Genomic DNA, 72,089 nt, shown 5'->3' on the forward strand with positions numbered 1-72,089 from the left:
AGTTTTTGACCGAAAAACTTATTTTTGGCCGGGAAACTCAATTTTTTTTGTCACAAACCTCTTTATAACCTTATTACTTTTTTTAGGAACATTTTTCTACTAAAAGTAAATTCTTTCATCGCCGGAAAACTTCTTTTTGTCCAGAAAACTCAAGTTTTTGTTTTTGGCTGGAAAACTCAACATTTTCGTCTCCAACCTTTATGTAACCTTAGATCAGACCTTTAGGAACCTTTTTCCGGCTAAAAACATTTTTCCGGCGATCGGAGACTAACAACATTAGGGTTCTGTTAGTCAGGGTTCATTTGAAGCTAATATGTTGATAATTGGGACAGATAGTGGTTATTTTTGAAATTGAAACTGTTAGCGGGAAACGACGAATAGTTGAGATTATTAAAAACCAATATTTCTTTCTTTAATTCAACTTTTTCCAAGTTTTGTTGGTGTGAATTTTGATGACTTGGTTTTTTATTTTATAATTTTAGGAGGTTTATCCCATAAAATTCAATGTTATTAGAGCTTTGTCCCATGAAATTCAATGCTATTAATTAGTGACAACTTACGAATGTTCAATCAAAACTATCAAGAGTAGATTAAAAATAATAAGTATTTACAAATAATAAATTATATCGTTTTCATTAATCAACCCGTGTAATACACGGGCCATAACCTAGTTATATATATTCAGTATGCTAAATTTAATTTTATATAGTAAATAATAAAAGAATATATCTTTAAACCCTGTTATAATACGAGTTGAATAAATTAAATTTTATATATTAAATAATAAAAAATTATATCTTTAATAAATGTATTTTTATATAACAAATAATAAAAAAAAGTTATATCTTTAAAAACCAAATCCATTGCAAGTTGAATAATATAATTTTATATACTAAATAATGAAAAAAGTTATCTTTAAAAAACTTTATGTGTTGTATAGGTTGAATAATTTATAAATCTAATGTTATATACCAAATAAAAAAAAAGTTGTATCTTTAAAAACTCCGTGTATTACACGGGTTGAATGAACATAATTTTGTATAGTAAATTAGGGATGTTCATATTGCTCGACGCACGACACTCGGCCGATGCTCGATCGAAAAATGCTTAAAATTTGCTCATTCGATTCAGCTCAATTGAAAAAGACAATCGGTTCGGTTTGTAGACGAAACGAGCACGAGCGAATGTCTGCTTGGTTCGGTTCGGATTGGTTGGCTCGATTTATTTTTTTTATTATATATAATGATAATGATTAGAGACCCACATTAATAATGTTTGGTTCAAGATCCAAATACAACTCATTTAAGTAATTAGAACTGAAATCCAATATCGATAGTCCATTGTCCAATACTCCTCCATTTGAGCAATGGAGTCAAAATGTCGTATACTGAAATGTAAAGCGTCGATCAATACTCAAGTATCAACCTGCCATTCGATTTAGAAATACAGGATCATAATCAACCCCCTCCTAGTCGGCCATGATTATTCGACTTCTTCATCGTCACTCGCCAGGTTTTTGCTTCAATCGGTTCATTTGATTTCGAACTTTCGATAGAACAAGGGTTTGCTTCAATCTGTCAATGATTCATCATCCTACTCAATTGATCTCGATAGAACCAGTTGAGTGTTTTTTTATTCCTTGTTATTTGTTACATTGATACATTTGTTCTAACTGGACGAAACACTTTACTCTAAACAAACAACACCCCCATCATCACTATCTTTTTTGTTCTATGCCGCTTGATACTCGCTTGATGTTCACTCAAAAAAAGCTCGAATCGAAAGACACTCGTTTGAATTTGGCTTGGTTGAAAGGATACTCGGTTCAATTCAATTCAGTTTCTAAACGAACCGAGTATGAGCAAAGGTCTGATCAGTTAGGTTCGATTCGTGAACAACCCTATAGTAAATAATAAAAAAAGTTACATTAAAAAAAAACCGTGTAAATACACGGGTTGAGTAACGAGTGATAAAATGTTGGTACCAATTCCGACAATTTGATTTATAAATTATGTAATAAAATCCATATAATATTTTTTTAAAATATGAAATAAAAATAAATAATGTATTAATACAAAGTTTGATTTTCGTGATAAATAATTTGTTTTATTTAAAAATATCTTTAATTAATAATTTAAATTTAAGGATAATATTTTATTAGAAAAATAAAAGAATTTATTCAACATTCAAAGAAGGATAAAATTTAATATTAATTTATTATTTATTTAATTAATATAAGATAAGTAGGAATAGAAGCACAGGAAAATAAAAAGTAGATGTCTTAAATGGATTACACGTGTCACACATTGATTTCTTTTATTATATAGTATAGATACATATATAGATTCGTTCTTTGTATATTTTTTGTTGTTCGTTTAACATGATGGAACATAAAAGAGCATGAATAATTTTCTTAAGTGACATCCATATTTTATTAAAAAAGTTTTAGGTTATTTATGCTCCAACATCTAAGTAGAAATTAAATAAAATACCTTTTCTAGATTTGTTAAACGTTGTGACCGATAATGTTGGATATCAATTATTTGTTTGAGCTTTGGCGGACAAACGAATGATATGAGACAATGTTGTAAAATGTATCTCTAATGGAAGCTTGGGATCCCTGAAAACATTGATACAAGAATCCGATGATGGATGAACATATTCTTTTTCAAGTCTTTATACAAAATATTTCAAGTATTTCTAACAAAAAGCAACTGTATTAATAAAAAGATAAGAACATAAAATGATTTTCATGATATTTTAGACTCAACCAAAATTACAAGCATTCAAAATGATTACATATAATTGGAAGAAATTAGCGAATAAGATGATATCAGTTTCGATGAATTACCTTTTAAAGCTTATAATAATAATGTGGAAAGTGTTTTTAGAGATAGAGATAACTCAAAAATACCTTACAGTTTTTGTATGAAAAAAGATTTTAAGTTTGTGAGACATGCTTGCTTAAATAGAATGAAACATCAATATGCAGAAAGGTGAATAAACCATCAAAGTCACATGCACGCAGTGGCGAAACTTGACAATGAAGACGTGGGGTCAAAAACGTATATACCTAAAAATTTCTATACGAAAACTACATATATAACACTATTGAGCGAAAAGTTCAGGGAGCCGGGCGCCCCCCTCACGGGCCCTCTTAAGCTGCGCCCCTGCATGCACGGTTGGTTGATGAATGATACATTAAATCTCCAAATTTTGTCACACTTTATTCAATCATTTTATGGATTTTTTCATGCAATTTTCATACCAATTAGAATTGATATCATAAAAAGCACCAAAGTTTACAACTTCTTTAGAAGTAGAAACACATTGTTTGAACATTTAAATGAAAACGTTTACTTAAACAAATGGTACTGTCACGTTCGAATATGTGTTATTGTATTTTCAAGACTTCAAAAATATGCTAGAAGACTCAAGATTCTTCTAATAAAATTTTCTAGGTCATTTATATATATCCCCCTTCTAAGATTTTTTTATTACATATTTACCCAGTCTTTAAAATCAATTACGTATATCCTTTTCTTAAACTATAGATATTACATATTCACCAATTTCATTAAAATATATTACATATATTACATATATACCCATTTCATTAAAATTATTTTTTTAAATTACCATTATACCCTTGATGAAATCAATTTCAATAGTATTAATCTTTTTTATCAATAACTAGTTGAATAAATTGATTTAACTGTGAAATCAATTAAGAAAATGAATTCAGGTTAATGGTTTTCTATTTTCTTTCGAAATCAAATCTCTACACAATATACATCTACCAGTACCAAACCAGAACAATCGAACATAAACCCTAACATATTCAATAGATCCTTGAAGCATAACGATTTGAGATGATTAACGAAGTTGATTTGGAATACACATAACCAGATTTAGAATCACATACTCCAACCGAACTTGCAGGCACCCTCAAAGCTCTCTTTTTTCTCTTTAACGCCGGCACACCCCAATTCCTAAAGCAGATAAAACCTAGCCGGAAAGATACCTCACGGTGGTTCAAAGCGATGGCGGCGGCGGTTGGTTTCAAGTGGGTTTCCACCTATGGCTGATATTGGTCGTCGAAACCAGCGGCAGGGTTGGTGTATACAGAAAAATGGGTTGCGACGAGCCCTTTCTGGTTCACGGTGGCGAGCGGTGGTGTGTGGTGGCTGCTTTACACAAGCGTGACGATGATAGCTTACGAAGTTACTATGGTGTTTGATTTGAAGGTGAGTAACAATGATGGTATAGGACAAAAGAAAGATGATCTATTGTATGTGTATATATATTTGTATAAGAATTGGCTGTAGAATTTTAAAATGGATGAAACCACATTTCGGGGAAACTCCAATGATTTCTGTCACACCCCAACCGATGGCGGAAACATCAGGGCATGGCACTGAGCGAAACAGATTATCCAAGAGAAATCCATAACAACTAATATTACCGAATTTTTAACGTTAAGTCCCACACCAAAACCTATCCAGCAAAATAATTATTACAGACATATTATCTCAAAAACAAATAAAACTGTTTTGACGACTCAGATTTAAATTGTTCGTTTCTAGACTCTTCCTACTTGATTCCACATAGCAAGCAAGCATCCTAAGCACCTGCCACATACGTTAAAACACATCTAATCATTTTGAACTTGATTATTTTGAGAGTTTGTGGTTTGTTCGAGACGGCTTGACAACGTACTAAACAACAGAACCTCATCAAGACCCTAGTGACCCGATCGAACAGGAATCACCCTAGTCCGAATAGCTAACTGTTCGCGACGGTTGTTCGTGTTTAACCTGAAATCGGTTGTCTCTTTGATAGGAATCAGATCTTGAACCAACACATCACTAAGAAGTAGTAGAAGATCAGAACGAGCTCCGATTCTATCGGTTTTGAGAGCATTGAGTGTAAAAGAGTTGAAAGAAAGTTGGAAAACCATCTTTCAATCCTTTTAACCATGAATATGTGTAGATCTATGCGAAAACATTGTTTAATCTTGTGGAAATCCCTCAGATCTCAGTTGTTCTTGGTGGAATGAGGTCAAGACTTGAAGTTCATAAGAACTCCATGATAACATCACCCTAAAACACCTCTGTAACGCCTCGTATTTTCGTATTTCTACCTTAGAAAGTTCATATTCGTATTCTATTTTCGAGGCGTTAATGTAATAAAATTTGTATTTTATACATACTTATTGTTCGCGCAACCAATCGTTTAAATACGTATTTATACGCAAACTGGTGCTTTTCGGTTTGTGATTACGCGGTAACGAACTGACGCCGGACAAAATACTGACAACGCCAAAAAAATTGATGTATTTAGTCTCGTAATGAAATTTTAATATCCTCAGTCGAAATCGGATCGAAAAACAGATTTAAAACGACAAACGGCACATTTTACATAATTTTAGCGCATCTGGCGAACGAACGCGCCACACGTCGATTTCCGACGCTCTTCAACGTATTTTCGACTTTAAATAAAATATTACGCCATTTTATGAAGTGCGGGTGCGAAGACGGACCGTAGAAACATATTTGGGCCACATAAGAGACTGAACACACTAACGGGCTTTAGGCCCGACTCACACTTTAACCTACATATAAAAACAACATAACACTCCATCCTCCTCATTTTCTAACCCTAGCCCCCAAGATCACACCTCCTGCTCTCTCTAAATTAGGGCAACCGGAGCCGAATTCCGGTGACTCCGGCGTCGATCACTTTCCGGGGACACACCACGACAGCCCCCCTCCTTCCTCTTTCACAAACACCCACCTCCTCCCTGCAACTCGATGAACGGGCACCATCATCACCGTCTGGTGGCGGCGGCACACGGTGGCGACAAAGACAAAGAGAGAAAGATATGGTAGACGGGAGGAAAGGGACGTCAGAGAGAGTGAGAGAGAGAGAGGGAGAGAGGTGCGACGCGGCAAATCCGCTCTCCGGTAACAGAAGCCGCATCAGCGGCGGCACCGGCGGCGGCAGCGGTGAAGGTGGTGGATGTCTTAGCTCGGTTCAGGATAACCGCTTCGCTCTCTTGGAATTCTCTATCTTTACTCATGTGTTATTTCAAGGAATTCTTATACGCAACCAATGATTTGGATGATGCAAGAAATCTAGTAGGATTGCCTAGAAACGCATTTAGATTTTAATACTTGTTGTACTATACTTTATTTTCAAACATGTTGTATTCTGTTTCTAATACTTGTTATAATTAATCATCAATGAAATGAAATTTAATTATTTGAATACTTATTGTGCATTATTTATTTTAATCTTGTGGTATTCTAGTTCAAACCATGTAAAATGTAATTATTAAATACTTGACGCAAAATAGCGTTATGAAGTCTCTTGCAATCTACACACTTCTTCTCATCCCGATGTTTCCTCCATCGGTTGGGGAGTGACAACCTCAAATCCACTGATTTCACGGTTAAAAGTTAAGATTCAAATGAGAAAAAGATGAAGAAGTGCGTGTAGATCATAGAAGTACAAGATTTAGGTTGAAAACTTACAAGAATCGCGAGAAATTGAGAGAAAGGAGGCTTGAGTGCGGCTGGTCGAGTGAGAGTGCTGTCACATCACAAATGATGTGACAGGTGGATATTTATACGGTTTACAAAAGAGGAAAGGAAGCAAGGGTCGGATTGGTCACCGATCGGATGTCGACTCGATCAGATGGCAATCCGATCGGATGGCCACTCGATCGGTTGGCCACTCTATCCAGGTGTCCGGCGTGTTGAGTTTTGCTATTTCGATTCGCGTGTTGAGCATTGCGATGAGTTTTGAGCGAGTGATGCAATAGAATTACCCATTAGTTACACAAATAACCTAACTACTATATCTAACATACAATCACTATAAATAACTTGCGTTTATCGTTTGCGATCAAGTTACGTTGCGATAGAGTTGCGATTGCGTTTCGATTAATCACCACAAACATAAAGTAAACATCCACAAGTAACACCTAAGTATACACACGTAAAACAATATAGATAATCTATCAATCAAAGTGCAAGCGCGATTAGCGATAAAGCGATAAAACATGCGATAAATAGCGATTAAACCTCGATTATTAATAGATACTCCACATAATACAACTAAAGCGATAAATAAAATAGATTAATTACAAGTCAAAAAAGTCAAAACGGTAGCTCGGCAAGGAGTGACAGATCGCAATTAGCAATCTTTTATTCCTTTGACTTCAATCTTGACTTTGACTTTGACTTTCGTAACACGGGGTGTTACAGCCTCCCCTACTTATGGGAATTTCGTCCCGAAATTAGGCTTAAGCCGTAACAAACAACTGCGGGTACTTCTCCTTCATGTCACTTTCGAGTTCCCAGGTGAACTCCGCACCTCACTTGCCTTCCCAGTGAACCTTCACAATTGGAATGCGTGAGTGCCTGAGCTTCTTGGTTTCTCGATCCATGATCTCGACAGGCTTCTCCACGAAGTGTAATGTTTCGTCCACTTGGAGATCCTTTAGCGGAACTTGTAAATCCTGCTCGGCTAGGCACTTTCTGAGGTTCGATACATGGAAAGTCGGGTGAACGTTGTTAAGTTCCTCCGGTAGTTCGAGTCTGTAGGCCACTTTTCCGATCCTTTCTAGAATCTTAAAGGGTCTAACATATTGAGGCGCGAGCTTTCCTTTCTTGTCGAATCTGACCACACCCTTCCAAGGTGATACCTTTAGGAATACATGGTCGCCAACGTCAAATTCTAGGGGCTTGTTGGTGTAACTTTTCTGAAGACTCCGAGCTTTCAACAGGTTGTCTCGAATTTGGAGGATCTTGTCAGTCGTTTCTTGTAGTAGCTCAGGACCGGTTAGCTGCGTGTCTCCGATCTCATGCCACACAATCGACGATCGACATTTTCTTCCGTACAATTCCTCAAATGGTGCCATTTGTATACTAGAATGATAACTGTTATTGTTCGAGAATTCGACTGAAGGTAAGTGAGCGTCCCAATTACCACCTTAATCTATGACACACGAGCGAATCATGTATTCAAGAGTACGAATCGTTCTTTCAGTCTGACCGTCGGTTTGGGGATGGAATGCGGTATTTAGATTAAGCGTAGTACCGATAGCAGATTGAAACGTTTCCCAAATACGCGAGGTAAACCGACCATCGTGGTCAGAGATGATGTCACGAGGTGTACCGTGTCGGCAGATAACTTCATCGGTGTAGATTCGGGCTAATTTTTCCACCTTAAAGTCTTCTCGTATCGGCAGGAAATGAGCGGATTTAGTCAAACGGTCAATGATAACCCAAATTCTATCGTGACCCGAGGTTGTACGTGAAAGTTTCGTGATAAAGTCCATGGCTATGCTTTCCCATTTCCACATTAGGATCTCGGGTTGTTCAAGCAAGCCAGATGGTCTTTGTTATTCGGCCTTGGCTTTCGAGCAAGTCAGGCACTTCGAAACATAGATTGCGATATCCTTCTTCATTCCAGGCTAGCAGTATCGTTGACGAAGGTCATGATACATCTTGTCGGCACCAGGATGAATGGAATATCGTGACTTGTGGGCTTCATCCAACAGGATTTGTCGCAAGTTAGTACGTTTGGGAATCCAAATTCGATCCAAATAATGGAATATCCCATTCGATTTATTTACTAACTGCTCACCATTATGATAAATTCTTTCCTTCTTCAAAGTGCGTTCGGTAAAACAGGCATGCTGAGCGTCACGGATGAGGGTTTTGAGATGATGCTGGGCGTGAACGTTACGAATGCTATGCAAATAGCTTCGTCTGCTGAGGGCGTCGGCAACGACATTTGCTTTGCCAGGATGGTAACGAATCTCACAGTCGTAATCGTTGAGAAGTTCTACCCATCGGCGTTGACGCATATCCAGTTCTTTTTGGCTGAAGATGTGTTGTAGGCTCCTATGGTCGGTGAAGACCGTACACTTAGTACCATAAAGGTAGTGTCGCCAAATCTTCAACTCAAAAACAACTGTGCCTAGCTCGAGGTCGTGGGTTTTATAGTTCTTCTCGTGGATCTTGAGCTGACGAGATGCGTAAGCAATAACCTTGTCCCGTTGCATGAGAACACAACCAAGACCAAGGTTCGAGGCATCACAATAGATAATGAATTCATCGTTTCCGTTGGGTAAAGCGAGGACGGGAGCATTGCAAAGCATATGCTTGAGAGTTTGAAAAGCAGTCTCTTGTTCAGTTCCCCAAACAAAAGGCTTGTCTTTATGCGTCAAGGAAGTAAGCGGGACAGCGATTTCGAGAAGTCAACAATGAATCGACGGTAATAGCCCGCCAATCCGAGGAACGAACGTACATCGGATGGTGATTTTGGAGTAACCCAACTCTTAACAGCTTAGATCTTCGCGGGGTCGACATGAATACCTTGACTATTTACGATGTGACCGAGGAATTGAACCTCCTCTAGCCAGAAATCACACTTAGAGAACTTGGCATAGAGTCGATTCCCCTGGAGTAGCTCGAGAACCAAACGTAGGTGCTGCGTGTGTTCGGTTTTCGACTTCGAATAGATAAGGATATCATCGATGAATACGATGACAAAGCGGTCAAGAAATGGTTTGCACACACGGTTCATTAAATCCATGAAGACCGCAGGTGCATTGGTTAAACCAAAGGGCATTACGACGAATTCATAATGACCATAGCGGGTTCGGAAGGCGGTTTTCGGAATATCTTCCTCCTGAATGCGTAACTAGTGATAACCTGAGCGTAAATCGATCTTCGAAAAACATGTAGCACCTTGCAATTGGTCAAACAAATCATTGATTCGGGGAAGGGGATGGCGATTCTTGATAGTCAGCTTATTCAACTCCCTATAGTCGATGCACATCCGGAACGACCCATCCTTCTTTTTGACGAAAAGGACTGGTGCGTCCTAAGGAGAGGTGCTAGGGCGAATGAAGCCTTTGTTAAGCAATTTCTGGAGTTGACTCAAGAGTTCGCGCATTTCGGACGGAGCGAGGCGATAAGGAGATTTAGCAACAGGGTTGGCTCCAGGAATGAGGTCAATACAAAAATCAATATCACGACTCAGCGGTAAACCAGGTAAATCATCAGGAAATACATTAGGAAATTCACGAACAACGGGAACGTCTTTCACTCCTGTCTTTACTTTCTTTTCCTTCTCCGCTACTACATTGTGAGCCAAGAAAGCTTGGTATTCCTTGCGGAGATACTTGCTAGCCTGGACACACGACATGAGTTGGAGTTTCTTCGACGCGACTTCACCATAGATACACAATAGATCACCATTAGCGAGCGAGAAGCGAATCATCTCATCGTAACAAACAACTTCAGCACGATTCTCACGAAGAAAATCTATGCCTACTATGACATCAAAACTACCGAGCTGCATCGGAATAAGGTCTATAGGAAAGATGTGATTGTTGAGTTCGAGAGTACAATCACGAAGAACAGAATTGACAGCGACGGTTCTTCCAGTGGCAACTTCAACATCGAATGACGAAGGGAGATGGGCGCGCTTACGATTAAGGAGCTTTTCGAATTCTAACGACACAAAACAGTTATCGGCTCCAGTATCAAATAAACACGAAGCATATATACCATTCACAAGGAACGTACCATTGACCACATTGTTATCGGCTTGAGCTTGATGGACATTGATGTTGAAAGTACGTCCACGAGCTGCTTGCTGCTGCTGCTGTTGTGGCTCTTGCTTCACCACTCGCTTCGGGTACATGTTTGCGAAGTGGTTGGGATCTCCACAGGCAAAGCAAGCTCTAGCGTGGATCGCGGGTGCAGGAGCCGCTTGTTGGCCTTGAGGAGCGGGAAGTAGAGCTTGCTGAGCTGGAGCTTGACCATGAGTTGGAGCTGGAGCTTGACGTGGACCTGTACGACAGTTGGCGTTGAAATGGCCGTACATGTTGCAATGCACACAGTATCTGCAGGCGATTCCCACTGGGTGGTGATAGGTACAAGTAGGGCAAACCGGGTGAGGACCAGTGTAAGCACGCTTGGCCGGCGGTGCTTGGGTTACCTGTGCCGCTACTTGGTGGTGTTGAGGCTGCGGTTGAGCAGGTACTGATTGGAGCGGAGCAGCAGTGGTGATAACGCAATTTTTACTATTGTTGTTGTTGTTCTTCCTCTTGCGACGAGAGGACTTTGAATTCTGCGGAGCGACGACGGTTTTAGCGGTGGTAGCTTGATGCAGATTCTTGGAGGCTTTATCCCAGTAACCAGACTTGAGTCGTTTGTCCTTGATCTCAGCAGCGAGTAGAAAAGTTTCCTCGATGGTTGTTGTCTTCGCAGCTTGAACGAAATCAGCCACGCAATCCGGAAGAGCACGGATATACTTCTTGATGGTGATTTTGGGCGGAGTAACTTGGCTAGGACAGATTATACTCAACTGCTTGAAGCAAGCAGTCAAACCAGCGTTGTCGCCATCTTTTTACTTGATATGCCAGAACTCGTCCTCTAGCTTTTGGCGCTCGTGGGGAGGGCAGAACTCTTGCATCATAACGTCCTTTAACTCATCCCACGTCAGCCCGTAAGCTGCATCATTTTCGCGCTTGTTTCTCTCGGCCGTCCACTAATCTAGAGCTCGGGATTGGAAGACGCCGGTGGCGTTAAGAGTACGAAGATTATCAGGACAGCCACTCTGGCGCAGGGTGACTTCAGTCGAATCAAACCATTGAAACACGGCCGTAGGACCATCTTCTCTGATAAATTCCTTTGGACCGCAAGCTTTGAACTGTTTGAAGCTAAAAGCAGCTTTAGGAATATCAGTCCTGGACTCTTCAGACGACTTGCTAGCATTTTCATTCAGCTCGCTAACAATTTGCGGGATAACTTTTGCCATTTGCTTAGCGACGAGGGCGGCGATGCGTTTGTCATCATGGTTACGGCAAGCTGAGCGCGAGTGAAATGATCCAAATGACGACATTGTCTGCAATAGACATCGCCATAGGATTCAAAACGCTATATAATCAAATCCCACCTCACACGTACTACTACTAAAGCTCAGGAACACGAATAACTACACAAACATATAAGCACATGAACACAAAGCATGTAAACACGTAAATCACAGAAACACGTAAGCACATAAAGCACAGAAGCACATGAGACAGTCAGAACACAGAAACCTATCATTCAAAGTTCGCGCGTTCGAGAATAGCAATTGCGATTAGCGAGTACACAGCGAGTAATATAGCATAAGCGAGTAACATAGAATGCGATCATCCATACGTAGCAACGATTTGTTAGCGTGTTGAGATAGATGTGTAGTGCGAGTTGTGTGTGGCGATCAAAGCGAGTAGCGGAAAGCGTATAAATCACCAAAATTGAAAAATATAAACTGGTAAAGCCACATAAAACACATAAAATCACACATAAAACGACAAATATCAGAGTCAGCAGTTGCGGGAGAAACACATAAAATCAGCGATAACGAGCTTGAAAATCGAAGATGGATTGTCTAAGGCTTTCGTTGAAGCATGTCTATCAAGCCAAGGTGATTTTACTATTCTCAAGGACTTTTGGTACACAATTTGGCTTTCGGGACTGTGCGCTCGCCCGACTTTTGGGCGAACGACATGCATCCTTCCAGTTACAGTGGGACTTCAAGTCATTGGAGTCCGTCGAGACTTTGGTGAGAGTTTTGTAAAACCAAAAATAGAGATCGGAACAAGTCGTCAAGGTTCGGGTTTCACCCCTGACTCAACGGCTTCGTTCCCGTTTTTTTTTTTGATAAAATAGAGAAGAAAATCTACGTTAAAGTACGGATTCCACTCCTGATTCAACGCAAATACTCGTGTTTATGGTAAAATGCGGGTTGAAAAAGCGATTTAATCGAGAGTTTGCGGTTTTCACACCTAATCTCGATCTAATCACTTGCTCATTTTCGAAAACAGTGTAGTGCGACTACCTTAGGAAAGGTAGTGTGATAGTATAGCGTGAGTGCGAGTCGATCGAGAAATAGCAATAAGCTCATGCGGAACCCCTAACGGGTTTGCACAAGGCGGTCTCTTGGTACTTAGACTATAGACTAAGTCGTTTCTAAGACATCGACCTGGACTAGGTCGAGTCTTGCCTAATTCCCTATAGTTATGGCTCTGATACCAATCTGTCACACCCCAACCGATGGCGGAAACATCGGGGCATGGCACTGAGCGAAACAGATTGTCCAAGAGAAATCCATAACAACTAGTATTACCGAATATTTAACGTTAAGTCCCATACCAAAACCTCTCCAGCAAAATAATTATTACAGACATATTATCTCAAAAACAAATAAAACTGTTTCTACGACTCAGATTTAAATTGTTTGTTTCTAGACTCTTCCTACTTGATTCCACATAGCAAGCAAGCATCCTAAGCACCTGCCACATACGTTAAAATAAAGTCAATACACATAGTGTAAAGGTGAGCATACAAGTTTGATAATAGTAATAGAGTTTGAAATCATTTACGCATAACCAGCATGTAACATATATAAAGTGAAGGCAAGTAGGTTATCGACAGAGAAATATGCACAGACATGACTTCGAGTTGTAGAATGCGCAACACATATCCTCACTGGGACACGTGAAGTAAAGCCCTTAACAACCCCTGTCCACGACAGGTGCTGAGTCCAAACTATAGTACTATCGTTGCTAAGGTGTCAGGAAACAACCCCTGTGTTCTCATAACATACAAGCATTCATCGAATAACACGTAGCATGCAATAACGGTCAGCGTATAAATAGTGTTGCGTTGTGTGTGATTTGTGATTTTGAATAAGTAACATATGTAACACCTAAAAGTGTGTAAAGCAAAAGGGTTCGAGTATACTCGCAGATTGTGTTTAACAAGTAAACACTCTCTTGGATTGAAGGGAGCGCTGAGAGAGATTAGCCTGAACAGTTAACGATAGCATAAACGATGAGTGGGACGTTAAATGGTGAAAAGTACCAAGTGTCGGATGGTAATCCGATTGGAGGGCAATCCGATCGGATGACCGGTCAATCGGATGTCAATCCGTTCGGATGGTCATCCGATCGGATGACCATTCGATTGGATTGACACTCGTTTGGTAAGGATGTGTTTATGTATGATGGCTTTGAAGTTATTGTTGTAGCATTTTGAAAACAGAGAAGTATCTCTACCCTTCAGGTCGATCGATCGAATGGTCGTTCGATCGGGTAGCGATCCGATTGGTAGGACACTTAATGAGAATAAGTTCACAGCAGGATTGTCACTCGATCGGATTGCAATCCGATCGGTTGGTAATCCGTTAGTTACTGGTGATCTTTGAAAAATATGAAAATGATTAAGTGTCGAAGTCCTAAATGTCACATGGTCGGATGGTCGTTCGATCGGCTGGCAATCCGATCGGACGGCAATCCGTTCGACATTCAGATCTTTGAAAATTGTGTAAAAAGTTTAAGTGTTGAATCCTCAAGTGCAATCCGATCGGATTGCAGTTCGATCGGATGGCAATCCGATCAGACAACAATCCGTCCCAACGTATCTGATCATTTTGAACTTGATTATTTTGAGAGTTTGTGGTTTGTTCGAGACGGCTTGACAACGTACTAAACAACAGAACCTCGTCAAGACCCTAGTGACCAGATCGAACAGGAATCACCCTAGTCCGAATAACTAACTGTTCGCGACGGTTGTTCGTGTTTAACCCGAAATCGGTATCTCTTTGATAGGAATCAGATCTTGAACCAACACATCACTAAGAAGGAGTAGAAGATCAGAACGAGCTCCGATTCTATCGGTTTTGAGTGCATTGAGTGTAAAAGAGTTGAAAGAAAGTTGGAAAACCATATTTCAATCCTTTTAACCATGAATATGTGTAGATCTATGCGAAAACATTGTTTAATCTTGTGGAAAGCCCTCAGATCTGAGTTGTTCTTGGTGGAATGAGGTCAAGACTTGAAGTTCATAAGAACTCCATGATGACATCACCCTAGAACACCTCAAATCTACTGATTTCACGGTTAAAAGTTAAGATTCAAAAGAGAAAAAGATGAAGAAGTGCGTGTAGATCATAGAAGTACAAAATTTAGGTTGAAAACTTACAAGAATCGCGAGAAATCGAGAGAAAGGAGGCTTGAGTGCGGCTGGTCGAGTGAGAGTGCTGTCACATCACAAATGATGTGATAGGTGGGTATTTATAGGGTTTCCAAAAGAGGAAAGGAAGCAAGGGTCGGATTGGTCACCGATCGGATGGCAATCCGATAGGATGTCGACTCGATCGGATGGCAATCCGATCGGATGGCCACTCGGTCAGTTGGCCACTCGATCCAGGTGTCCGGCGTGTTGAGTTTTGCTGTTTCGATTCGCGTGTTGAGCGTTGCGATGCGTTTCGAGCGAGCGATGCGATAGAATTACCCATTAGTTACACAAATAACCTAACTACTATATCTAACATAAAATCACTATAAATAACTTGCATTTATCGTTTACGATCAAGTTGCGTTGCGATAGAGTTGCGATTGCGTTTCGATTAATCACCACAAACATAAAGTAAACATGCACAAGTAACACCTAAGTATACACACGTAAAACAATATATAGAATCTGTCAATCAAAGTGCGAGCGCGATTGCGATGCGATTAGCGATAAAGCGATAAAACATGCGATAAATAGCGATTAAACCTCGATTATTAATAGATACTCTACATAATACAACTAAAGCCATAAATAAAATAGGTTAATCAAGTCAAAACGGTAGCTCGGCAATGAGTGACAGATCGCAATTAGCAATCTTTTCTTCCTTTGACTTCAATCTTGACTTTGACTTTGACTTTCGTAACACGGGGTCTTACAATTTCAACCAGGCTTGATGTGATTTCTTTTTCAACAATGGTTAAAATCAATCTGTGTTCATGGGTTATTTCTTTTTCAACAATGGTTGAAATCAATCTGTGTTCATCGGATTTGGTTTTTTATATTTATAGTCAAACATTTATATTAGAAAAAGGGTAAATGGGTAAATTTCAAAAGAAATAGAGAAATATGTAATTAATTTTAAAGGTTTGGTAAATATGTAATAATGGTTCTTAGCACGGAGAAATATGTAAAAATCCTAAATTTCTAAAACTATATGATGAAACAATGGTTAACCGGGCAGGGTTAACACACTGGTCTCGTCAAGAAGGGTTAATCCCTTCCTCTCGGAGATCGCTGGCTGGGTCACCGGTGGATGATCTCCTGCACAAGGAAACAAGCCGTGACTCGTAACAAGGAGGATGGGGTGGGGGGTGCTCCTTGTTACCACTCTCCGGCGTGAGAATCAGTAGTTTGCTTGGGAAGCAAAGCAAGATTATAGTAGTAGTTAGAGTTGTGAAGAGATGATACCTCAAACCTGGTTTGGGGTCGGTATTTATAGCCGAGGAGTGAAGGAGGAGATTGATGGATGGGCTGACGACGAGCTGCACCGTTGCAGGTGTGTCAGTCTCGCCGGCCGTGGGGGTTACGCCACGTCAGCCCATTGCTTTAATAGCTCTGACAGGGGACTGTCGCCGGCGCCACTTGCCTCGTGGTGTCAGCCACTTGCCTGGCGTGTCAGTCCACTTGTTGGATATGCAGGGTGCGGTGCGAGCCGCATCGCTGCATGCGGTAACGTCTGAAGTTACCGCGTCTCCTACTTGTGATCAAGAAATACGCGAGATGCGGTGTTGGCCGCATCATCGTATGTGGAGACTATTTGCTCGCTTCCCTTGTCGTGACGAAAATGGCCATATGATGCGGTGCCAGCCGCATCGATATGCTCACCTCCTTTCGTACTTGGGTCAAGCTATTCATCTTCGAACCGAATGGGTTCGAAGGATGTGACCGCATGGGTGCGGTTTGCCTGCTGGTAGGGGTTTGTTTGATGCGGGTAATGGTCGTTTTGGGACCATACCCCTTCAAGTCCCCCCAGTCTAGTGTTGCTCCCTTGTGCAAGTTGCACGTGGGAGGAGTACTGGACTTATGGTGTAGGAAGGTAGTGTGGCAGTCTGGGGAAAATTTTAGGCCAGATCAACCTGGTGATCTGGTAAAAAATCCGGCTATGCCTCTTCCGTATCGGTGAAGGGGTTTCGCTTGATGCGAAATTCTCAGCCGTTGCATGTCGTCAGGTGGGTTGCCACCTGTTGTTGTGTTGAAGGCCTGTTAGGGACCTTCATAGTAATGCTGCACAAACTTCGAACCAACCTCTTGGATGGTGGTTCGAAGGTTTGCACATGTTTCGAACCTCTTGGAGGTGGTTTCTTCTTCGAACCATTTGCCAGAATGGTGCACGAAGAAGAAAAGAAAAACTTGTAAACCAACCTTTGCGGTCAGGTTTGAAGGTTTTGGATGTTGTGTTAGAACTTTGCTCAAGTTCTATGTTCAGCATCCTATGATGAGATGACCATCCCTTTTTTGTTGGGTGTTCGTGTTCATCTTGATAGCTCTCAAGTAACCGTACGTTCTTTGCGGTTACTTCGTTGCGTCATTGTTGGCCGTGTTTGGTCGAACAATGTGGATCTAGACTATGGGTAAATAAACATGGTCATAGGCAAGGGGATGCCCATCGTTGTTTATTCCATGCGATCCATTGGTAGGTAAACAAAGTCATAAGCAGACTTGTTACCGCGGTCCGTTGGCAGGTAAACAAAGTCATAGGCAGACTTGTTACCGCTGTTCGGACACTTGCTGCTTGATAAGTGCTTGTTTAGAGCACGTATCTGCGTTCTTTCTGGAGCCACTTACCTTCACGCTCCAATACCGAGTTTACAACGAGGTAGCCTCGTTCGGTGATGTGGAGTGAGCTTTGCGTTTCCGTAGCAACCACTCTGCGGAAGCTATGGTTATGTCTGTAGCTCTTTATGGGTGTCTGCGATGTTGCAGTCCCATATTCGCTCAAAGTGTGCTTGTTGCACGGATGTAACTCTTGAAGGTTCAGGAGTCAGGGCTGCTGATGTGCGGGCGCGTAGATTCCGTTCCTTCTTTCTTCTGAAGAAGTTGTTCATGCACCCTCTGTGGTTGTGAACCGGACAGGAGGGATTTGAAGCTTGAAGAAAAGGAAGGCAATGCGCTTTGCCTGTTCCTGAGATGCGGTTCAGTCCAAAGAACAACACTGGTTCTGAGCATCTGACACATCTGAATGGGTTCATGTGTGTCACTTCCGCATATTTCACGTGTGCTCGTGAGTGATGCGGAAAAGGTAATATATCCCTTTATAGCATAGATAGATATATTTCTACCTATTTTTTAGGGTATATAAAAAAACGACATGCGGTATGGGTTATGGTGCGGTAAACCAGAAAAACCGCATGCCGCTTATGTTTTTTGGATAATGTTGTCGCTTTTTCTTGCCTACGTGGCTTGATCGCACGTGTGAGTTGGTAGAAGTTGGTGAGACGTTTCTGCATGTGCTGAAATGAAAGGACATTTGCACTGCCCGAGGCATTAAAAGCACTGTAGCAGGGAGTGTAAACGTCTTCTTTGTCAGGCGCGTGGGCGGCCATGCGCGCGTGATAACCGTCAGCTAAAACGGCGCTCGACACGTGTTGTTGCAAGATACGCTCTTTTTGAACGTGATGATTTGCTTTCTCCCTCCGCATTAATTGCGATGGGTATATAAGGGGATAACCGTTTGTGGTTTCCTCTCACTTTGTCGAAAATTCAAAAAATTTGCCGTTTGAGAGAAAGTTGTCATCTGTCTTCTCCGACGATTTTTCCTGAATTTCTGGTGAGGTTTCTAGTGTTTCTGTTCACCATCTTCCGTTTCTTTGATATTTTTGATGGCTGAACCATCGAATCCACACAATGTGGAGGGTGAAAACCCTGAACAGCCGATAGTGGCTGAGGAAGAAGACGAGGATGATGATGTGAATGTTCCCGGTGGTGGGTTACCGGTGTTGAAGTGGACAAAAGGTAGTTTCAAAACCCTGATGGCCACTGTTCAGATGGCCAAAGACTGGAATGCTACTTACCCACAAGTGGGGGACACCGGTGCCGATGCTCCGGCCGGTTATATAACCTTGTGGGCGGATTTTTTCACCCACGGTAACCTTAGGTTGCCGGTGACGGTGTTTGTGGCGGAGGTATTGGAGTATTATCACCTCCATATCTCCCAGCTTAGTCCTTTCGGAATGTTCCGAATTCGGAATTTTGAGTACACATTCCGTGCCCATGGCCTGCCCATTTCAGTGGAGAATTTCCGGCGTTTCTACCAGTTGACGGTGAACACCGGTTTTTTCTCGTTCACTCAAAGGCATGGGAGTCTGAAGTTGATGACACCCCCTAAGGGTGTGACAGGCTGGAAGAAGAGGTTCTTCTACGTGAAAGCCTGTGCGGTCTATGCTAACATGTCTTTCAGGAACGTCGATGTTGGAGTTTCCGATGAAGATATTCCTGTTGCTTCCGCAAAGACCGCGGACTGGTTCTCTAGGCTGCGGCCTATTGAACTCAAGAAGTTGGATAATGACCAACTATGGATATTGCGGATGATGCTCTCTAGACCGGATAGGAAGGAAAGACCCGTGTTGCGGGAACAGGGTGGTGGTAAGTTCGTTACCCTTTGTTATTTTCCTTATTTCCTCAGCCTTTGTGGTAACCTGCATGCATGTATCAGCGGATGCGGTTGGCTTGTGGAGGATGTTTGAGCCTGATTTCAAGGGCCAGGTTGAACTGATCGCGGTTGAGCTGAAGCAAGGTTTCAACCTTGAAATTCTGAAGAACTTCCGCGTACCGTCAAAAGCGGTGCTGGAAGCCCCGGTTCCGGGAGACGCAAGAGGTACGTCTTACGTGGCATTAGTTTTTTCAGTTTATCTTTTTGACTAGTTCTGTTGATTGTGTGAATCCAGGTGTCCTTGCGGATTTGGGGAAGTTTGAGAAACGCGTCCCAAAAAAGACTGTGGAGAAGAAAACGGTAAAAAAGACCGTGCGGGGTCATGGTAAGGGGAGTGTTGAAGGCTCGGCTGCCCCTTCTTCCGTTTTCGAAGCCGCAGGTACCTATCAATCTTGTTCTCGGAGATATACCGATTACGTCGTAGTGTCTGACACCCTTGAGGGTTTGGGTATTATAGGTAGTGGTGCGGCCGCGGGTGGAACTGGTGTGGTTCCCCCCGTTGTTGGAGAGAAAAGGGGGCCAGAGCAGAAAGCTGCTGGTGGTGGTGAACCGAAGAGGCGGAGACTGTCGACCAGGAGAGTTGCTCCGGTGCAGAAGAAACCTGCAGTTGCTGCTGGTAAGTATATCCCTTTTCGTTGTTTTGTATTTACCATGGGTGGGAAATACTCATTGAATACTCTTTGTATTGCAGAATCCCGAGATGCGGGGTATTCTTTTGTTGACATCTCTGCGTCTCCTCCGCACACCGCTGCCGCGGGTGCGGGTGTTTTGAAGGAGAAGGTCGCGCCTAAGGAGCCTGCGGCCCCTTTTGCTGGGCCAGTTCGTGATCCCCCTTTGGAGAAGACAGTGGAGGCGACTGCTGACCGGATTTTTGACACTGTGGACTCCTCGGACAATCTGATCTCTCCTGATGAGGGTGACGGATTGAACTTGAGGTTTGCAGATGCCGGTAAGCAGAAGTCTGATGCTGAGGTGCGGCAGCAGGATGCTGAGCCGCAGAAGTCTCCTGCTGGGGAGAAAGGTAGCGGCTCGTCTGCCGGTGGTGCGGGTTATGACGGGCCTCCAATTCAGCCTGGAGAGTCTGAATTGGAGTATTATTACCGCACCTACTCCCCGGGTCGCAGTATGGCGTACCACCGACCCCCCTGGACTGTTATGCAGGGGGATGATATTTCTAACGACCCTGCGGCATGTAGGGAGATTTTGGGTGGTCTGGGGACCCCGTTTGAAGTCGAGCGTGCCCGTGCCGCGCCCCGAGAGCTGCGTATTAACCAGCTTTCATCGATGCTGGTGGGGACTTCCATTGTGGCTAATGCCATTTTGGAAGATTATAAGGTGTTGGGCCGCCGCGAGGAGGAGGCTGCTCGTATGCGGGCGGAAGCTGAGAAGTTGATCGAGGCTGCTCGTGCGGGTGCGGAGCAGCTCGAGAAGGATAAAGCTGCTTTTGAGAAGCAGAAGCAGACTTCGGAATGGGCTGCCGCTGCCCAGCTAAAACAGGTGCGTTCCCTTGCTAAACTCCTTGCTGATGAGCGTAAGCGTTGGGAGGAAATTTCATCCAACGAGCGCAAGAAGTGGAACGAATCTTGGGCTAAGCAGAACAATCTTCTGTTTCATACTCGGCAGGAGCTGGCAAACGCCAAGGCGGCAAATGTTGCCTTGGGTAATGAAAAAGCTGCGGCTGAGGCCGCATCAGCTAAAGCGCTGCAGGCAAAGGATGAGGCCCTGAAGGCGCTGGAAGAGGCCAAAGCGGCCGGGGCTCGTGCCTCAAAGGCCCTTGAAGAGGCCGCGGAGAAAGAGAGCCGTTCTTCCAAGGCTCTGGAAGAGCTGAATGCGGAGCGCATTCGTTTAGGCAAAGTTGTTGAAAGCCTGCAGGTACGTTTCTTTAGCGTTGTTGCTTTCGTTTTTATTGTTTTGAAAATATTCATTGAGTGAACTGTTTGCTGTTCTTGTAACAGGCTGAGGTGCAGGCGCGGGAGGTCGCGGTTACGGACCTTACTGCCCGCGTGTCTGCTGCGGAGCAGCGGGCCGACGCTGCTACTGAGGCCAAGGATGCCTTGGTGTCCTCTTTTAACCAACTGGAAGCTGACCGTGAGTGGTTGCGGACTCACGGCATCGCGCGTGTAAGTGTCCTTTGCCTTTACATTTGCTTGGATTAGCACGCAAGACTTATGATCTTTTATTGCAGATTGTCGAGGCTATCATGAATGCCCCTGAGACCTCATCAGGTTTGGACCTGGTTAAGGAACGTGCGCGTGATGCTGGCTTCAAGGCTGGTTTTAACCGCTGCATTGGGCACATCAATGTACTGTCCGCAGGCGGTTATACTGATCAGGCATCCGGGTTCCGGGATGTAGATACCGAGGGTCGTCTGAAAGCGGCCGTAGCCTCCTTTTATGACACGCCCCTTGCCTGTGTAGGGGAGCTGGATGAGTGTTTGGAGGTTGCGGACTATGTCGACCGCTTGCGGATGCTTTATCCGGATGTGGAAGAGGAAGAACCCGCTGGTGGTGCCGGAGGAGACGCGGGGACCAGCGGTACAAAATAGGGTTTAGGTTGGCGAGTGTGCCTCCTTTTTTGTATTCCTCTTGTATAGAGTAGGAACTTTATGTAAATTCAGTAAGCATCATGTAGATACTTGAATTTTTTGAATATAAAGTTTCTTTGTTCAGTTTATACAAGTGTTTTTAATTCTTGCATGTCTGAACGTGTGTATGCGTAATCTTTACCCATTTATGAACGGGGTCAAGTATACTCCAGACTTTTGTTGTATGGGTATGCATCAATTCTGTTAATTACCGTGTGAGGGTTTTTAGAATTGCTTAAGCTTTGTAAAGCTTGTATTACCGGAACTCTACCCATTTGTGAATGGGGTCGAGTGTACTCCATACCTTTGTCGTATGAGTCCGCGTCAATTCCATTGTTTGCCTTTTTGGGGCTCAGGAATTGTGTTTAACAAAAACTTGTGTATCCGGCCGGATAAAACATGCAAGTCTGTTTGTCTTTTGCTGGCCTATTACAATAGTTGTGTGTGGTTACCACTTTGTATGGGTATCATGAATGAAGATTTTGCCAATCTGTTTTTGGGATACCGCAAAGTGGAACACGCATTTGTAATAGTAATAACAAACAATAATGTAGAAAATTGTTTATTTATTTATGTTCAAATGGCCTGCGGCCCAATAGGTTACATAGAGAGTGTAGGAACATAGCTTACATATAGCAGCGTCTAAGCTGTTGTGCGTTCCATGTTCTGGCGATAGGTTCGCCCTCTAGTGTTTGTAACCTGTATGCGCCCTTCCCTAAGACCTCGCTGATGAGGTAGGGTCCTTCCCACTTGGGGGCAAGTTTTCCTGGGCGCTCGGCATTAGATGCCTCGTTGTCACGTAGGACGTAGTCCCCTGGAGTGAAAGTACAAACGCGAACTCGCGCGTTGTAATACTTTTCCAGTTTGGATTTGTATTTGGCCTCGTTGATGGCGGCGTTCTCGCGCCTTTCTTCTAGGAGGTCCAAATCGATCCTACGTTCCCTGTTGTTGTCTAGCTTTTCGATAGCCAACATTCTAGGAGATGGGAGGCCCATTTCCGCGGGTATCACCGCTTCAGACCCGTAGACGAGGCTGAAAGGTGTTTCCCCGTTGCTTGTTTTTGGGCTAGTGCGGTGAGCCCATAAGATGCTTGGGAGTTCATCGACCCAGCCACGCCTGGCTGTTCCCAATCGTGCTTTGATTCCGTCGACTAGGCCTTTATTTATACTCTCGACTTGGCCGTTCCCTTGCGGGTGTGCGACTGACGAGAATATGTGTTTGATGTTCAGCTCTTCTAGCCATTTTTGGAACTCGTCGGCAGCGAAGTTGGTGCCGTTGTCGGTAACAATGTACATTGGTAAACCGAAACGGCAGATGATGTGCTCCCAAATGAACTTTCTTGTTATCATAGCAGTGGTGGAAGCGAGTGGTTTCGCCTCTACCCATTTTGTGAAGTAATCAACCGCCACTATGATAAATTTAACTGCACCTGGTGCGTCCGGGAATGGTCCCACTACGTCGATCGCCCATTTTTGAAAAGGCCATGCAGTAGTGACGGGGACCAGATTGTTTTTTGGCCGCAAAGTTTTTGGTGCATGGCGCTGGCAGTCCATGCATTTGCGTAATTCTTTGACGGCGTCCAGGTGCATGCCGGGCCAGTAATACCCGGCATTCATGATTTTTGCCACGACCATGCGTGGTCCGGCATGTATGCCGCATATGCCCTCATGTATCTCCCGGATAAGGTATGTGGCATCTTGTGGATTAACGCATCGGAGGAGCGGTCCGAGGTATGACTTTCGGTATAAGATACCGTCTCCCATTTGATAGTGGCACGCTTTGTATTGCAACTTACGTGCCTCTGTTTTGCTCTCGGGAGTCACACCTGACTGAAGGTATGCGATAATTGGTGTCATCCATGACGTTGTTCCGTATTGGATGACACTGACCTGGCGTAGAGGAACCGAAGGATTTTGCAAAATCTCGATACGTACCTCCTTTGCCAAGTGTTGGAAGCTGGTGGATGCAAGTTTTGATAGTGCATCCGCAGATTTGTTTTCGCTTCGATTAATGTGTCGAATATTGAATGAAGCGAATTTGGATTTTAGCTGCAGGGCTTGCTCGAGGTAGAGGATCATGATATCCCCTTTGGCGGCATAGTCGCCGCGTACCTGGCCCGCAACTAACAAGGAATCGACGTGCGCTTCCAGATGTTGCACGCCGATTTTGACTGCTAGACGTAGCCCGGCTAATAGTGCTTCATATTCTGCCTCGTTGTTGGTGCTTTTAAAATCGAGGCGGATGGCATATGTAAGCTCTTGGCCGTCAGGGCTGACGAGTCGCAGACCTGCGCCCGCGCCGTCCTCGTTGGATGCACCATCGGTAAATAGTGCCCATACTTCTGAGGAGGGTGGTGGGGGCGCAGGATTTTGGGATTCTTCGCATTCTTGGATGCGATCCGCTGGTACTTCAGCGGCGAAATCAGCTAAGATTTGGCCTTTGATGGCAGGGCGCGGTTTGTAATGTATCGTATGTGCGCCCAGCTCAATTGCCCATTTTGCTAATCTCCCAGAGATGTCGGGTTTGGATAGGATCGGGCCGATCCTGTAATTGGTTAGCACTGTGATGATGTGGTTTACGAAGTAGCGTCGTAACCGTCTTGAAGCATGTACTAGTGCTAGTACCAATTTTTCCATTATTGAGTATCTCGTCTCCGGGTCGTTGAGCATTTTGCTGATATAATAGATGGGTGTTTGAACCCCCGCTCGTTCCACTATTAATACCGCGCCCACTGCGTTGTCCGCAGCGGATAGGTATAAGATGAGTGGCTCATCTTTGCATGGTGCGGTTAGTGTTGGGAGTTGTATCAAACACTCCTTCATTTCCTGGAAGGCCTTTTCGGCCTCTGTGGTCCACTGGAATTGTTCTTTTTTTGAACAGCTTCGCAGGGTCTTGATGAAAGGGTATGACTTGGCTGCGTGGTTAGCCAAGAACCTGTTGAGTGCCGCCAGCCTTCCGGCCAGGCGTTGCATATCTTTCATCGATGCAGGCGATGGCATGCGCTCGATCGCCTGCACTTTTTCCGGGTTTACCTTGAATCCATCTTTGGTGACGATGAACCCAAGGAATTTGCCTTCTTCCATTCCAAACGAGCATTTCCCTGGATTGAGCTTCATGTTGACGCTTCGCAGAGTTTGGAATGTTCTTTCTATATCGGTGAGCATGGTATCTTCTTCCATGCTCATGACGACCAGGTCGTCCATGTAGATTTCGACACTTTTGCTTATTTGACCGCGGAAAGTGTCGTTCATCAGTTTTTGGTAGGTTGAGCCCGCGTTGCGCAACCCAAACGGCATTTTTGTGTAGCAGTAATTTCCGGTTGGGGTCCGGAATGCCGTTTTGTCTTCATCCTCAAGTGCCATTTGTACCTGGTGGTACCCTTTGTAGCAATCGAGGAAACACTTCCACCGAAATGGCGCGAGGTTATCGACTTTTTCGTCGATTTCTGGAAGCGCGTAACAATCCTTGGGGCAGGCCTTGTTAAGGTCCTTGTAATCGACGCACATGCGCCAGCCCCCGGATGGTTTTTCTACCATGACAGGGTTGGATAACCAAGTCTGGTACTTGACTTCCCGCAGTATACCTGCGGAGAGCAGTTCTTCGATCTGCTCTTGCATCGCCTGATTTTTAGCTGACCCAAGGTGGCGTTGGCCTTGGATCACTGGTTTGATACCTGGTTTGGTATTCAAATAGTGCTGCGCTATTTCACGTGGGACCCCTGTCATGTCTGCAGGTGTCCACGCGAAGATGTCTTGGTTCCTGAAGAGGAGCTCCTTCAGGTGCGCTCTGGTGGTCGAGGATAAGGCGTGACCCAATGTGACCTTCTGTTCCGGATGCGTTGGGTTGAGAACCCATTTTTCCGGTTGGTCGACGGGGGTGGGCCTTGCGACCTTTGTCGGACGTGCTTCGTCCGTCATCATAACGTCCTTGCGGGCGTAGATGATTGCAACCCCCGATGCGGTTGGGAAACCAACCGCGGAGTGGGGGACGGATGTGATCATATTGAAATCTCCTTGGGATTCTCTCCCAAGGAGGACATCATAATTGGAGGTGTGGGGTAAAACCATGAAGTTTACCTCCTCCGTCCGCGTGTGTTTACCATTGGTAAGACGCACGGGAAATGTAATTTGGCCTAGGGGAAAGACTGTTTCCCCTGCGAATCCGGCCAGCGGGTAATCTACGGCTTGCAACCGATCTTTGTCCTCTTGGTCAAATTGATTGAAGCATTGCTCATAGATTATATCGGATGTACTGCCCGGGTCAATGAACAGACGCTCGGTGCAGTAATGGGCCAGCTGGCCTGAAATGACGACGGCGCGTCTGTCACGCGGTCCGCCTCGGACTTTTGGGAAGACGACTTGCTCGTCTTTCCAATCATTGTCCGGTCTTCGTGCCGCCTTGCGCGGCCTACCCTTGCCTCCGTAAATCATGTGGGTGGAAGCCACGTACATGGCTTTCTTTCCGGAGGAGGTACCTTCGTTGTGAGGGGTGATATGCTTGGTGGGCTTTTGTCCACCTGGTAAAAGGTGTTGCAGTTTCCCCTCTTTCAACGCCCGCTCAATCTCCAGCCGGAGACTGATGCAGTTGTTGGTGGTGTGGCCCGAGTCCTTGTGGTACTCACAGTATAGTGCGAGGTCCTGACTTTTCTTGGACTTCATTGGTTGGGCCGGTCGCAAGAATTGTGGGTCCGCGAGGAGGACCTCTCTTGGCGACTGGTTGATCTCGGTCCATTTGCGGTCCCGAGATTCTTTTCTTGGTGCCCGAGTGTCTCGGGCCGGGTTGTAGCATTGTGGGTCAAACGTGTTGGGTTGCGGGAAATACGGTTTAGTAATATCCCGATTGCCCGCATCCCGGTTTCGTTTGTTGTTACGTTTGGACCCTTGATGGGATGTTTCGGCTTGGGGTTTTGCCTTTTTGACGTGCGGTTCGAGCGACCGCTGTGTCTGGGCATATGTCTTGACTGCGGTCATGACATCCTCCCATTTTTTAGGCAGACCCTCCTTGCCAGAGATGGTCATGACCATCTCTCTGTCTTTGACGGCCCGAATAAAATGGTTTCGCGCCATTTGGTCCGCCACGTCGCCTATCTCTAGGCATTCTTTATTGTAACGGATGACGAATGCCTCGAGCGATTCGTCATCTCGTCGCCAGATGTTCATGACGTCCAGCGAATCGCGTTCGTGGCGTCGCTGCTGGCTGAAATGGGCGAGGAACTTGGCGCGCAAGTCCTCGAAAGAATCCAGTGATCCCACTGGCAAAGAATCAAACCATGCCCTCGCCAGACCGATAAGGGTCTGGGGGAAAAAATTGCACCAGGTGGGTTCATCCCACCTGCCATTGACGCCTGCGCCTGTGAAGATGTTCATGTGGTCGTCCGGGTCGGTCGAGCCACTGTATTTCCCAATGTTGACTGGGAATTTTGTCGTTGTGATATCGGCGTTGGCGATGTGCGGGACGAATTTTGAATTTTCGGCCGCGGCCCTTGGCCTGTATGGTTCGTGCACAGGGCGCTTTGCCGCCCTGAGGTATGTAGTGCGGGGGTGACTGGGAGGAACATAGTTGCGTCCCCCTGGTCTGCTGTTGGTGTCGTGAGACTCCCCGCGGTAGGTTTGATCGTTAGGGTCGGTATGACCGTACCCTTCCGTGTAAGGTTGCGGGCCCAGTCGGCTCTGGATGCCTGGGCCGCGCCTGGAGGCTGACCGCCTCCTATCTTCCCCATAGGGGCCCAGGCGGGTATGCACTGGCCCTCTGGAGCGGGACTCATATGAGGAAGTATCCTCATTGAGTGTATGGACCGAACAGTAAGATGATCCACGGTCGTCATGTCGGCTTCTGGAAGCCGGACGTGAGTGTAACCTGCCATCGTATTGGAGTATACGGTTGGCAGGTGTGTGTTGTATTGGAGTAGGCCCAGCTTGTACGTTTGCTTCCGTACAAGCGCGGTTGTAAGCCGTTACCAGCATGTCAGTCTGCTGTTGGTACCAGGAGTGTAAGTCTACGCCTGGTGGAAGCACAGTTGGGGCCTGTGATAAGTCGTGTCCGAACGCAAAGGATGGGATCCTTTGGGTGGACGTGCCAATGTTTCCGGGTTGGGGGGTCGAAGGGTGGACCCCTGTTGGGACCGGGGGATTTGGGTTATCCGCATTGGTGTTTTGGTTATCAGTCATGATCTTGAGAGGGAGAGGGATGGATTAAAAAGTGCTAAGAGTAGCGGTGGGCGCCAATGATGAAACAATGGTTAACCGGGCAGGGTTAACACACTGGTCTCGTCAAGAAGGGTTAATCCCTTCCTCTCGGAGATCGCTGGCTGGGTCACCGGTGGATGATCTCCTGCACAAGGAAACAAGCCGTGACTCGTAACAAGGAGGATGGGGTGGGGGGTGCTCCTTGTTACCACTCTCCGGCGTGAGAATCAGTAGTTTGCTTGGGAAGCAAAGCAAGATTATAGTAGTAGTTAGAGTTGTGAAGAGATGATACCTCAAACCTGGTTTGGGGTCGGTATTTATAGCCGAGGAGTGAAGGAGGAGATTGATGGATGGGCTGACGACGAGCTGCACCGTTGCAGGTGTGTCAGTCTCGCCGGCCGTGGGGGTTACGCCACGTCAGCCCATTGCTTTAATAGCTCTGACAGGGGACTGTCGCCGGCGCCACTTGCCTCGTGGTGTCAGCCACTTGCCTGGCGTGTCAGTCCACTTGTTGGATATGCAGGGTGCGGTGCGAGCCGCATCGCTGCATGCGGTAACGTCTGAAGTTACCGCGTCTCCTACTTGTGATCAAGAAATACGCGAGATGCGGTGTTGGCCGCATCATCGTATGTGGAGACTATTTGCTCGCTTCCCTTGTCGTGACGAAAATGGCCATATGATGCGGTGCCAGCCGCATCGATATGCTCACCTCCTTTCGTACTTGGGTCAAGCTATTCATCTTCGAACCGAATGGGTTCGAAGGATGTGACCGCATGGGTGCGGTTTGCCTGCTGGTAGGGGTTTGTTTGATACGGGTAATGGTCGTTTTGGGACCATACCCCTTCACTATATATATACAATTGTTCTAAACTTCAACAAGTTTTATGAAAATTTGAACCTATTTAATTATCAATGCACCCGTTTTTATAAACCTCTTTTTGATGTTATAAACTTGTTTTAGTGATCATTTTCACATCTGCATATTTTGTTTATCTTTAACATATGTTTTCATTAAACAACTATTTTATCAACCTTAAATGACTTTGTAATACTTAATTTGGTTTAGTTTTACAAATTATGCGTTTATGGGCTTTAGACTGTAGTAGTATTTAAGGGATCTTAAAGTTATTTTAAACGCGGATATAGTTATCTTTAAACTCACACGCCCTACGTACACAAAGGTGTGTATGCACATGTTAACTCAGTATTCAACTTATTTTATTTGCCCAAATATGGTACAATCACATCAATCGCTTGTAGTTCATCTGTTTGCTTGGTCACGATTTGTTGTCGACTATTCATCCACCTTTGGACTTCTGTCTAATGTTTCTTGCTTGATTTTCTTTGTTTGTTTTGATTCTAGATGATTATTGAAGAATGTAAACTTACAAATAATTGTGTTTAATATTTATATTATATGTTTATATTTTTATATTTTACAATCAAATAACTTGTATCTCATAATATATTAATAATGCACCAACACAAAATGATTTTTTTGAACGGAAAATTTGGATCACTGACGAACCACTAGAGTATCATCGTGCCACCAACGGAACCACCCGATCATATCCATCTCCACTAGCCATAATGCATATACACCAATTTAGGAGGAAACCCAATAAATATGGGAAAAACCCCCTTGTGGGAATCGAACCCAGGACCTAAAGGTCCGTAATAAAGTTACAAAGAGGTTTGAGACGAAAATGTTGAGTTTTCCAGTCAAAAATGGGTTTTCCGGTCAAAAACGTTTTTTTTTTTGGGTGACCGGAGAGTTACGGCGTTAGGGTTCTGTTAGTCAGAGTCCAATGGAGGCCAAATATGTTAATAGTTGGGATTGCAGTGATTATTTTTTAAGTTTAGACCATTGGCGGCTAATGACAAATAGTTGAAATTATTAAAATCCAAAACTGATATAATGCACCAACACAAAATGATTTTTTTGAACGGAAAATTTGGATCACTGACGAACCACTGGAGTATCATCGTGCCACCAACGGAACCACCCGATCATATCCATCTCCACTAGCCATAATGCATATACACCAATTTAGGAGGAAACCCAATAAATATGGGAAAAACCCCATTGTGGGAATCGAACCCAGGACCTAAAGGTCCGTAATAAAGTTACAAAGAGGTTTGAGACGAAAATGTTGAGTTTTCCAGTCAAAAATGGGTTTTCCGGTCAAAAACGTTTTTTTTTTTTTTGGGTGACCGGAGAGTTACGGCGTTAGGGTTCTGTTAGTCAGGGTCCAATGGAGGCCAAATATGTTAATAGTTGGGACTGCAGTGATTATTTTTTAAGTTTAGACCATTGGCGGCTAATGACAAATAGTTGAAATTATTAAAATCCAAAACTGATATAGTTAACTAAGAAAATTAACCAAAGGGAGGAGGTAATGGGTTTGGGTCTCGTAAAGAGCAAAACTGCTCTAGGTTGATTTTTTTAACGACAAATTTAAATCACTGACGGATCACTATAGTATTATCGTGCCACCAACAGAACCACCCGATGATATCCAACTTCATTAGGCATAATGCCTTATACACTAATTCAGAAGAAATCCTAATAAATATGGAAAAAACCACACTTGTGAGAAACAAATACAGTACTTATTGGTCGCAAACAAAATGATTATAAAGGAAAGAAAAGATGTGTACAATAGCAGTCCACCAATTTTCTTGACTTTAGAAAATAAAATCATTTCTTTTTCTTTTCAAATAATTATTAGTCAATTGTAATCGACACGTACAATTATAAGCTATAGATGTGATGGCAACCTTTTCAAGAATGCCCATAACTCGTTCCATGCTAAATGGCCAAAAATTCTTTAATTCTCATTCATTTCCCACCAAACACCAAAAACAACACATACCATTGTCCAATTTTTCATATAGATCTTCATGCAAAACTCCAAAAAGAGTTGCATATTTGGGAGACACATTCTTAATTATTATTTTATAAAAATCTACACAAAAAAATAAATAAATAAATTCCCTTAAAGACCCCAAAAGTCCAAAACCATTTATGCATTAATCTAACACACTTGCTAATTACGTTAACTTCTAAAAACAAAAAATCAACCACAATATTTCACATATTAAAATTTCACACCTTTCATATATCTCAGGTTTCTTGAAAAGTCTCTTTATTTCTCAAGATAAAGATAAGGTCTGTCTGGTCTGTATTTCACTCTTAAGTCTTATCAGACGTTACCAATAACTTTGCTAACTTTTGAGATTTACCGGGTACGATTCTTATGGTATATATTTTGATTAGGGCCATTTAAAGTGATAACAAATGTAAGATTTATTCTGGAATAATATTATAGTAAAATTCCAAGATAACAGGTTTCAACTACAACAACTTAAGTTGAAAAAGTTTGAACCTTTGACACTAACAAACACAACCTCGTCAGATCCGTCTTCTTGTTGGTCCTATACATATCCCTCTGCTTTCTTTTCCTCTCTTTTTTTGTCAGCTCATTTTTTTCTCAATTTCCCAGACATATACATACACATATATATAGGTCCACACAGTGTAACATACAAGGGTTTAGTTGATTACTTCAGTTGATTCCTCTGTATGAACCAAAACCCTTAAAAAGATTTTCTTTCTTTCTTTCAATCTTTTCTCAAATCTTTCCCCTTTTTCCTCCATAAAATAAGGGTTTCTGTCAATTTTCTTAAATCTTTATCCAAAATGGCAAAAGTCTGCCTTTTAGTTCACTTTCATTACTTTAGAGATTAGTCTTCTTTCATCTTTGTATCTTCTTGCATATATTCAGGTTATAGATTCAGACATATATATAGATATATTTCTATTTGTGTCTGTTGACTTTCTTGTTGACTAGGGCAGATTAACAAGATTGGAGATTTGGGGTTTCTTGATTTATTGATTATTTGAGCAAGTGGGGTCTGCTTTGATTGTGAAAAGATTGAATCTTTGTGGGTGATTTGATGAGTTACATGGATATCCAGCAAGTAAGTGTTTTCTTTTTTTTTTTTCCCTTTTTTCTTCAGATCTGAAATGTTAATATTATTTTATAAAGTATTAATTAGAAGATTCTTTATGTTTGTATATAACTATATAAGTCTTTAGATCTGTATTGCCCCAAGATCTTGAACTGTGTTTGAATATTTTGAAATATTTGATTTTTTTTTTATATGAATCTGCTCTGGAAATCATTGTTTTCTGTTTAAATTTCCTGCATTTTTATCCCAGAAATTAAATGTTATTGCTGCTCTAATGATGTATTTTAGACCAGAAGTTTTGAAACATTCATGTTCATTTGCAGATGACTAAAAGTAAAATATGTTCTAAGAAATATTGATCATATAAACATGGATTTACGCGACGAAAGCGCAAGAATCGGATCGAACCTAAGGACCTTATCGTCTTCATCGTCGGTGTTCTTCTCCGCAAATCAATCACCATTCTTCTCTCCAAGGTCATCAACATCTTGGTTGCCAGCTGATGGTAAATATTCAAAAAATTAAACATTCTTTTAAATAATTTTAGCTGTTTCTAATGTATAATTTCGAATCTTTAAAGATGCCCTGGTTCAGGCAGCGAGTACGTCAAGTGATCTCCAAAACATTGAGCAGAAACCCGCCTCAACCGGCATTCCCACGAGTAATCCGTTAATATACCCCACGTGCCACGAAAACGAAGCGTTTGACCCCCGAGAGAAGTCAAAGAAAGTCCATAGAAGCCCAATATTGTCATTTACACCACCCTCGACCTCCTACTGTCCAACAAGATTAAGAAGCTTCGACGTGTACATAGGATTTCACGGGAGAAAACCGTTACTATCAAGGTTTGTAAACTGGCTTCGAGCCGATTTAGAAGTGCAAGGATTAAGTTGCTTTGTTACCGATAGAGCAAAATGTCGAAACTCGAGAAAACATAACATCGTAGAAAAAGCAATGGATGCGTCTACATTCGGGGTTGTTATATTAACAAGAAAATCGTTTAAGAACCCGTATACGATCGAAGAGCTAAGATTCTTCGCAAGTAAAAAGAATTTGGTCCCAATTTATTTCGATGTGGGCCCGGATGATTGTCTCGTTAGGGATATAGTCGAGAGACGAGGGGAGATATGGGAACGACACGGTGGCGAGCTTTGGCTTCTTTACGGTGGGTTAGAAACCGAATGGAAAGAAGCGGTCAACGGGTTGACCCGTGTTGATGAATGGAAACTCGAGGCCCATGATGGGAAATGGCGGGATTGTATTCTTCGGGCCGTGACACTTTTGGCATTGAGGTTAGGCCGGAGAAGCGTTGTCGAAAGATTAACTAAGTGGCGGGAAAAAGTTGAAAACGAGGAGTTTCCGTATCCGAGGAATGAGAACTTTATCGGGAGAAAAAAGGAACTTTCCGAGCTCGAGTTTATGCTTTTCGGTGATGTGATCGGGGACCGAGAACACGATTATTTCGAGCTTAAAGCGAGACCGAGAAGGAAAAATTTGATTCATAACTGGGGTAGAAGCAATTCGATCGATGAACACAGAAGAGAGGTGAAACCGGAGGCTAGAAGTCGGAGGAGAAAAGGAAAAGAACCGGTTGTTTGGAAGGAATCCGAGAAGGAAATCGAGATGCAAAATACCGATCTTTCGCCAAAACCGAAATCCGGGAGGCGAAAACGGGCGGTTAAAGTTGTGTACGGTAAGGGAATCGCGTGTGTGTCTGGTGACTCGGGTATTGGTAAGACCGAACTACTTCTTGAATTCGCGTATCGGTTTCATCAAAGGTACAAAATGGTGTTGTGGATCGGTGGTGAAAGCAGATACATTCGACAGAATTATTTGAATTTATGGTCGTTTTTAGAAGTCGATGTGGGAATTGAATCGGGTTTGGATAAGAGTAGAACGAAAAGCGTTGAAGAACATGAAGAAAACGCGATAGCAAGTATCCGAAAAGAGCTTATGAGGAACATTCCATTTTTGGTAATAATCGATAATTTAGAGTCCGAAAAAGATTGGTGGGATCATAAACACGTTATCGATCTTCTTCCTCGTTTTGGTTGCGAAACTCATGTTCTTATATCTACACGGCTCTCGCGGTTGATAAATATGGAACCGTTACGGCTTTCGTACTTATCGGGTGTTGAGGCTATGTCTTTGATGCAAGGAAACGTAACAGACCGCCCGCTTTCGGTCTCAGAAATAGATGCGTTACGCACGATTGAAGAAAAACTCGGGAGGTTGACTTTAGGTTTGGCCATTGTCGGAGCGGTTCTCACTGAGCTTCCGATAACCCCGAGTCGGCTTTTGGAAACGATCAACCGAATGCCATCGAGTGGAAGAGAACGAGAGAGTCATACTTTACGGAGAAATACGTTTCTTTTGCAGCTTATCGAGGTGTGTTTCTCGATATTTGATCACGCAGACGGTCCAAGAAGTTTAGCAACTCGAATGGTTCTCGCAAGTGGATGGTTCGCACCGGGTCCAACCCCGGTTTCATTACTAGCTCTAGCCGCTAAAAGGATTCCAGAAAAGCATCACCGGACTCGTCTATGGCAGAAGATTTTACGATCGTTAGCGTGCGGGTGTTCATCTTTATACGACAAGAAATCCGAAACCGAAGCGTGTTCGGTCCTGTTACGATTCAACTTAGCTAGGAGTTGCACTAAAGACGGTCACATCCGGTTTAACCAGCTGGTAAAACTATACGCTCGAAAACGAAGCATCCCAGGGACCGCACACGCGGTCGTGCACACAATTGTTTCTCAGGGTACAATCATCCACCACTCGGACCACATTTGGGCCGCGTGTTTCTTATTACTCGGGTTCGGAACCGACCCAGTGGTAATCGAAACCAAAGCTTCCGAATTACCATTTCTTGTGAAAGAAGTAATCTTACCGCTGGCTATAAGAACCTTTATCCGGTTCTCACGGTGCACAGCCGCGTTAGAGCTTTTACGGTTGTGCACCAACCTACTCGAAGCAGCCGACGAAGCGCTCGTGACACCTGTCGAAAAATGGTTGGATAAATCGCTGTGTTGGAGACCGGTCCAAACCGATGCTCAGTTAAACCCGGGGTTATGGCAAGATTTAGCGCTTTCGCGTGCAACGGTTCTCGAAATTAGGTCAAAGTTGATGGTTAGAGGGGGGCAATTTGATATTGGGGATGATTTGATTCGGAAATCAATCTTTATTAGAAGTTCTATATGTGGTGAAGATCATCCAGACACTGTAGCTGCTCGTGAAACTCTTAGTAAACTTACAAGACTTTTAGCCAATGTTCAAATTCATACTTCACCCTAGATTTATTTATACACCAATAAATTTTTTATTGAATTTAGAGAAAGTTTATACCATTTTTGAGCTGCATTTACGTTTCTGTTTCATCATCTTTGTGTATGAATTGACCATTTTTGGAGAAACCGTCGTTGAATATAAATCATCTGTCGTTGGGCGTGAGTGATTTTGAGTCATGATTCATCATCAAGCATACCAAGTAGGCAAGTACCACAATGCGACGACACTTGTATTTTAGCGTGAGTGTGAGAGTAAATAGGTCCGTTAAATTACAGGTGGTATTAGATGCACAGTTGTAATATGTTGGGTACTTTTGTAATATCATTGTGTGTTTATGCGTAAGATTTGAACACACCGTTTGTAACCAGTTAAGACATATGTTGTAATTCCAGTGTAATTTCTGTTATAATGTATTTTTTTAAAAATTTCAAAACTATACTTATTATTTTTATTTTACGGTAATAAAGTAAATAAAAATTTTTAAGTTTTAAGAAGTTGATTTAAGTATAAATATAAAATGAAAATTAATAATAATAACAACTCTACACTCCGTACACCTCTTACGAAAATTTTATTTCGTATTTAATATTTATTTTGTATGTATATATGATATGATTCAATGCGTTATTAATAGCTGTAAAATATTAAATTAATTAGGCACACTTGCATTATTAAATATGAAGCTTTTATATTTATGAATTATTTTGTTGGGTCGTAACAACTCACTTCCACCACCCCCACGAGTTTGAAGGCTGAAGCGTGCGCCGTCCAATATCCATTCCCCGGTCGTCATCCCCATAAATTTTAGTGACACTTCCGTATAATGCTAGCTTTAGGTTGCACGGTGTGGTCGGTATAATCAATCGGTAAACATGTTTACCGAATAGGTAAACCAATGCCAACCAACTTTGCCGATCCCGTTTAATGAAATGGAGGGTGTTTTCGATGAACCTTCACTGAATCGGGGAGAGGGAGGGAAGGGGAGATAGAGAGGGGTGTGTGGTGGGGTCCATGTCTTCTCAAACAATCACACATTTTTTTTAAATAGTTTACTTATTCCAAAGTGTCTAACCACCGCCAACGTTTTTGAACAATAGCTAAACAAAATAGGCAGATATCGAACGGATTAGTCCAAACGTTATGTGATGTGTTAATCATATGAAAAAGCACGTTTTGACGTATCCAATTGAACTCAATGTATCCTATAGTTGCATTGCGATTGGATCAAAACGTAATGTAAATGGAATTTATATCTTACAATCATAACGTATTATACGCGACCCGACTAACTCGAATTTATATTGTCAAGGCAAAAAGTCTCGAGGGAGTCAAAGTGGCATTTACAAAGTTCATAAAAAGTTAAGTGGTTCAAAATTGCATTTCGTAAACTTAAGGGCTAAGAAATGGTAAAGATAAAATTTGATAAAGTTCTGGGGTAAGAAGTAAACTATAACAAAGTTGGGGGCTGAAAAGGAAACTACCACAAAGTTGAGATGTCAAAAGCAAAATATTTGTAAAATGGAGTAGTAGTCAAGGGACTAAAATTGCAACATTGTGAAAGTATAGGAGAGGGGAGGCAAAGCCGGTGGGGTTTCCACCGACTTTGTGTTTAAAGAGTATACTAGTAATAAAACCTGCGCGCTTTGCGGCGCGGGTACCTCGCAAATATCGAACGAATTAGTTCAAACGTTATGTGATGTGTTAACCATATGGAAACGCACGTTTTGACGTATCCGATTGAACTCAATGTATCCTATAGTTGCATGGCGATTAGATCAAAACGTAACGTAAATCGAATTTATATCGTACAATCATAACATATTATACGCGGCCCGACTAACTCGAATTTATATCGTCAAGACAAAAACTCTCGAGGGGTTCAAAGTGACATTTACAAAGTTTATAAAAAGTTAATTGGTTAAAAATTGCATTTTCTAAACTTAAGGGCTAAGAAAGGGTAAAGATAAAATTTGATAAACTTTTGGGGTAAGAAGGAAACTATAACAAAGTTTGGGGCTGAGAAAGAAACTACCACAAAGTTGGGGTGGCAAAAGCAAACTATTTGTAATATGGAGTAGTAGTTTAGGGACTAAATTTGCTATTTTATGAAACTTTGAAGGTGTCAAAGTTAAGAGGCTAAAATTACAACATCTGTAAAAGTCGAGGGGAGGAAGACAAAACCAGTGGAGCTTCCACCGACTTTGTCTTAGAATTTCTGATATGTAGAAGCTTTTGTTAAGAATTTCAAGTTCTCTTGAAAAAAAAAATTATGATATAAAAATTCATGTTTTTTTTTTTCTTCAGAATATGTACAGCTTCGTATGATTAGCATGTATTTGTTTTATCATTCAGAATAAGGTGTAAGATTAAATATAATATTTAATCTAGTAGTCATTATAATTATTTATATTATATAGATCGAAATATATAATGACTTATTAAATAATTAGTTGGTAATTGTTGATTGGCCGTATTACCCTTATTAACTAATTGGGTTTCCTCTTAGGTGCATACATAAGGAGACTAATGTAAAGGTTAAAAGGTTACATAAGTTACCCAACCTAATTACTCATAACATAAAATCGGCCTCCCTCTCCATAACCGAACTCCCATTTGGTTTTCATCAACACCATCATTAGATTGCATCCTAAACAGAAACCAGATCACCTTGACAAGCATGTCGACTTCGATGGCCGCATCACTTACTGGAGACTCTGTTGGTATGTTTGCAATCACGGGTATGTTTTCATGTTTTCTATTATGCTTAAAACAGAACTGATTAACATAAGGATTAAAATATTAGGGTCAGGATCAAATAGGAAGTTTATTTTGGCTAGGAAGGATAGAAAGCAATAGGATTATGACATGTGACAAAATTTAAAATAAAGAGCAAGAGTATTTTAGTTAATTTTACCAAATCTTCTTCTTTCTTCTCTCTATAACTTTAAAACCCACCATTTTCAAAACTCACAATCTTCAACCTTTTCTTCACTTTCTATCTCAATAAATCACTACATTATAGTGCGATTTTCGTCACCAATCAATGATTCAAACACCCAATCAACGTGTTCTTTAACTTTTTTGAAGAAACTCAATTTAATTTCATACAATATCTCATTTTTCCTGTGATTTTGAAGCGAATCACTAGATTCGTTCGATTCGATCGTTGATAAGTGTTTCTAACATTCAAATTTCGTCAATCGTTGAAGAAATCTGAAGAAAATCGCTTCGATCTATGTAAGAAATTTTCGAATTACATTTTTACGATTTGGGTTTTTGAATTGAGTCATTGCGTTTTACAAAGTAATGAAAAAACACCATTTTTTTGTATTTTTAGTTTATTGGGTTTTAGAAACAACACATTTTATTGTGTTTTTAGTTCATTGCGTTTTAGGTAAACACATTTTTATGTGTTTTTATTCCATTGCGTTTTAGAAAAAACACTTTTTTTTGTGTTTTTATCTATTACGTTTTAGGAAAACACATTTTTATGTGTTTTTTTTTGTCCAACGCGTTTTAGAAAAATACATTTTGAAGTGTTTTTAGTCTATTGCGTTTTAGGTAAAACACATTTTTATGTTTTTTAGTTCATTGAAGTGTTTAGGTGCCTTGTGCACCTAAACCAATTTGTATAAACATTTTTCAAATGTGTCTGATGCGTGTCAGTGTGTATATATTTTAGATGTATATTTTAAGCCCTTTTTACACTTTTAGCCAAGTTTTAAATTTATAAAACACGATATTTACTAACACTAAACACACATATGGGCAAGTGCACCCATCGTGGACGTAGTATAGTGTTGGTAAGATACCGAGGTCGTCCAAGGACACAAGAGCTTTTATTATCGGATTATCCTCAACGTCTAACCAAATCAAAATGTTAGAAAAGATTTTTAAACTAAGAAAATAAAAACTAACTAAATGCTGAAAAAATAAAATAAAAATAAAAACAGATAGACAAGATGAATCACTTGGATCCGACTCGTGTATTATATAACCTTTGATTATTTTCGCACTTTTGCACTTGTTTAAAAGATTATCTTAGTTATTGTAGTAGGCCCCTCTTTTGAAGGCGACGTTACCCTCAACTCAGTAGTTGAGTCAGCAAGGATACAATCCTAAAGGGTCGGATTATTGAAAGATAATGAATTAAGTTATTAATGCAAATTATGGTAGGCCCCTCTTTTGGAGGTGACGTTACCCTCGACTAAGTAGTCTGAGTCAGCAGGGATATAGTCCTAAATAGCCGGGTTAGAGTATTAATAGTAGTTAACTTATGAGGGGGTCAAAGAGTTTGGATCCTCGCCATCCAATACCTATGGGCATTGAAGGAGATCCTACTAAATTTGACCCAGGTCCCTTGCAGGACCTCTAAACGCTGAACAAGGGCAAGACCCTTACCAAACCGTTCCCTTAACCCCCGACCAGGTAGCCAACATACCTCCATATAGACCGTGAAGATATGAATGGTGAAAATCTTTTATTTATATAGACAGTAAAATAATGCCAAGACACCACGGACAAACGATAAGGAAAGATCACCTTCAACATAAGCAACTAGTTATTAAAGTCATTAATACAAAACCAAATAAAAAGTACAAAAGATTAAAAATAAAAAGTATTATACTAAACACTTGTCTTCACCAAGTGATGTAAGAGACTTAGGCAAACATGGCCTTGATTGTCAAGAACTCTTACGATCAATCTTGGATCCCGAGACGACTCACACACTCTATGATGGACAATGGATGATGGTGGTGGATGATGGTGTTGTGATGGTGGTGGGTGGTGGATGAAGTGTGAGAGAGGTGGTGTGCCAAGGGATGAGTTGCAATGAAACCAAGCACTCCTATTTATAGGCTGAACAGAAGGCTGGGCACGGCCCCGTGTCCGCTGGGCACGGCCCCGTGCCTGTCTGACACTCTCTCTCTTCATTAATTTTAATTCGCAATTACAATTAATGCGCCTGCAGTACTTTCGCCACGCCCCCGTGTTCACTGGGCACGACCCCGTGGTGGGCAATAGAAGCTTCTACTGGTTTGTCTTTTATGCTGCTTCTTGGGCACGGCCCCGTGCTGGCTGAGCACGGGGCGTGTTCAGTCTTCTGCCTTCTCTATTTTGCCTGGGAGGATGCTGTCGAGGGGTCGGACAATCCACTTATGTTCCTTTTCTTGTATTTATGTTAGATTTAGCTGTCTTTTTGCTTCTTTTGTTAATTTGAGCTCATTTAATCCCGAAAATACAAAAGGAAGACAAAAAACTCTTTTTCCAACATTAGTACTAAAAAAGGGTTAGTTTTATGCCTCATTTGATGTAATTTATATGTTGCATTTTACACACATCAAATACCCCCACACTTGAATCTTTGCTTGTCCTCAAGCAAAACTCTTTAATATGTGGCTTTCACTCCCAAATGGAATGGGTAGAAGAGAAGGTTTTGGCTTGTCATAGAGTGCCGGGAATCCAAGGTCTTTATTGGGTTTTATTTTTATTTATTTACAATCCTATTCGTTATGATTTATTTAGAACGTTTCATAAGATAAATTACTTATTTGGGCATGGCATGCCTTTTTAAAATTCCATTTATATACAAGTTCACATACTTCACGGGAGAAATCACTCACACTCGGCCGAAGGTGTCTTTTTTTAGTGAATCACTCGAGAGCGGCATGGAACTTATTCCTACCATAGGCTTGTCAAGCAATCAATCCTACTCCTTTTTAACTTTTTACCTTTGTAAATATCAAGAGGACTTTTTGGGTAAAGGCTTGGGCTAAAGGTGGGTAGTTGGGTTAGTGGTTAGTAGAAAAGGGCGAAAATCGTAAAAAGCGTCGGTTTTCATAAAACATTTTGTTTTAGTGACTTTTTATTCTTAATGAAATATTTCTTCAAACAAGCTTTTATTTTAAGAGCTTTGTTTGTTTGTTTCTAACTTCATTGGTTTTTTTTTTAGTCACATGAAAACCGAGCTTGTTACTAAAATAAAGGGTAAAAATAAAAAAGGGTTTTTTGGTGGGTAAAAGGGTTTTTAGGGTAAAGAAATGAAAGGTTTAGGCTCAAAGGGGTTAACTAGGGGGAGTTTTTGGGTAGGTGAAAAGAAAAAATAAAAATAATGGTTTTGAAAGAAAAAGGGTTAGTCCTAATGCCTCCATCATTTACTTACTTGGGTTTAAGTTGGTAAGGACCGGGAATGAATCGTCGTGGCAAGTTTTAGAGTCGTAAGAACCAAGCGGCTATTCACACAAGAAACGAAAAATAAGCATTTAGCGTAAAGATGTATATTTGTATGCTCAATGAAGGCTCGAAACTCACTTTTTGTGGGAATGGGTTTTTCTATGTGATCAAGTATATATAATCGAATTTTAACTAAGTTTGTCATGTCGTTTCATAATTTTCTTATGTTAGTTCTTTTTATCACGACGCTATTGGTTGTAAATTTGTAAAGATATAACCTTGTTAGTCTTAGAATTCCCAACTTAAACTTTAGACAAGTAAAAAAAATTGAAAATTTTTGAAAAAATTTGGGGTGATTAGCGGTTGCAATAGAGTTTTGTGTAAGGCTTGTTATTAGGACTTGCAAAATTTCAAGGTTTTAGCATCCCCCCACACTTAAATTACACATTGTCCTCAATGTGTCCCAAAAATAAATTTTTAGGTTGATTAGATGTGTAACATGGTGTTAAAAGCAAAAATTTATGTTACTGGCAGTCTGGACACGGCCCCGTGGGGACTGGGCACGGCCCTGTGCTCAGGTGCCAGTAACGATAATTAAAGAAAAGAAACAGAATCCTGGACACGGGGGCGTGTCTGATGAACACGGCCTGTGTCCAGTTACCTGAACTGGGCATTTTTCTGCAGGGTGTTCAGCACGGGGCCGTGTTGGTTGGGCACGGCCCGTGCTGAACCTACTGTAACAGAGAAATTGTTGACGTGTGGCCTTGTTCTTGTGCATGGGGCCATGTTTCTCATTTCCCTTATCATCCTTTACCACCATGAGTGTGTTTTATTCCTGCAAATTAAAACTAAAAGATTAAACTAAACTAAGGATAGTTCTGCGGAATGCCTCCCTGGTGCGCCACGTTTATAAGGGTCCTTGGCTAGACCCAAGGTGAGGTTATATATTTTCTGAGTGGGATGTTTTGCATCCCATATTGCACCGTCGGAGAGCAACATCCAAACTCGAATCAATAACCTTCATGTAGTTGACCGGGTCATCGTCCTCTATTCTCTTCCCAACCCCGAACTTTACTTCCTCATCCCCGTACCTTAAGGTGAGTGTTCCGTCATTCATGTCCACCACTGCTTGTGCGGTGACGAGAAATGGTCTCCCTAGTATGGGGGGGACTTCGGTGTCTTCTTCCATATCAAGTATGACAAAGTCGGCCGGGTAGACAAATTTGTTTACCTTTACTAGGATATTTTCGATGACACCTTGCGGGAATTTGACGGATCGATCAGCAAGTTGTATGCTCAATTTTGTGGGACTCGTTGTTCCTAGGCCGAGTCTTTTGAACATTGATGAGGGCATGAGGTTAATGCTAGCCCCAAGGTCGACTAGTTCATTACGAACGGGGGAGTCCCCGGTCGAGCAAGGAATCGTGAAGCTTCCGGGATCGATTTTCTTTTGGGGGAGTTTGTTGAGTACGAGGGCAGAGCATTCTTCGCCTAAGTTAACTAATTGCAACATTTCAATTTTCCTTTTATGAGTGAGGAAGTCCCTCATGAACTTAGAATATTTAGGCATTTGGGTTAGGACATCAATAAAAGGAATGTTGACATGCAATTGTTTTAGTAGACTTTCGAATTTTGCGAATTGCTCATTGGTCTTTTGACGAATTAACCTACCGGGGTACGGAACTCGAGGAGCCTTGGTAGGCTCTAATGATGGAGGGGAATCCTTCTCTTGTAGAGGCGGTGGTATAGTCTCCTCTGTCGGCGGTGGCGCTTCCGTAGGCCCCACGATGCGGTTTCATAATGTGATGAGATGGACTTGCACTTTTGGGTTTGTTTCGGTATTGCTTGGTAATGCGCCTTGTGGTCTCTCGGAAAAATTTTGGGATAGTTGACTTAATTGTTTTTCTATGTTTTGAATACTAGCTTGTTGATTTCTAAAATTTGATTCTAATTGTAGAAACATTTCCGAGTTTTTCTTTTCAGTGTCGGAGATGAGGCGAGATATAGTATCTTCAAGCCTCTCTCGTCCACCTTGTTGTTGAGAGAAATTTTGTGACTCATTTCTTGGTTGTTGAAAGTTTGTTCGTTGGTTTTGTTGGTTACTACTATTGCCGGGTTCTCTCCAACCAAGGTTAGGATGATTTCGCCATCCTTGGTTGTAGGTGCCCGTTGAGGACCCGACGGCCTAGGTCTATTATCAATGTAGTTTACCGACTCTTGTTGATCGTCTGTTTCTTTCATACAACTCCAATTTTCATGTGGCCCACCACACCCTTCACAAGCCATAACCGAGACTGTTTTTGTCGTTTCCAATTTTTTTATTTTCGAAGAAAGGGCCTCGATTTGGGCTTGTAAAGAAGTGCTTTCATCAACCTTATGGGCGCCCGGAGCAATAGATTTATTGCCTCGGGGAGTGTGCCACTGAAAATTGGTTTGAGCAATTTCTTCAATTTGATTATATATTTCATGCGGGCGGCGAGTACCTAAAAGTCCCCCGGAGCTAGAGTCAAGTATCTGCCTCGTGTGTGGCAACAACCCATTATAGAAAGTGGATACTTGTTGCCATATCGCAAGGCCGTGATGTGGACACTTTCGCAATAGCTCCTTGAACCTTTCCCAAGTTTCATATAAGGATTCCCCGTCCTCTTGTGAATATGTATTAATTTCAGTCATTAATTTAGCCGTTTTAGCGGGAGGGAAATACTTATATAGAAATTTTTGGGCTAGTTCATCCCAGTTGTTTACCGATCCAGATGGGAGGGCGTTAAGCCAAGCTTTTGCTCGGTCTTTTAGTGAGAAAGGAAACATTCGAAGGCGGATGGCGTCATTTGATGCTCCATTGATCTGAAAAGTATCACATATTTCTAAGAAATTAGTAATATGTAGATGGGGATCCTCGTCCGCAAACCCATGAAAGGTTGCGGAGTTTTGAAGCATCTGTATCAAATGCGGCCAAAGTTCGAAGTTATTGGCTTCTACATTCGGTGCGTTGATAGCGGCACCGAGATTACCTACGGTGGGTCGTAGATAATCCATGAGGGTACGTTGGTCCGCCATTGGAAGTGGATTCCCCGAAACTTTCTCTTGGTTTTTGGCTTTTAGTCTTTTTCTGAGAAAGCGTTCGGGTTCTTCTAGAGGTTCTTTTATGTCCTTATTAGAACTGGAGCTCATACACTACGTAGGGGTGGCGTCTGGTTCCGAGTCCTGCAATAAAAACAGAAAAGAATGCTGGTCAGAAGGTTCACCACGGCCTCGTGCTCAATGAACACGGCCCGTGGTCGGAGTTACAGTGTTTGTTTTCCAAATCCCAGTTACTGGAGAGTTGGACACGGCCCCGTGTTGCACCGACACGGCCCCGTGCTCAACCTTCTGTAACTTGAAAAACTAAAAACTGCCAGTAACAATGCTGGGCACGGCCCGTGCTAAGCTCTGCAGAAGCTGAAAAACTAAGAAAATCCTAAAAAATAAAAAAGAAAAATAAAAATATGATTAGGCCGTTGATTCCTAACTTTCTTAAATCCTTGTGTCCCCGGCAACGGCGCCAAAAACTTGATGCGTGTCAGTGTGTATATATTTTAGATGTATATTTTAAGCCCTTTTTACACTTTTAGCCAAGTTTTAAATTTATAAAACACGATATTTACTAACAGTAAACACACATATGAGCAAGTGCACCCATCGTGGACGTAGTATAGTGTTGGTAAGATACCGATGTCGTCCAAGGACACAAGAGCTTTTAGTACCGGTTTATCCTCGACGTCTAACCAAATCAAAATGTTAGAAAAGATTTTTAAACTAAGAAAATAAAAACTAACTAAATGCTGAAAAAATAAAATAAAAATAAAAACAGATAGACAAGATGAATCACTTGGATCCTACTCGTGTATTAGTATAACCTTTGATTATTTTCGCACTTTTGCACTTGTTTAAGAGATTATCTTAGTTATTGTAGTAGACCCCTCTTTTGAATGCGACATTACCCTCAACCCAGTAGTTTGAGTCAGCAAGGATACAATCCTAAAGGGTCGGATTATTGAAAGATAATGAATTAAGTTATTAATGCAAATTATGGTAGGCCCCTCTTTTGGAGGTGACGTTACCCTCGACTAAGTAGTCTGAGTCAGTAGGGATACAGTCCTAAATAGCCAGGTTATAGTATTAATAGTAGTTAACTTATGAGGAGGTCAAAGAGTTTAGATCCCCGCCATCCAATACCTATGGGCATTGAAGGAGATCCTACTAAATTTGACCCAGGTCCCTTGCAGGACCTCTAAACGCTGAACAAGGGCAAGACCCTTACCAAACCTTTCCCTTAACCCCCGACCAGGTAGCCAACATACCTCCATATAGACCGTGGAGATATGAATGGTAAAAATCTTTTATTTTATATAGACAGTAAAATAATGCCAAGACACCACGGACAAACGATAAGGAAAGATCACCTTCAACATAAGCAACTAGTTATTGAAGTCATTAATACAAAACCAAATAAAAAGTGCAAAAGATTAAAAATAAAAAGTATTATACTAAACACTTGTCTTCACCAAGTGATGTAAGAGACTTAGGCAAACATGGCCTTGATTGTCAAGAACTCTTACGATCAATCTTGGATCCCGAGACGACTCACACACTCTATGATGGACAATGGATGATGGTGTTGTGATGGTGGTGGGTGGTGGATGAAGTGTGAGAGAGGTGGTGTGCCAAGGGATGAGTTGCAATGAAACCAAGCACTCCTATTTATAGGCTGAACAGAAGGCTGGGCACGGTCCCGTGTCCACTGGGCACGGCCCCGTGCCTGTCTGACACTCTCTCTCTTCATTAATTGTAATTCGCAATTACAATTAATGCGTCTGTAGTACTTTCGCCACGCCCCCGTGTTCACTGGGCACGGCCCCGTGCTGGGCAATAGAAGCTTCTACTGGTTTGTCTTTTATGCTGCTTCTTGGGCACGGCCCCGTGCTGGCTGAGCACGGGGCGTGTTCAGTCTTCTGCCTTCTCTATTTTGCTTGGGAGGATGCTGTTGAGGGGTCGGACAATCCACTTATGTTCCTTTTCTTGTATTTATGTTAGATTTAGCTGTCTTTTTGCTTCTTTTGTTAATTTGAGCTCATTTAATCCTGAAAATACAAAAAGAAGACAAAAACACTTTTTTTCCAACATTAGTACTAAAAAAGGGTTAGTTTTATGCCTCATTTGATGTAATTTATATGTTGCATTTTACACACATCAGTGTCGGTTGATTGTATTTACCAGTGAAAACTGACGTATTTTCAAATGTCTAAGTGACAGGTACAAATACGTAAATAGGCTGGAAGCTACTTGGGACTGTTAGACGAGGAACTTGCAACTCCTTCGCATAAGCCATTAGTCTGATAAACTTCTTTTGTTTTAATGATCCGCCTGTGGATTATTTCAAGCTTGTCTGTACTTAATACTTTTATATTTTCAGACATTTGGGTTTGTAACAATATTTTATATTCCAAGACTTTCGCTGTGATACTCTGTGTATGTTTGACCATGACGATACCAATCTTACGTCACGACACTTCCCACCGGGCTGAGCTGTAAATATCGGGGTGTGACAATTAGAAAGGCCCCACTAAAGAAAATTGGTTCAGATCTAATGGATTTTGACCGACATAGTTTCGGGTCAAAATGAGCCATTTTAGAAAAGAAAATATCATTGTCCTGTTATATATTACTCTTCTTTTTCATCTTTCAATTCCATAAACAACCAATAAAATAAACATGTAAAAAAAATTAAATTTTATTTTATTTAAACCTGTAAATGAATCGAATAAACACGAACATGACATGTTAGTTCATTTAACTTTAACTGAACAAATAAATGAATACGAAGACAAATACTTACAACAATCATTAGACTTCCAGAACCTGATTTATTAACAAGTATCAAAATTGACTTGTTTTAATTATAAAACATTCAATGATTTTATGAATAATCATGTCTGGATTATCTACTAATATAAAATATGAAATAAATAAATATAAATCAATTTGTAGCATCACTTGTGTCTAATGCCTTTTTTTACCCACTCAATTAGGTTTAGGCATGATAAACAAACCCAAACTTGAAAGGTAAATTCCGAACCATAAATGTTAACATTTAGGACATGTGGGTAAGTATTTAGATATGGGATCAAGTAAGAAATTAGTTATAAATAAATTTCGTAGGTATGAGACGTGTATAGTATTATGTGACACCTAATCCGATTACCAACATCTTTTTAGTTTTTATATTCCTAATTTCCTTGAATACTAAAATTGTATAAAAACCGGAATAGTAACAAATGTAGTTTTGAGTCTCAACGGATAAATTTGGACAAACTAAGAGATACGTATTGAGTAATCGGGTACCTAATAGGTATGCGATACTCTTCTATAATCAAATATGAGACTAAAATTACCGATACTCCGCGTTGCAATCCCTATTTAGATTTCTCAACTTTAACCCACTATGATCCTTTGCAATGAATACATCCTTTATGCAACCCTCCACCTGTTGCAGCCTATAGGGTATATAACCATGGCTCAAAACTTTCCTTACATTTAAAAGATAGGTCACTGGAAATTAGAGGGTTTTTTGGTAGCCTTTTAATAATTCCATTAAAATGCTACATTTTAATCAGTTAGCATTAAGTGTGTTTGGTTCACTAGAATGACACCTCAGAATTAGGCAGCAGACCTCTTACCTATTAAGTTTCAAAATGAAGCTAAATGAAAATTTTACCCCTTTGTCCCTACACTTGTTTTCATAAGCCTCACCCAACCACTCGCGCGCCACCTCCTCGACTCACCACCAACCACTACCACATCAGCGTACTCTTGTTCAAAGTCTCCTACCCAGTCAGTCAGGCCTCTTATTGATTCAGCACTTACTGACTCAGGGGTTGCCAAACAGCCCCTAGGTTACTGAAATAAAGTGACTTTGATTTTGTTGGACATGTCAGCTTGAATTATACAAACAAAATTAAAGATAATCATGACTCAAATTAAATTTTCTTTCAAAGGCAACATGGGGATCATTTAAACCTTGTTATGGTCAAATGTCATATAGGCCCCCCATGATACATACACTCTATCATCATTCACCAAAATAGGTACATAGATCTTCCTAGTTTCTGTGTCAAATCTGACAAGGAATCCAACACATAAAGCTTGTCAGATGTTTCTGAGAAATCTAGGAAGATTCTTCCACTGCCCACTCAAATCCCAGTTAAGAAAGAATAATTTGAACATAACAAACAAAGAAAATGCACCAAAATTACCTTTAGAAAGGTACCAATCTACTTTGTAGTTCAACATAAAACAAAAAAAAAAAAAAAAAAAAAAAACTGAAAACATCAACCAATGTGATGACACTTTAAGATTCCTAGTATAAAGATGATAAGAAATTTTCACAAAGAAGATGACAAACGGACTAATGCATGATCAAGATTCAAGGTTTGTGCACTGCAAATTCTCTGAGCATTTTAGCGACAACCCATGAATCTTTTCATACCCGAATCTGTCACCAACGGACCCCACCTCCACTTCGTCGTTATCACTGTCGATGTCTCTAGGAGTAACACGGTTTTGGTAACTTCTTCGCCTGATAACAAACACATTGAAGTAATAACTCACCACATTTTGCTTTAACTTATCAGGAATTATAACCGAAGCTTTTCTCCAAAACGCGTTCATAATTTCGCGCCTACTCTTCATGCTATGCGCCAACTCATGTCGTGCCCTGATGACTAAGCTTTTGAATCGTTTTTCTTCTTCGGGTTCCCACGCAAGCGAAATTTCCTCCCCCATTTGGTTAAACTTCCATTTATAGAACAGCGTGCCGAGTTCTATTTTGATTTTCAGCCTGTTTTCCGCTATGTGAAACCTAACACATTCAGCTGATCCCGGAAACACGCATTCACAAGATTCTTGCCTTCCTAGCCCAATTACGAAACTACCCTCCTCGCCTTTTCTGTCGGGTGGGGGCCACATATGAGTACCGAGCCACTTGGGATCACTGTCGGAGAGTACACCTGTCCATGGCGGCACTTGGGCTTGAAAAAGTGGGCCCAGGTTATAGTCTTGGTCATGTGATTCAAGGATTTCACGAAATCGGTCTGTGCGGATGTTACTAGATTCGGTTTGTTGACGTTTCAAGGGGCATGGTACTGCTGCAGTGGTTCTTCTGCTGCATCGAAGCTTAACTTTATCGTCTTCGTACATTGAAGGCTGCATTTTCTGAGTCTTCTTCTACATGGTTGAAAAACTTAAACAGTGAATTCTTCAAGCTATAAGTTAAATAATAAAAATAATTTATTCAACGGACGGTCTCGCCGGGTTACCAATATCTAACATATATGACTTTAGGGTTCATAATCTTCTACAAAATAGATTGCGTTGCCGTTATGATCCTACGTTTTAGTGTTTTGGATCGATCAGATCGGTGATGTTTCTTAACAGCCTGCATAATGTTCCTTTTATCAGGGTGACATAAAGTTGTTTTTTTATTGTTTAAAAACTATGACTTTAGGTTTCATAATCTTCAATACATATGTTATTGCAAATATACTAACTTTTTCGAATGTAATAACTAATAACATGTGTGCGCGTGACGTAAACCACAATTATTACATGCATGCATTCATAAAATCAGAACAAATTAAATGGTCATTAACTTCATGACCTCATGGTATCGATACGAACATATATTTACATTTATGAATCACAAACTTTCATCGAAAGTTATAACCTAAACAGAGCACAATAATGATCATTTAATAAGTAAAGCCAAATGCGTCATACCTGCGAACCCGATGCGTCATTGCCTGAATCAACCTTAAGTTCTGCAAACAGTGCACGTCTTGATGACAGAACTCGCTTCCGTAAATGATCAGTCATGTTATTCTTCCCCTTTTTACTTCTTTGCGAAGAAGTATCATACGCGTTATCATGGGGATCCCGTGCAACATTAGCTAACCAATCTAGCATTTCTGACAATTCTAAAGAATCTTCATCCCTCTTTCGCTTCTGAGTGTTCACATTATGGGAAACAACATTGTTCACATCGTCGTCGTCGTCGTCATCATAGTCGATCATAGGATGATCGCCGTGCTTGACAACATTATCGTCATCATGGTTCACTGAAAGTCTCACTTTCATGACAACGTTATCAGGCACTATCTCGTTTCGTTTGACCTCATCATTGACCATCGAAACTCCCACTTTCTTGACGAATTTAGGAGACAACTCGCATCTTTTATGATCCCCAACACTAGATTTTTCGTCATCATCACCCTGAACTTGATTGAACCCCGAAGCACCCTCCTTACGCTCATCAAACCCAATGATTTCAACATCAATCAAAGCCCTTCCTAATTTCCGTGACAACCGATCTAGCTTCTCAACTACACTAACCTCCAAATTCTCCATTTTTCCATCTTTAAAACCTCCATTCAACAACCACTGATCCAACTCTTTCAAATACTTGATATATATTAACTTCAATGACGCCACAAGCCCAACTTTTAACCCGCATTCCCTCGCGACAAATTCCCACAAACTATTTTCCGAAACCAACTCATAACTCCCTATTCGCCTAATCGTCAAGAACAGTTTGAACAAATCAGCCTCTTGCCCATCACCAAGCTTAGGTGGAAAAGGCCGAAAAACCTTTTTATTCATACACACTTCTTTCAAGAAAAATGCTAAAACTTGATCAAACAATGCCCTTAATTCATTAACGTCAGCACAACCATCCAAATCACCATACTTTACATACAATTCAGGAATCTTGATTTCATTCACATCAGACCAATTTCCCAACTCAGAATCATAGGCCATATTTTTGCATCAAGATTCAATCTTTTTCTTGTTTTTTACAACACAACACAAACCTATACAATTTCAGATCAAAACATCAACTAAACTGTGATCAAAATCGAATCTTGAACCCTTTCAACCAACAAAACATGATGATACACTATTACACTAAGTGGGTTCCTGATTTTACCTTAAGTACAAGTTTTTCAAGAAACCCCTTTTAATTTTCTTGTGTTTCCTACAAACAACAGTCAACAATCAATGAAAATATGAAGTGGGTATGACAAAAAGATTAATAAAAATTAAAACTTTAGGGTTTAATTGATGCATTTTGTGCATAAATCATGTGGGATTAAAGAATATGAAATAGGTTTAGGGTGTTTGAGGCCGCAAGAAATAGGGGAAGACCAATGCCAGAATGTTTAAAGACTTGTTTCTTTTTGTTACAAAAAATGAAATTTTGTAAATGAAATCAATCAATTTTAATTAAAAAATTGGAAAAAAGAAATAGGTAATAATATAAAGTGTAATATTTACCTTGCAATTTGGGAGAATCGAGTCAGATTTGTGAAAATAGGAATCTGATTTGGGGTCAATCAACTTGTTCGAACAAACCCTAATCTTGGACTTTGGGGTACTTCTACTTGGAGATGTGAGAATTTTGGGGTGTTTTGTGTAGATTTTTGTTTGATGTGATGTTCACATAAAACACATCTAAGCCCCTTTTTATAAGACATAGTGAGGGTATTTTTGTCCAACTTTTTTACTTTTATCGTTTTTATGAGTTGTATCTTGTCATGTTGTTACTGTTTTACAAGTGTAATGATGATACATAAAAACATGTTATTCACCACCGTTCGACACAAAAGTTTCATGTTTTATGATTCTTAGACCACCTGTAGTGGGCGTCTTCTCCCCCAAACACGCCCAAAAACGCCACCGCCCCCACCCCCGCCGGCGTGTTTGGGCGTTTTTTTGCAAAAAATGAGTTGAGGCGTTTTATTTCACGCCGGAGAAGAAATGAGTTGACCAATGAGAGTTATCTTCTTTTCCTTTGGCCAATCAATTTTTTTCACGCTTTTTTATTTTTTTTAGTTCTTTACACCACTATTAACACAATGCCCACTTCCCCCCTACACCCATTTTAGAAAAACGCCCCATTGCTAACTGGGCTGCCACATGACGCACAACGCCCAAGGGTGGGGCATTATTCACCCCCAACGACTATGCATGGTCTTATAAGCATATGCTAGAACTCGGAAATTTTTATCTATTTTAACGACAAGCTAACTACTCGTAATATACTCATACTAGCCACTAACATCTGCACATTGTGGGTAGGGTTGTCCGTTTTTACCCGAATCGGAAGCCTCTTACACCCGAATAAGAGAATACCGGACCAACCTAAACCTTATATGAGTCGATTATGGGGTCACTTTTTTCCTACAAAAATCCCGAACAACTTGAACCAAAAAACCTGAAACCCGAAAAAACACAGAACATATATTGTCTTTTTTTATAGATGTGTTTTGGTTTGGAGTCTCTGGTATTTGGAACATTAATTTTTGAGACTTTTGAACACCATATTATCGAATAATGTTTGAATTTTGATGTTAAAATTATGGTAGCAATATGAATTTTGATGATATTTTGAAAAAAAAAACTTTTTTTTTCATTTTACATTTAAACCCGAACGCCGAACAATCCAACCCGAACCTGAATAACCCAAGTACAATGAACCTGAACTTTAAATGGGTCGGTTATTGGGTCAGTTTTCCCGACCAAAAACCCAAACAACTCCGACTTAAAAAGCTCGAAACCCGAAAAAAATACCCAAAGAACACCCTTAGATAGAAGGCAAAAATTTTTTTTGGGGGGTGGGGGGTTTAGGTTTTTGGGTGGTGGTGGGTGTTTAGGTTTTTTTTTTTTTTTTTTTTTTGTAGTGGGTTTTGTTTAGAAACCTTTGTACACTTCTTATTTTTAAGAGCCTTTGTATTTGATCCTAATCCAATAATTTAAATAGTCAAATGAAGTGAATTTTCTTGTTTTGACATTTTAAAATATGTTTGTTAGTTAAGTAATTAGATTATAGACACGTGTAATACATGGATTGTGTATCAAAAATGATGCAACAAAAAATATTTATTATTAATAACTACATATTAAATTATATGTAATAATAAAAAATTACAAATCAATGTTCATTCACAATTTATAAATCTATTGAATAAATACAAATTAAAATATCTAGAAACTTCTTTGTAGACTACTTTAGGTGTTCTACTCAAAGGATTACTATTTTTATTAGCAATTAACAATTTAATTGTATCTCTACTTTTGACTATGAAAAAAGTTACGTACAAACTATGTTCTTGAGTTTTATTTATTGTCATCGCAAAACATACAATGGAAGGAAATTTTTTTCTTTGATACGTGTATTACATTGATTTGAATAAATGATATAAGATGAAGTGAAAAAAGTATACGTATTTATTGAATTTTTTAAATTGATTTTCTTAAGTAATACGTTTTCTTATATAATCTGAACATATTTTTGAATTTAATAACAACTTTTTATTAGAGAAGAATTAAATTTTGAAATTATATCAAATTAGTTTGGATATAATTTAGGTATGAATTTAAATTTGAAATTATATCAATTACAAAAATATATGATATTGAATATTTAACTTACTATAATTTTGGTATTTATTATTATAAAGCAGGAAATACTTATTTTTATATTTATAACTAGCTTACAACCCCGTGTATTACACGGGTTAAATGACGAAAAAATGTAAATTATAAACTTGTATATAATCCTTATTAATGAAATGACTTATTTAGATAAAATAGTAAAACAAAAGAACAGTTATATTTTTGTTATTCAAAATAATTTTCTAAGTTTTTAGTTTTCTTTTGAGATACTACAATCCATTTTATTATATTTCTTAAAAAGAAGTAACACTAAAAAATTAAAAAAAAATAATTATCATAAAATTGTAAGTTTTTTTAAAAATAATTATAAGTTATGAGGTTATGGTAAATGAATTGTAATTAAATTCTACTATGTATATTAATGATATAATAAATACTTTGATATAAATACTATTTTTAGATATATGGATAATGAGTCAAGATACGAATATCATCATTGTATAGAAAATATTACATATTAAAAAATCATACTAAAAATAAAGTATACGTTTAAAAAAATAGGTCTAAAGTTTTTTAAACTATAAACTTGAGCGTCTACAACAACTTTTTTAATTAGTAGTCGATATTTAAATATTCAAATTAAAATTTTTATAATATTATATAATGTCTTTATTTAGCATGATAATGTCTTTAGTTGCGTAATATGATTGAAATTAGAAAGTTGGACCATTTTTTAAGATGAAAACATATTGATATTAACATAAATTTAAAATTGGAAGAAAATATTGAACACATGTATTGCACGACTTAAGTAAATATAATGTTATATACTTAATAGCAAAAAAATATGTCTTTTTGAAAACCATTTAGTTTTCGCTTTAAAGATAATTTGGTACTTTATTTAGATAATCCACTTGTAATTTTAATCTTCTAAGTTATATACTATAAGTACTTGTACATGTGATTTGATACTTTATTAGTAATTATTATCTATATCCAAATAATATATTTTATCTTAACAAATATATATGGTTAGGGTAAAATGAAAATTTCTACAAGTTGTGAGAACTTAGAGAACTCGGCCTTACAAAAGGTTTTTTTTGATTTTTTACAGGGGGTGTGAATTAGCGGTTAGAGACTCGGGGCGTTAAACTTTTTGATTTTGTATTCAAGTAGTTAAAACCAATAAAACATAGGGACTCAAAAAGTAATTTACTATTAATTAAATTTTAAATTATAAGTTTGACCTCTAACTATATTAAATAATATTATACTTATTATATTATTTGATACATTTATATTTGTTATAGATAATTATTATTAATTAAATTTGAATTTATACGTTCATCTCTAACTATATTAATTAATATTATATTATATTTTGTGTATAAAAATTAATATGTAATACTATTACTAAAAGGGAGGAGGCATCAGAGAGTTACACGTGTACAAAAAGATTTTTGTTTATTAGTATAGAAAGAGGAAGATAAGTGATATCTATAAATTGATTATTAAAAAATATATCTATTAATCAATATTCAGTTAACAATAAATAAATACATTATTTATGTATACTCAATATATTAAATTGACAATAATTAATATATACGAGTAATGTTAGTTGCAACAAAATTTATTATATAACAAATATAACATTTCTTTGAAGTTCTCAAGTATAATCCTATTTTTAATTTATATATCTTCCATGAATGTAATTTGACTTCCAAGCACCACTTGACATTTAATTGTAAATTAGATTGTTTTTTTCCGCGTGTACGTCGGTATGTGATTGTGGGCATTCGGCTGGTATCAGGTAGGTTTGTTATAGCATTGGTATGATACATACACTCGATATAGAAATCAACACATGTTTTACATGTGAGCGAAACGAAAAAACAAACATCATTACCGACATGATGTTGTCTGAACGGTATCGATCAGTTCAGATCGTCAAGGTACTGGTAATGAAAGAAAATAAAAACCATAAAAATAAAAATACATGTACATGTACCAATGTTATTCGGTAGGGTACATCAGTTTTTTAAAAGCAAAAGCAAAAGCAATAAAAAAAGTAGCGGTACCGATACCAATGTTCGGTCGGTTTCGGTTTGTTTAACTAAGGTAGCATCACAAAATTCTTTACCAAACATAAACCATACAAATGAGTACATGCACATGTAACGATGTTGTTCGACACGATATAATAGCGATACGATATCAGTTTATCGAAAACAAAAATAATATAAATAAATAACGGTTTATCAAAAACAAAAACAATATAAATAAGTATTGGTATCGGTACATATATTATTAGGTCGGTTTCGGTTCTTTTTTGGTACGATGCAGGACAATATTCGTTTTCAATAAAATTTATACTGCAATGTTGAAAAAAAAAACAATCGGTTTCAGTTTGGTTTAGTACGATGGTAGCTCATTATCCATTTTCAATAAATTTATATCATTATGAAACAATAAACATAGAACGCAAGTTATTAGAAAAAATAATCAAAACATATGATAAAAAAATATAATTAAAACATTGAAGACTTTGTTTTAATTATGTATATATATATAGAAAAATAAAATAAATTTTTTAAAAGATTAAAATCACTATCTAAGAAGACTTTGATATATATATATATATATATATATAGGGAGAAGATCATGCGAGAACCACCTCTTATTGCGAGAACCGCGAGAACCAATGTGAACACAACCAAAAATGCCTAAAAATAGCTAAAAATCACACAATTTTTTTTTAATATTTTTTATATAAAAATCGCTACTTTTCGAAGCCAAAAAAAATTAAATTTTTTTTGGGCCACTAAAAGTAGCGATTTGAGCATAAAAAATATTAAAAAAAATTTAGATTTTTTTTATTTTTTTAGATTTTTTTAGATTTTTTTGGGGATTTCGTTTTTCGCATTTTAGCTTGGGGGGGTAGGTTTTTTTTTTTTTTTTTTTTTTGGGGGGGGGGGGGGTGGGGTTGGGGGGTTTAGGTTTTTTTTTGGGGGGGGGGGGGGTTGGGGGGTTTAGGTTTTTTTTGGGGGGGGGTGGGGGTTAGGTTTTTTTAGCTATTTTAGGTTGTGTTCACATTGGTTCTCGCGGTTCTCACAATAAGATTGGTTCTCGCATGAGCCCCTCCATATATATATATATATATATATATATATATATATATATATATATATATATATATATATATATATATGGTAGGGTTCTAGAGTGAATAACCTCCCAAGAGTGAACCGTGTGAACTGATATAGCCATTGATTATCCTTTTTATTGAAAAGGATAAGATGGTAATTATACATTAAGTTGTTATTAATTATTTATTTTAATTAATTAATGGAAGTTACACTTACCTATTTTTTTATTACTCAAAAATATCTTTTAATCTAAACAAGATGTATATCACAATCACCATTAAAAAAAAACCAGATTTTTTTTCAATCTATTAGTTCTTCATCGATAAAAAACCCAAATTTCGATTACGTACACACATTCATGAATCCGAAGTACACCTGTGTATTTAAATTTAATACACTTATGTACATACATATATACATTTGTGTATAATCCTTTTTTTAGATTAGTAAACGCATACTACTTCACCGTAAATCATAACATGTCCCAAAAACAAATCAAAAAACATATTATAAGGTATACCAACCAACTACACATCCAGTTTACATAAAAAATAACCCAACGAAACAAACAAATAACCACATATCGGAAAAACAAAAACATAGTCTTTACTACTATTGTTTGCATGGAACGTTTTAAACACTAAGCCTACTCTCCACGTTCTATGCTACCGATTCAACCATTACTTCCATCGCGGAGCGTGTTAGCATGGGAGCACAAAATCTTCACAGCATACTTTTTTCACAGCAACTTATTCGGTATTATTCCTTCAAATCGACCACATTTCGGATGATTCACTGATTCCTTCAAATTACCAACTGTAAAACACAAATACGTGTACACAGGTCAATGAATGTCTTAGATAAATAAAAAGACCAGCACTGTATACACAAGTGTACAACCAATTTACACCTGTGTATACACAGTTTATACCTACAATCAATTTGCATACACATGTATACACAGTTTATACTTCCATGCGGAGCGTGTTAGCATGGGAGCACAAAATCTTCACAGCAATATTCACAGCATACTTTTTTCACAGCAACCTATTCGGTATTATTCCTTCAAATTGACCACATTTCAGATGATTCACTGATTCCTTCAAATTACCAACTGTAAAACACAATACATTTACATAGGTCAATGAATGTCTTAGATAAATAAAAAGACCAGCACTGTATACAAAAGTGTACAACCAATTTACACATGTGTATACACAGTTTAAATCTCAAGATCATAAAAATCAAGGGCCTAGATCTGTTCACATAGTTCACAAACAAGGATGTTGTTCACTTATGAACCTAACCCTATATATATAGGGTAGGGTTCATGCGAAAACCACCTTTATTGCGAGAACCGCGAGAACCAATGTGAACAAGGGGTATTACTGTAAATACATAATACAATTTAAATCAAGTGCCTCCTCCTCCTAGACTTCAAACATCAGTTTAAACCATCCTTTATATCCAGTCTCTACACAATTCTTCATCTCAGTTCACGTCACACTCCAAATCCCCCAAAATTCGTCATCTCATCCCCCAAAATTCGTCATCAATGTCTTATAATTCATCATGTATTCATCATATATTCAAATTAGGGCTATAAGAAAAGAATCATCGATCATATATTCATCATATATCCAAAATTAGGGCAATAATAACAAAATCATTGAAGATTGTGGCACAAATAGGGAGAAACTGAAGAACAAACTTCCAACGGATTCATCGTAACATGATGCTACACAGTTTTGCGAATTTGTAAGTTTGTACAATTTGTTTTTGCACTTTCATATGTTAACTTGATGCTTAATTATCAATTCGGATATTTTATATGTTAATATGACGCTTAAATCGTAGTTTCATATCTGCATTAGCGAAATAGTTTGATGTATATGATGTTTGAGGGATTCGGGGTGATTGTTGTGATACACCGACTTGTAATGTGGTAGGTATGTGTGTTTTGTTTTTGTATGTAGGTTTTGTTACTGAATAATTTTAAATATATTTGGTGTTAATACAGAATTAGAGATGGTATTGCTTAGGTGATTCTTTTGAAGCAAACATTACCGGTTGATAATGTCAGTCATGTTAATGCACATGTGCACATAGTTATGCACATGTGCATAGTTAATATGGTGATGATAAAGTTGATGCATAGGTAGTTAACAAGGTCGTTTATGTTGATGCACATGTGCATAGTTAATATAGTGATGATAAAGTTGATGCATAGGTTGTTAAGAAGGTCGTTTATGTTGATGCACATGGGCATAGTGTATATGGTGATGATAAAGTTAACGTTAATGCACATATTCATTGATAATTTATGTTTATTGATCCTATTTTTTATTATTTTATTATTTTTTTTGTTTTGTCTATTATTGTAGATCAACATTGGGAGAGAATCGAAGAAAGTAACTTTTGTTTTGAAGTCAATGGATGAAGGGTCAAAAAAATGTCTGATGCGATGGAAGATGATTATGTGACATGCAATGGAAGATGATTACGTGGCAGTTAAACAAATAGGTAAAAAGATTGATTAATTTTTGATGATTACAAAAAAAAAATGGAAAAGAAAGCGAAGAAAGTAACATTTGTGTTGAGATCGAATAACAAAGGGGCAACAAAACTTCCAGATGATAAGGAAGGTGAATACAAAAGAGTTAAGCGAAAAGCCAAAAAGGTTGGTTATTAGTCGATGATGCAGCTGGTAGTATATACACATGTGCATCCATTTGTTACTTTCATGTTGAACGATGTTGTTTGATGTCATGTGCAATTACGACAAGGTTAAAAAAATACAAGGAGTAGGACAAGTAAACGAAAGCACGATCTAATGGATGATAAGGGCGATGAGATGGTGGAAACATTAATGAAAGAAAGTTGGGCAGAACGGTGTTATATTGAAAATTATGGTTGATTTTTTGTATGGTGGTTTATATGTTAGTTATCATTTGTTTATTGGATGGTAACAACTATCTGATCATTAATTCGGTAATTTGATATAATATGGTATAGTATATGTTGGAAATGCACATGTGCATATGGTGAATTAGTATACATAGTGGATAAGGTGAATTAGTATGCATAGATGTGATATATGATGTGTTTCTGGATGATTATATTCAGTTTACAATGTTTTCAAATGTTATATGGTGGTTGGTATAGTATATGTTAGAAATACACAAGTGTCTACTGATGTGACGTAAATGTTCATGTTGTCAATGCACATGTGCATATTTATATATTATTATGCATAGTGGTAATGCATGATGGTGTTTGCTATAGGATATGTAGTTTACAATGTTATATGTTGTTTGGTATAGTATATGTTGGAGATGCATAGGTACCTATTGATGTGTTATAATGTGTGGCATAGTTTATGTTGGCAATGCATATGTGCATAACGTAGAGGTAGTAATGTATAATATTGTTTAACATAGTATATGTTGGCAATGAACATGTGTATAATGTATACGTTGCAATATATAATAAGTGGGTTGAAAATGGAGTACATGTAGTTAAAACATAATGACATTAAAAAATGTGCATCGATAAGTTTAGGGTATGGTTTCAATGTTGAAAATGCACGTGTTGGGTAATGCACATGTGCATGTTGTTGAACAGTGTACATGTTGGTAATTTATGTTAATTGGTCTTGAATAAAACAATGAATATTACACCACTAAGTAAATAAAAAATAAGTCTAAACAAGGAATGTAAACAAAAAACAAATGATAATCAATTTATAAGTAGTTGCGTGTGGAAAATCCAGATTTTGTAGCATAAGTGTTGTACATCACCACAATGTCCTCGTAGTGATTAAACGTTCTATTTTGAGTAGGGATGTATTTAACATCAACATCAGGTATCCAATACGGTGTACCATTAGGTGAAGAATGCACGACAGTCTTAATTGTTCCTAGTCTTAATTATTCATGTATATAAAAAATGAATAAAAAGATGATATAAATATCATAATTAATAAAATATATGGCATGTGTATGCACAATGTTTATATGGTCAACAATGTATACATGGTCAACAGTTTATCAGTGATGAGTATACGGGGTCAACCGTTTATCAGTTATAATTATAGGGTGTTTGCGATGTGATGCACATGCGCATGGGAATGTGTTGATGGTTAACATATGATTATAGGGTGTTGGCAATGTGATGCGTATGTGCACGGTTATGTATTAATGGTTAACAGTAAAATTAGTTATGATTATGGGGTGTTGTTAATGTGATGCACATGTGCATGTTCAAGTTAATGATGGTTATCAGTTTAGAGATGACGAGTATGGGTGTTATCAACATAATGTCATAATGCACATGTGCATGATCGGTGACGAGTATGGGTGTTATCAACATAATGCACATGTGCATGATCGTTGTATTGATCAAGCAGATAAACAAAAAATTGAACAATGTTAGTTAAACAATGATACAGGAACATAGAGTAATCACGCAAATGTTAAATAAACAATGATATAGTAACATAGAGTAATCAAGCATGTAAAAACTAGAAAAAAACAAACAATGAACACTGATAGATAAACAATGATATAAGAACATAGAGTCATCAAGCATATAAAAACTATTTATGTATAATACCTTTAGTCTCATATAAAAACTATTTATGTATAATACCTTTAGTCTCGTATCGTATAAATTGTAATTGTTGTTGGTCCAGATTCGTGGGTGTTGTATCAGTCTATATCGAAGTAGTGTCACCGGAAATTGAGTGTTCAGCGGGAATTGAGTGTTTAGGTACATCGACATTTTCTGATGTAGACATAGATTTAAGGGTATGGATATAAAAAAATAGGTCTTTTATCAGCTGAAGTTGACCTAACTTTGTTAATGTCATCATCAGATTGACGAGGAGGGTATATATATGATGAATCAGAAGATGCCATCTGTATCACAAAGGGGTTATAAGTGAAATTATGTTTATTTGTATGTAGATGACAAATAACAATATAATCGGACAAAAAGGAGTATAATGACACTTATAGTAGGAATTGGTAACAGAATGAGTGTAACAAAAAGAATGTACTTTGTTGTAATCACTGAATAAATGATGTATTCGACTGAGTAATCGTATACAGAAGAGGCGGATTAGTTATTGCAGTTTCTTGCTCGTATCCGCAACCCGTGCACAATGTGTTGCCTGCTCGTATCCGCAACCCGGGCACATTGTGTTGCTGATCTGAATTTCCCATTTTTTTTCCAGCTACGTCCTTGTCGGTAACCTGCCTTCGATGCCTTTCCATGCTAACATATTGGCTTTAGGTGTAGCCCAACCCTTCCAGGTCATTGCAAAGCCACTCGACGGGTCCCCGCTTGTGACACACAAATCCCCTCTAACGGTTTTAACATTAAAGGTCGACTTATTTTCCGAGTGCCAACCCCACCCATCTTGACCCGTCTCCATTCCGGTGTCTCTCAGCAGCGCCAAAAGATGCATAAACTCCACCCATGCCTCCCCGGTTGTCGGCTTGTTCTTCCATTGCCAATCCCACACAGTCACCTCCCCTATTTTTTGTAGTTGTTCGCCACCCAAGACCCTTTATTTGTTGTCATTCTGTACATAATTGGATAGTCCTTCATAAGGCACTTGTTCAAAATCCATACATCAATGACATAGTCTAATTTTCAACATAATGCACATGTTCATATAATTTTATACAATATCATTTACAATCAACATAATGCACATGTGCATATAGTTTAATACAACATCACTTACAGTAAATATAATGCACATGTGCATATCATTTAGTACAATATCATTTACAGTCAACATAATACCTTTTGTCACAAATTGAATGAATTGCAACTCTTGATGTTCTGTATTTGTAGGTGCTGTACCAGTCGAAGTAGTGTCAAAAGATAATGAATGATCAGATACATTGATACTATTAGATAAGATAACATTATCTGGTGTAGACATAGAGTCAAGATTATGAATTTCAAAGCCACGAAGGGTATGTCGACTTTCAACAGTTTTAGACATAATTTTATGACTGTCAACGGGATTGACAGCAGATGGACCACCAAAGTCGGCATCAGATGTTGTTTGACGATGATATTCAGACAATGTATGATGAGGATTATCAGATATACGAGGATCGACACGTGATGAATCAGAAGACGCCATGTGCCACCGTAAACACCGTGCCGACTGCAACCGCCGTGAAATACGTGAACACCGACTATCTATATGCCGTGAAAACCACCGTGCACGGCTCTCTACTACCGTGAAACCGTCGTGAATGCCTCTCAGCCGAGTGTGAAGACCATGAACTGGTGAACTACTGAAACCCTAAAATGGAGATAACAATGACATAAGGAAAAAAATAACGCTTATTTTTTATAAACATAATACAATTACAAACATACCATGTGTTCGCACTGGTTCTCGTGGTTCTCACAATAAAGGGTGGTTCCTAATGGATCCTTGTCCTATATATATATATATGGTTCTAGAGTGAACAACCTCCCAAGAGTGAACCGTGTGAACTGATCATAGCCCTTGATTATCTTTTTTTGTTGAAAAGGATAAGATGGTAATTATACATTAAGTTGTTATTAATTATTTATTTTAATTAATTAATGGAAGTTACACTTTCCTATTTTTTGTGATTACTCAAAAATGTCTTTTAAATCTAAACAAGTTGTATAGCACAATTACCATTAAAAAAGCCAGATTTTTTTTTCCAATCTATTAGTTCTTCATCGATAAAAACCCAAATTTCGATTACGTACACACATTCATGAATCCGAAGTACACCTGTGTATTTAAATTTAATACACTTATGTACATACATATATACATTTGTGTGTAATCCTTTTTTTAGATTAGTAAATGCATACTACTTCACCGTAAACCATAACATGTCCCAAAAATAAATCAGAAAACATATTATAAGGTATACCAACCAACTAAACATCCAGTTTACATAAAAAATAACCCAACGAAACAAACAAATAACCACATATCGGAAAAAAACATAGTCTTTACTACTATTGTTTGCATGGAACGTTTTAAACATTAAGCCTACTCGCCACGTTCTATGCTACTGATTCAACCATTACTTCCATCGCGGAGCGTGTTAGCATGGGAGCACAAAATCTTCAAAACATACTTCTTCACAGCAATATTCACAGCATACTTTTTTCATAACAACTTATTCGATATTATTCCTTCAAATTGACCACATTTCGGATGATTCACTGATTCCTTCAAATTACCAATTGTAAAACACAAATACGTTTACACAGGTCAATGAATGTCTTAGATAAATAAAAAGACCATCATTGTATACACAAGTGTATACACAGTTTATACCTACAATCAATTTGCATAAAAATCAAGGGCCTAGATCTATTCACACAGTTCACAAACAAGAATGTTGTTCACTCATGAACCTAACCCTATATATATGTAGGGTAGGGTAGGGTTCATTTCAGAACCACTCTTATTGAGAGAACCACGAGAACGAATGTGAACATAACAAAAAACCCTAAAAATACCTAAGAAACACACGAAAAAATTTATTAGTTTTTAATTAAAAATCGCTATTTTTCGTTACCAAAAAAATCGAGTAACAATTATCAATGCACATGTGCATATGTATCATTTCTTTGACAAATTTCGTAATACGTTACTAATATTAGACAATTGCACTTTCATTTAAACTACCATCCGTAATACACTACTTTTTACATTAGCAATATATAAAATGCATATGTGCATCTGTACGTATGAACATGATATAACGTGTTTTGGTACAAAAAGTTTGTGATTGAATGATGAAGTAGGCCAATATACATATTTTTTCTTAGTTATATCTAGTGGTTGATTGTTTGGTTATATTTGTCACTTTATGATGTAATATGTTGTTTGGTATGGTATGGAAGGTGTTGATGCACATATGCATAAAGTGAAAAATACTATACATATTGGTAATGGTAGTGTATTATGGATAGTAGGAGGTAATGGTAGTTTATTATGGATAGTAAGAGGTAATGGTAGTGTATTATGGATGGTATGATAGATGAAAAGGAAAGTGTATTCAAAGTAGCGTACCAAAACACGTTACATCATGTTAATACATATAGATGAATATGTGCATTTCTAATATTGGTAATATAAAAAGTATTGTAATACGGATGGTAGTGTAAATGAAAGTGAAATTGTCTAATACTGGTAATGTATTACAGAATTTCTCAAAGAAATGATACATATGCACATGTGCATCCATAATTGTTACTCGAAAAAAACTAGAAACTAAAAGTAGCGATTTTTATATAAAAAATAAAAAAAATTGTGCGTTTTTAGGTATTTTTTTTGGTTGTTTTCACATTGGTTCTCGCGGTTCTCGCAATAAAGGGTGGTTCCCGACCAATCCTTATCCTATATATATGAATTAATAATTAAACTTTCCATTTTTTATTTTTAATATTAACTAAAACACAAAAATGAATTTAATGAATTAATTATAACTAACTTAGTATATTGCACTTTTGTGTCCTTTAGTATGTGAAAGGACAATATTACCCTCACCTAGATTTAACCTAACTAACAGTTAGGTTAAAAGGATATATAGTGTTACATAACAATGTGTTTTTGAATTTAATCTGTAAGTGTATGTTTTAAAGGTAATATTTCATAATTTATGTTAGGGACACAAAGTGTAATTTATTCTAGAGTTATTATATTTTCTTTTGAACAGAATAGAGTTATTATGTTTAATAGACATAGATAACAAACTCGTTTAATATTAACCTACATTTATGGGGAGTAAATGTATGCATTTATATACAGTCAAACAGAAATAGTATTTCATGCCTATGTCCAATCACAATAAATAAATAAGTAATTGTTTAATAATCTTTATTTTGTCTGAGATAAAAAAATAATAGTTCAACAATCTTTATTTTGTTTGAGATAAAAAATATAACAGGAATACATGTATTTTTGTATAATAAATAATAAAAAAAGTTATATCTTTAAGATATTACGTGTATTACACAGGTTGAATAAATCTAATTTTCTATATCAAATAATAAATACTAACGGAGATACTCGATACTCGATGAATAGGGTGATTTTCGTTAATTTGATTTATAAATTATGTAATAAAATCGATACAATAAAAAAATTTTATAATGAAAATAAAAATAAATACTATATTAATACACAGTTTAGTTTCCGTGATAAATTCTTTGTTTTATTTAAAAATATCTTAATCAACAATTTAAATTTGAGGATAATATTTTGTCTAAAAAAATAGAAAGATTCTATTCAAAATTCAAAGCAGAAAAGATTTAATATTATTTATTTATTTATTTAATATAAGATAAGTATGAAAGAAAGACGAGAAAATAAAACAGTAGATGCCTCCAATGAAATGACACGTGTTAAACATTATTTTATCACTAGGTTAAAAACCCTGTGTATTATACGGGTTGCATAAATATAATTTTATATAATAAATAATAAAAAGATATATTTTTAAAAATACTCGCATATTGCACGCGTTGAATAAAATATAATGTCCATATGTTAATACAAACAGTCGTCAAGATTTATCTTTTAAAAATGAACATTGATGTACTATTTACTTATTATAACATTTTACTTTGATTTTTTTTTTTTGCATAAATGTAATTTTATATAGTAAATAATAAAAAGATATATCTTAAAAAACTCATATATTGCGCGTGTTTAATAAAATATAATGTCATATGTTAACACAGTCTTCAAGATTTATCTTTTAAAAATGAACTTTAATGTACTATTTATTATTATAACATTTTACTTTGTTAAATATGTATTCTTAACTATTTTTTTGTTTAAAATTATTATTATTTAATATGATCATAATAAAAATAAACATTTATATTCTTATCTAATTTTTTGTTTAAAATTATTATTATTATTATTATTATTATTATTATTATTACGATCATAATAAAAACAAATGTATATCCTATCTAAATATTTATTCTTATCTAATATTTTTGTCTAAAATTATTATTATTAATTAATATGAGAGATAAATAGAAAAATGAGGTGAGAAAGCACCAGAAGTTTTATCCTTATCTAAATACTTATTCATATCTAATATTTTTGTTTAAAATTATTATTATTTAATATGATAAATAGGAAATAAGGTGAGAAAGCAACAGAAAGTGACACGTGTCTAAAAAAAAAATTTCATTTATTAGTATAGGAAGATATAAATATAGATAGATTAATGTTAGATAAAAAAAGTAGATAAATTAACCGACTTTTAATATTTTTTCCTTTCACTTTAAAAGAAAAAGAAAAAAAGCAAATAGACTATTATAATTACTAGATTATTAATAATTACTAACAGTTTATTGGGCTTTAAGTTAGAGCATGTTAGGATCTGAGTTTGAATTGTTTGCAAAAGTTTAAGCTGAAAGATGTAAGAAGATAAAAAGTATGGAAATAATGCAGCGGAATGAAGATAAACTTTAATTCACAAACAATGAGAGGTTTACTTTCATCATGAATACTTTTAACTAAATGATTGAAATTACAATGATTCAGGTATGCATGAAATACAAACTCCCCCTCAGCCTGAGATCACTCTATTTGCTCGTACAAAATGTCAAGTTGAAGTGATGAATACAACAGTACATGAACTGTTCTATTTATAGTACAATGCAAACGTTTGAGAACTCTAAGCTGACGTCACCTAGACAGTGACATCTAACAACACGTAACAACCTCTAACATCTGCTATAACTAATACACTGTTACATTGAAAACACTGATATACAACATCTGTTGAGCCTCAGCAGACCTTTCTTCATCAGACTTTGTCTTCTTTAAACATAGGGTGATTAGACCTTTGTTATCAGCATACTTTAGTCTTCATTAGTGGTTTACTTTGGCAGACCTTGTGAATCAGCAGACTTTAGCTTTTAGAAGACATTTGGTTGTAACAGTTGTTTGATGCCTTTTCCATTGGGAAGAGAATGACTTCATGCACTGTTATTATGGATTAGTTGATTATAGACTATTTTGGCTTTCAATCATCTGTTCTTATGGCAGGGTCCACATGAGTCAACAATCTCCCCCTAGAACAGATGATGCCAAAACCTATCTTTATTGCTGATCTTTATTTCTCATCAACATCTCCCAGATTTGCCCTTTGAATTGTAGTTCAAAGTCCAAGGAGATCATGTCATCAATATCCCTTTCTAAGTTGAGGTTCAAAAGATCTAGGAGATCACATACATCCAGACCATATGCATTCTCCATTTTAAGCTTCTAAACACTACCATCTGGTCTGAGCAAAGTCAATACGTGGGTGTGTTGGTGCATACGTCAGTCGCCTTCATCTTGTATCGAGTCTTGTATGTTTGTAATTAGATCAGAGCACGTTATTCGAGAAATCTGTCAAATTTAGGATATAGGGTAATTTCACACGAAATTAACAATGGGTAATTCCGTACGAAATTAGCTAATTTCGCTTGACATGGTAAATCCGTTTGAATGTAATTTCGTGTGAGTCAAGTTCAAGCGGAATTAGTCAGTCTATAAATAGGTGCTAGGTAATTCCGTTTGAATCAGTCGTGTATATGTGATTCCGGAGCCGAAGTGCTGCCGAAGTGCCGTCTTGCTGTAAAACTTTGTCAACTCAATCATAAAGACATTTAAAGTGAATATCTAGCTGAATCGAACTCAATATGTCTGTTTCCGCCTTTCATATTGAGTAGAATGCCTATGAATGACTCATTTCGGGTCGGTAAAACTATGACAACTCGAGTTTCCGAGATTCCACTTTCGCATTTATTGCACGTTAACTGTTTAGTTGTTTGACTTGTTTGACCTGTAAGCATGGTTGCAAAAGTCGCTAGGCGCTTCTTAGTCGGTCGACCGGGGAGTTGAGAGTACTCGGCATAGGCGGAGAGTACTCGGGGAGTACTCGGACATGTTAAATTATAAAGAAATTAGTTTTCAGAAATTAAATATATGTCTAATAACATACATTTACTAATATTTATAACAAAATACGTGAAAATGATATTCATTATTTAATATGATAGTCATATAAATTATGTTTTATTATTTTTTAAGTCAAACTCAGCCCGAATTGACCTACTAGATCCGATTTTGGCCGAGGTTGACCGCGTTTATTCGATTCCGAGTAATTAGGCGGAGTTAGAGAAAGTCTCCTCGGCAGCCTACCTTGTAGCGACTACTCGGGGAGTACTCGGCCTTGGAAACCTAGTTTTACAACCATGCCTGTAAGTGTACGTTGGATTATAAATTGAAATGATTGTTTGATTATGTGAGTAAGTATTTGGTTGCATGAACATGAACTTGTATACTTGTAAACTGTTTAAGACTTGAACATCCCGGCGAAACAGAGTGCTTCGCCACCAGCTATCTCGACGAAACGGACTGTGTTTCGCCATAAATCAGTTCGACGAAACAGGGTGTTTCGCCATCTACATCTCGACGAAACAAGTTGTTTCGCCGAGCCCAGTTACGTCGAAGCCCAGTTAAGGGCCCAGCTCTGTTACGTGAGTTATATCTCACAAAAACAGTTTCATTTGTGAAACTCATCACCGAAACCGAAACCCTAGAGCCCCTCTCTGCCAATAGACAACTGCTCTCATTCACTCGAAGTTCTTGACGTTTTCCCTCTCTTCCAAACATTTGCTAGTCTCGTATCGTATTTGGTTAGTATTCCATCCTGGTGATTCGATTGTTGCTATGTTTGGATGATTGTTATACATACATGTTATTGCGAATGATGTGCACATATATGCGGATCGGTTGTGATGCGGTTTTGTCTTTGACTGAATTGATTAGTATGATAGGGATTCTTATAATCTGATGATATGATCGGTTGTGTTATGCCTACAGACCATGTTCAACTGTTGTCGTATATTCTGATCGATTTAGTGAATAAATGATGCACTTTGTATAAATCAATGGTTCGGTATCGTACAAATCATGATTTAGTTGTTATGTAACTGTTGTTGATAATTAGGGTTCATGCTAGATATTATGTGCCGTGATGTAATTGGTATGATCAATGATTATTGTATGATGACTGTAAGAACGGCGAATAATGATGATTACGGTTTCTGTACAACTAACTGTTACGTGACGTAACTGATGCATTTACGAAACACAGATGTCGGCGAAACACTGATGTGTTTCGTCAGCATTGGTCACCACGAATCAGACACGGCGAAACATGGGGTGTTTCGCCGAGAGTAGTTATGACGAAACGAAGGGTGACTCGTCATGGGTAAACACGACGAACCAGGGTGTTTCGTCGAAGGGTATTCATGGCGAAACAGGGGTGTTTCACCGGATGCGTAAACTGTCCAGTAACTTAGTTTAATTCTGTTAGAGTTAACTGGGTTAGTTAACTACTGTTAAATGTCGAGCATCACTTGTATGGACTTGAATACGTGCTTTGTGCTATTCGGTGATCATTGATTCAATATCCGTTATGGTTTTGCTTATACGTGAACTTCGTGAATATAAACTGATTATGTACACGTATGTACTTTAGGACTTGACTGATTGTTTGTGAGCACATACTTTAGCATACCGAGCAAACCAAGGTGAGTTCACACTCTATTCAAGGCATGGGATTCCCAAGGGTTGGGAATGGGTTAAAGAACTGAATGGTAATTACGAACTTGCGTATTCCCCATACAACAGGATACGTACGACTATAAGGCCATCAACTTTATCAATTGAAGTCCCTCATTTATCGACTTAATCGCCGAGGCCTATGGCGAGCGGGTCATTAGTAGATAGCGCTATTAGGTTTAACAAACCTCACACCGTGTCGTCCGAACGGGCGTGTACTAACGAACTATGGGCAAAGGGTCAATGCTGATAGACATTGACTTAGGGCACCTCTTACATTTTCGTAGCAGTCGATATGCGTGGTCTAGTAATACATGGGAAGCCCCCACTAATCTTCGCAACATGTCTGGGTGACCGTGATACTAATTAATACGATATATGGGTTACAAACGAACATACGAATTATGAAACGAATACTATAACTAAACAACCCACTGTGAACTCGCTCAACTTTGTTGTTGATTCGTTGCTACATGCCTTGCAGGTCGTTATGTACTCATGGAGCTTGCACAGGGAGGCGCAGTCGTTGTGGGGCATGGCAGTGTGCGCCATGCTAAATACATTACTTTATTTCGTACTTAATACTTACATTGGGTTTTACAATTATGCTTCTGCTAAACACTTAACTATGATTTGGTTTTGAACACCTTTCATATTGTTTGGTTGAATTATATTTACTACTTACATTGTTCAATATGATTGGTGGCTTGATCCTGGTCAATCACGCCTCCAAGCGGTGATACCCCACGTGCAGATTTTGGGGGTGTGACAGATTGGTATCAGAGCCATTGGTTATAGTGAACTTGGTTTTAATAAGGGGAAAAAGTTTTAGTTAAAACCAGACTATAACCTGTACAGTGCTCAACGATCCACAATGACGCTTCGCTCCACGTGCAAGACTCAACACTATAGGTACTACTATTCATGTTTACATTGCCTATTTGCTAGATTACATATAACTTTGCTCATGGTATGCTTAGTTATCATAGCAACTACTATTTGAA

General features: G+C 38.8%; 2 protein-coding genes, 1 long non-coding RNA gene and 1 other non-coding gene across 6 annotated transcripts; 3 read left to right on the plus strand and 1 right to left on the minus strand.

Moving 5' to 3' along the window:
• Positions 1-21,412: 21,412 nt before the first annotated feature.
• Positions 21,413-21,796, plus strand: LOC118485439. Its single transcript, XR_004876113.1, has 3 exons — positions 21,413-21,450; positions 21,534-21,698; positions 21,764-21,796. It is a non-coding gene; the product is annotated as an uncharacterized LOC118485439 (long non-coding RNA).
• Positions 21,797-31,640: 9,844 nt separating this feature from the next.
• Positions 31,641-35,699, plus strand: LOC110897879. 2 transcript variants are annotated; one of them, XM_022144610.2, is made up of 3 exons: positions 31,641-32,331; positions 32,646-32,827; positions 32,903-35,699. In XM_022144610.2, the coding sequence occupies exons 2-3, from the start codon at positions 32,692-32,694 to the stop codon at positions 35,614-35,616; spliced, it is 2,850 nt and encodes a 949-aa protein (XP_022000302.1). In that variant the 5' UTR covers positions 31,641-32,331; positions 32,646-32,691; the 3' UTR covers positions 35,617-35,699. The 2 variants fall into 2 exon arrangements, with proteins under 2 accessions (XP_022000302.1, XP_022000303.1); XM_022144611.2 differs by lacking the exon at positions 31,641-32,331 and having other exon boundaries at positions 32,687-32,827; positions 32,917-35,699.
• An 8,657-nt stretch (positions 35,700-44,356) lies between these two features.
• Positions 44,357-44,463, plus strand: LOC118486103. The gene has a single exon (XR_004877959.1). It is a non-coding gene; the product is annotated as a small nucleolar RNA R71 (small nucleolar RNA).
• Positions 44,464-49,062: 4,599 nt separating this feature from the next.
• LOC110897878 (AT-rich interactive domain-containing protein 2) lies at positions 49,063-52,308 on the minus strand. 2 transcript variants are annotated; one of them, XM_022144608.2, is made up of 4 exons: positions 52,153-52,308; positions 51,806-51,853; positions 50,599-51,689; positions 49,063-50,046 (listed from the first exon to the last, which is right to left on the minus strand). In XM_022144608.2, exons 3-4 carry the CDS (start codon positions 51,634-51,636, stop codon positions 49,240-49,242), a joined length of 1,845 nt encoding a protein of 614 aa, XP_022000300.1. In that variant the 5' UTR covers positions 51,637-51,689; positions 51,806-51,853; positions 52,153-52,308; the 3' UTR covers positions 49,063-49,239. The 2 variants fall into 2 exon arrangements, with proteins under 2 accessions (XP_022000300.1, XP_022000301.1); XM_022144609.2 differs by lacking the exon at positions 51,806-51,853.
• Between the last annotated feature and the right edge of the window lie 19,781 nt (positions 52,309-72,089).

Source organism: Helianthus annuus, chromosome 13 (assembly GCF_002127325.2).
Source record: "Helianthus annuus cultivar XRQ/B chromosome 13, HanXRQr2.0-SUNRISE, whole genome shotgun sequence".
In the NCBI taxonomy this organism is placed as follows: Eukaryota; Viridiplantae; Streptophyta; class Magnoliopsida; order Asterales; family Asteraceae; genus Helianthus; species Helianthus annuus.

What these genes read in the sequence shown, in the direction of transcription:
- LOC110897879 (XM_022144610.2), top strand. Translation starts at nt 32,692, where the DNA reads ATGGATTTACGCGACGAAAGCGCAAGAATCGGATCGAACCTAAGGACC. An exon ending in ATCTTGGTTGCCAGCTGATG is followed by an intron (nt 32,828 to 32,902) that starts GTAAATATTCAA and finishes GAATCTTTAAAG; the next exon opens with ATGCCCTGGTTCAGGCAGCG.
- LOC110897878 (XM_022144609.2), bottom strand. Translation starts at nt 51,636, where the DNA reads ATGGCCTATGATTCTGAGTTGGGAAATTGGTCTGATGTGAATGAAATC. An exon ending in ATGACGCATCGGGTTCGCAG is followed by an intron (nt 50,047 to 50,598) that starts GTATGACGCATT and finishes TCAACCATGTAG; the next exon opens with AAGAAGACTCAGAAAATGCA.